The sequence below is a fragment of the Protomyctophum parallelum genome (genome assembly GCF_964188405.1).
Source record: "Protomyctophum parallelum genome assembly, chromosome: 15".
Taxonomy (NCBI): domain Eukaryota; kingdom Metazoa; phylum Chordata; class Actinopteri; order Myctophiformes; family Myctophidae; genus Protomyctophum; species Protomyctophum parallelum.
Window position 1 is genome coordinate 23966751 of NC_139710.1, and position 72089 is coordinate 24038839.

A 72089-nucleotide genomic window follows, 5' to 3' on the forward strand; every position below is an offset into this window, starting at 1 on the left:
GTCCAAAAATCTTTCTTTTTCAGGTAACAGATAAGAGGCAGGTATACACCCACTGGTGCAAAGCACAGCTAGTACTCAAGTTCTGTAGTTAATTACAATTCTGAGGTATAGGCCTACTTATGAAGTTTACTTTTGAGGTACTTTTACTTTACTTAAAAATGTAGATTTTTATCTCCTTTCCCCCTTGCCCTCCTCTTCACTTTCATTTTCTATGAAAATAAATAGACTATGCACAAAAATGAATTTCGCCCAGTTATTTCACTTTGTAAATCTGTGACGTGACAATAAAGCTGATTCTGATTGGTGACTGATTTGTTAATAAGTGGAGAGCTTTTCATACTGTACGTCCATGGTTGACAGTGGGTGTACTGGAGTGGCGCCCTCCTGCGAGGAACACGGCTTGAGTCGACTAAATAAAAAAGAAAAAGTCATTTAAGTCTTAGTCAACAAAATGAACACCTTTTGAGTTGATTCTGATTTTAATGTGTGTTTTCAGCGGTGAATCTATAGGAACCCTCCGCAAGGTTCCGCATGATGTAATGGAGCGGTGCCTGGACTAGCAGCAGCCGCGGCCCTAACCTGGACTAGCAGCAGCGGCCTATAGCAGCCTGGACTATCAGCAGCGGCCCTAACCTGGACTAGCAGCAGCGGCCCTAACCTGGACTAGCAGCAGTGGCCCTAACCTGGACTAGCAGCAGTGGCCCTAACCTGGACTAGCAGCAGTGGCCCTAACCTGGACTAGCAGCAGCAGCGGCCCTAACCTGGACTAGCAGCAGCGGCCCTAACCTGGACTAGCAGCAGTGGCCCTAACCTGGACTAGCAGCAGTGGCCCTAACCTGGACTAGCAGCAGTGGCCCTAACCTGGACTAGCAGCAGTGGCCCTAACCTGGACTAGCAGCAGCAGCGGCCCTAACCTGGACTAGCAGCAGCGGCCCTAACCTGGACTAGCAGCAGTGGCCCTAACCTGGACTAGCAGCAGCGGCCCTAACCTGGACTAGCAGCAGCAGCCTAGCAGCCTGGACTAGCAGCAGCGGCGGCCCTAACCTGCAACATGACAGAGGGCAGCGAGGTTCGCACCGACGGAAACTCTCTGCTGAAGGCTGTGCACCTGAGCCGCCTGCGCCTCACCAGGCTCCTCCTGGAGGGCGGGGCTTACATCAACGAGAGCAATGACCGCGGTGAGACGCCCCTCATGGTGGCCTGCAGGACGCGGCACGCCGACGCACAGAGCGTCCCCAAGCACAAGATGGTCCGGTATGTCCTGTCACAATCGATTCGCACGTTTCAATGACCCCCAGTTTGATATGCATAGACAATTTACAATTTAGGCCCTTAGCAGGCACTCTTGATCCAGCGCGATTTACAGTAACCAAGAACAAAACATGGTAATACATCAAATACATAGAAATAGTCATCAAGAATCATATATTGTGGAATATCTATATAATGAAAATATGAGTATACACTTTAGAGTGCTATGTCTACATAAAATGCTGTCATATGAGTTGAGCCTTTGCATACGCCTGTAAGGTCGTCAAGGCTAGGGAAAGTACTGTGGGCTAAAATGGAGTCCGAGGTGGGTTTTCAGACTAAGGCGGAAGATTGGGAGTGAGTCTGCAGTTCTGATTGAACGGGAACTGCATTCCATAGTTTTGGAGCCAGAAGGGAGAAGTTTGGGACTTGCGTCTACGTGGATCTACTTGCAACCGTTTGGTTGCAAGGAGTTGCATGGCGACCCATTGGTGTGGTTTGGGATTTAAATGCCCACCTCTGTCTCCTGGAAGGTATCTCTTGGAGAGCGGCGCTGACCCGAACATCCAGGACAAGACTGGAAGGACGGCCTTGATGCACGCATGCCTCCAACAGGCCGGGGCTGAAGTTCTGTCTCTGCTGCTGAACAGTGGCGCAGACCCCAGTCTGGAGGACCACACCGGTAACAATTGATTATTTTCTTAGCGATTGTATTGATTACTTTTTGAGTGGTGCAACCACTCCCTTACGGAGCTATGTGTGTTGGTGGGTGGCTAAATGGCTGGCTGGGTGGCTGGCTGGGTGGGTATGAGCACGAAAATAGCATGGTTGTTTTTCACCACCTGTGCGCAACCTAACATACACACAAACAAACAAACACACACGCACATATTAACTGTATATATATGATGATTTTGGGTGTGCCAGTACAGTACAGTAGAGTAGAGGGTACAGTAGAGAGACCCCGACACGGTAACTCTGTCATTTCTCAACCGTTTCGGACACGGGGCAGCTCGTCGGAACCGGCCCTGCCCCCTGGGGGTCTGGATGTTCCGGGGACCCCCACCCGGTATATATCTATAACTCTGTCATTTTCTCTACTGTTTGGGACGCGGGGCGGCTCGCCGGAACCGGGCCGGCACCCTGGGTGCGTTCCTGTAGGTCTGGAACCCCCCCGGGACCCCCACACAGAGTTGCACCACTCACTTCACACGGGTGTGATTTTTGAAAGTTGCAGTAGGTAGCTCTATATTTTGAGAGCAAGCATTGCTATGGAGTGTTCAGTAACAGAGGTCTCTCCAACTCATACAGGATACAACAAACTGGAAATTGGAAGTGATGGCACAAAAACATGGGCAGACACAATTGGAACTGGAACATTATATAAAGACGGTTACGCCGCGGACAAAGCCAACTCGGATCGTGACAAATCATGACAACAAACACAATATTTTGTGCCGATCAAATAATTTGAAAGAAGAAAATAAAGGCAGGATACAACACTATTTGTTTTGGTTTTCTTCTTACTAATTATTTGATCGGCCTAAAACATTGTAATTATTGTCATAATAATAATAATATCTCAAACTTATATAGCGCTTTTCTGAGTACCCAAAGACGAGTTGGCTTTGTCCGCGGCGTAACCGTCTTTATATAAATACTTTTTGAAAAGCCTATAGACTGACACCACAGCGCGTATTCAGATCGACTCCGCCCACTCTCGTTCTCTCGTTCACTGCAATGCAATTTGCAGCATTTCCAAAACAATATTGCGCAGAGTAGCGATTATCAAACGTATTTGCAATGCCATACGTTGAAAGATCTATTGCCCGTGGACAAGGCACGCTACCTCCGCAAGTTAGATATTATCGGCATAGATGTTTGTCCGTATGTGATTAAGGAGTGGACCAAGTTGCATTGGCAGCCATAGAAAATTCTTACCACGGGCTAAAACCGGAAGTGACATTTGTGGGCGTTCCTGTCTAGCGTGGTGTCAGTCTATGGAGAAAATTAATGGAGAATCATTTCCTGGGCCACTCGTCGTTCTATACAATGGAAGCTGATGAATGGGTACTCTCTGCTGATTGGCTGAAATTGGCTGAGATTGGCTGAAATTGGCAAACCACCAATTTGATTGGCACTGATTTAGTGTTTATTAAAGAGTTAGTGAGACAAGGAGACCACTGCCACTGAACAAACACTCTATATGGCCATAATTACTAACACAGCCCATAGAGCTTTAACTTGTGTTTAGTTTGAACCTAAATATATCACATTTAAATGATTGATTTTTGATTATTTTAACTATTAAACCCTTACACGCAGGCTCGTCTGCCCTGGTCTACGCTGTGGACTCCGGTGACAAGGAGGTGCTCAGAGTTCTCCTGGACGCCTGCAAGGCCAAGGGCAAAGAGGTCATCATCATCACCACGGACAGGCTGTCCTCTGGCGATCACATGACCAAACAGTACCTCAATGTGCCCCCACCCCCTGACCTGGAGGAGAGACTACATTACCCAGCTGCCTCTTGTTGCATGATGTCTCCATCTGACATCCAGCTGCACACGCCGCCACAAGAACCACAAACAAAATGTAACTTATGACATTTACATACTAATCCAGTGGTCTTCAAACCTGTTCATGTCAAGGACCCCCAAATTGATAAATATTAGGAACCAAATCACCCCCTAGTTAGATATTAACCCTAACCTCACAGGAAGCCACGGTGATTTTTAACCCGCAGCGTGGATTAGTTGTAACCCGCCACGCATGTTGGGAGCCACGGGTGATCTTTCAAACCCGCAGCACGGGTGAGTCTTAACCGGCCACGCAGGTCTGACTAACGGAATATCTGACTTATGGGCAGATATTCCGTTTCCCATTTGAACGTCTCAGGCTTTTGTGAACAGAACACCCGAGACAGTTTGCTTGATTCAGTATTTAGATTTTTGCTATTAATTTTGAGGGGCGCTAGCCCCTGCTATGTCCAGCTTGTGGTGTGTGTGCAAAAACGTTGTCCTACACAAACATGATATATGATGTGAGTGGCCCCTCACAACTGGTTGGAATAACGTGTCCAACCAGGGAAACTCCCCCCTGTCGGAGCAACTTGGACACTCAGGCATGAAGGAAGCAGGAGTTCAAGTCCGTTGCTCTCCCCATGTCCCCCATATATGGGGACTAGGTTGGCGGAGGGTTGTAGAGCCCAGGATCACTTTAGATAATTGACACAGGGGTGAAAAACGGGTTACCAAATCGTGGGATATAAATTATAGAAAAGAAAAAAAGAGTGCCCCTCACTTCACACGGGTGTGATTCTTTGAGGGGCGCTAGCCCCTCCTATATACACAGCCTTTTGTCCTGAACTCGTGTAAAATTTGCCATTGACAATGAAACGAGAATTTACGTCACATGTGGACGAGCAAATCGGCTTTTCTAAACACAGTGCAACTGTTTTAATTAAGCTCGGGGCTCATTTCATGTGATTTTTATCAGACACATGGCACCCTACAAGCCCATTGTAACTTCATACTTTACTAAACTGATGATAGTGCTGTCAAACGAGTATGAAGCCAACTATGAAATCCATGAAAAGGTTAATCTACAACACAATTTTATACAATATGTATAGAGGGGGGGTCACTCTCGCTGCTCTCTCTCAGCTGGGGTCCTTGGCCTGAAAAACGTTTAAGACCCCTGTTCTGAGGCTGAGCTTGTGGATCTGCTATGTTCACCATTTAAAAATGTTTTATTGGTACATTTAGAATAATAAAGAAGGAGCGGTATTAAGGGCCTTGCAAACGGGGAGCGATCAGCGTTTTTGCTCGGAGAAGTCGCGGTGCGACAACGCAAGCGTATTTACGTAAGCGCTCGTTACGCGCACACCAGACCAGACCTGGATTCTGTTTAGCTTTTTTTACGCTTGCGTTGTTGCGCCCCTCTTCAACAGACCTGGAGGAGACCTGCGTTCCTCGCTTCACGTTTGCAAGGCCCTTTAAGCATTCACAATGATCTGTTGCCCTGCCTTTTCAGCAAACGCTTCGCCCCAATTTGGAAGCCCCCTCATGGGCCTCAGAGACCCCAAGGGTTCGACCAGTGGAGCACCGTCCAAGCCCAGCTCTCCCACCCGGGGGGACCCCCGTCCGTCACCGGGTCCCAGTGGGGTGAACAAACTCCTCGGCCTCCAGAGGCTGCACTCAGAGCCGAGGCTGAGGATTCCTCCTTCCCTTCAGATTCAGCAGAAACAGAGCCAGGCCTCATCGCGGACAGAGGAGATGAAGGTCACGTCTCCTGAGGTACTCATCGAATAAAGTTGAGGTCGCCACGACTGATTTCGGTCATTTAATGGATCTCGTAGAATTCAGCATGTCTTCTATGGCAGCATGTCATGCACCGAAAAGCTGCGACATCTTTACTTAGGCTGTTAATGGCTATTCATACTCCAGTTGTAGGTGACAAGGTGAGGTGACCACCGCAGTGGTTGGGAAAACTACAACATGACGTCACGCTGCGGTGATAAGCGACTCACCACTAAAGGCTCATATATAGTCTGGAGGTGACCACCGAACTACGACATGATGTCACGAGCCGCGGTGAAGAGCAAACCAGCGCCACAGCTCCAGCCCTTCTCTCTGTTTTTACTCATCACTGCTCAACGTTATTTCAGCTCCGGTGGTCAGCTCACCACCGGAGCGGTGGTCACCTCACCACCGAAAATCCAGACTATGAATAGGCCTTTACCCAAACACATCTCTGTTTTACTAAGCACCATTTCGGTGGTCACCTTATCACTTAAAACTGGAGTATGAATATGCCTTTAGTTAGGCTTAAATTGGGTATGGCCATGTGTCATGTTGGCACTGTGGTGTATTTGCATGTGGGACATATTTAAGCGATGGGGTGGCACAGTGGTAAAGTCCCTGCTCACCTCCACGGAGGGAGGAGGGAGTGTTGGGTGAAGGCCCCACGTCCTCCTGTTGGGGGCTCCTCACTGGCAGGTGAGTCAGTAGGATACAACACACAAATGTGTGTGGGGAGGAATTAATTGGCATAACGACAAAAAAAGGGGCTACAAATATTATTCACACCCGCGTGAAGTGAGGGGCGCTGATATATTAAAGTCTAACTCGTTGATTAGGTGATGTAATAGAGATGTAAAACAAACGGTGCCATGAACACAAGCATTAAATGCCATTAACAATAAAGACACAATGACGAAATGAGGGACAATACGACGTAAAGTTTCCCTTCATTGTCAATGGCGTTTTTAAAACAAACATTGAACTAAAAACAAATTAAACCTGCATATAGGAGGGCCTCTCAAAAATGTAAATGCGGCATATTTTAATGTGCACCGTCCTGGAAAGAAAGTGAAGTAACTGAAATGTGTGGGCGGTGACAGGATGATCCGTCGGTCAGGGTGAGCATCCACGGTGGTCTCCACGGAGAGAGACCCCCTGTTGTCTCACGTCACCACAGCATAGACGTCAAAGACGCAGCGTTGGCGGGCCTTCTGAAAGCTTTGGACCGCTCGCCTGAAAGCCAGACCACTGGAGGAGGTAAGAGTTTGGGTATATTTTATGTCCAAGAGCTGTTTAGGTAAGTGTGTGTGTGTGTGTGTGTGTGTGTGTTTGCGTGTGCGTGCGTGCGTCCATGACAGCAGGAGAGATGGAGAGAGAGGCACAATACAATGTTAACACAACATTACACCTTTTCATAATTAAAAAAGCACTTCACCCATTTTCAACTTATCTTCATATAAATTGGTCCTCATTAATGCTCATTATAAATATCGTCACCTTATCAAACGAATGGCGACAGCTCTAGGAGGAGGCGTGAAGAGAGGTCTTCTGGGCAGAAAGATGTCATACGACAGCACCGCCGGTTTGGCGTCTCATCCAAACCTCCCCCGGGACGACGGTTGTCCCCGTCCTCAAGAGACTGCAGACAAAGGCTCGTCGGAATGCCTCCCACACCTCGCGGTGTCCAGTCTGAGGTAGGGCTGCAGCTAACAATTATTATATTAGTGGCTGTTCTATCGATTACTTTTTCGACTAATGGAATAATCAAGAAGTGTGTTTTGAAATAAACAAATCAATAAACACATTTATTTTTCTCTTTCTGTTGCACAACAGTGTTCAGAAATAGTTAAGATGGCAGAACTACAAGCTTTTTGGGAATACTTTCTGAAGCGTTTTGCCTATAATGACTTGTCTTGCCCAAAATAGGGATCTATATGATCAATTCATTGATCAATTGATTCTGTATTTATTAACTGTTCCCAATCTAATAGGAACGTGGTCCGAAGGAGGAACATAGGAATGGACCACTACAGCTCCGACTCCCAGCTGCCACAGTTTGGACATCAGCACAGAGAGGATGGCTTCAAGAGCACCGCAGGTGCTGGAGCGGGCCTGGAAAGACGCAAACTGGCCAACAGCAGGTCCTCCACCCTTTCAGGTAAGTGTTGGTCCAATACTAGCCTGGGGTCCACCTATGCTTTCTATGGCATAGGCATGCAGCTTCCGGCAGGATCCGCCGGGAGAATCTATAGACGCAGCTGCGTGACATGAGACTAATTAATTAGAGCGAAAGAGAGAGAGAGGAGTGTGTGTGTGCGCGTCAATTTAACAAGATGGTGCAGATGATCAGAAATCAGCAGAGTGATCGACGTTTGCGCTACTATATTCCGGATTGAAGTGGACTCGGTCCCAGACTTTTTTTCTCTCCCTGGAAATGAAAACGTCTGGGTTTCCGAGGCTAGTCCAATACAGAAAGAGTATTAGAAAATGCCTTTGTTGGTAAGGTGGTAAGGTGCCTGCCCACTGTCGCAGAGGTTATAAGTTCAAATCCACCTTGGTCCGTGTTCGGCGGAGGGAAGTCGGGTGGGGAAGATATTAGTCACCGTACGGATTCCTATGGGCTGGGTGCCTGTCAGCAGGGAGTGTTGGGCGGGAGGAGTACGACACACAAATATGTGGGGAGGACGCAGATCCACACGTCACATTGTGATATGTTGTGAACTTGTAGTAGAACTGCGCTCTTTCACTATTTTAGCAGGACTCCATTGTACAACAAAATATAAAATGGGGCTTGAGTAGTTAACTTGCTGATATACGGTATTTACTTCTTTCAGGCTCTAGGGAGTCCCTGGAGAGCGCTATTCCGAGACGGAGTGCCACCACTGGGCTGGAGCGCAGAGGATCAGGGGCCCTCCTCCTGGATCACATCTCTCACACTAGACCTCACTATCTGCCTCCGCTGAACCCCCATGCTCCCATACCCGACATCGGGGTCAGCCCAGCCTCGTCTGGCCTCTTCGGTGGAAGCAGCAAGGCATTAAACGGGGCTGCAGGTTCGAAAGCCAGCCAGCCCTGCGCCCCTTCTTTCCCGAGGAATCTGGAGGCCAAGAACTTGCTGAGGCGGCACTCCATGCAAACGGAGCAGATCAAACAGCTGGTCAACTTCAAGGAACTTTTTGGCCACTAGAAGAGTCGTTTCTCAAACCTTTTGTGGATCTTGAAAGTGTTCGCAGGGCCACCCGTCTGATCACTTTACAACGGCATCCGAAATGTGTGGGTCGCGTGCATTTTCAGAGCATTTTTATTTTAATGATCAAGGAATCGATTGTTTTCCGGCTTGGATTGATGGAACCAACGCAGTATAAGTTGCTAATTTATTGGTATCACAATGAAAACAAAAGTTTCAAGGTTTTTAAGAAAAGACCATTATATATTATTTTTATATTAAAAGGGACATTTCACCGTTGGAAGAAACTCCAGTCGCTAAATGTTAATAGTATCTGTAGTAGATAACAGGAGCATAATTAGACATTTGCACCCTATGGCCAGAAAATTAATGTAGTCTGTTTGACTAGTGTTTGAGTGGATTGCTACAATGACCGTAATGCTTTGGTGCACCCCACCTTGTGGAGCGGTAGGACATCACAGACACTATGAAATACAAAAATATCTAAAAACTCATATATTACCCTCACCCAAATAAAACACACACTTGCCCACAAAAACGACATAAGTGTTTCTTCTCTCCCAAACATATAAGATCTGGTTGTAAAAGGGGTGAAGTGGTCCTTTAATGTTGTATTAGGCCTATCATTAAATTCTTAATGTTTGCCAATTATTTTGGAGCCCAGTTGCAATACAGTGGACCTTGTCATTATGCTGCACTGGAAGATGGAATTGCATTTACCACATGTAAATATACTGCTGCTATTGCTACATGTCAACCCCTTATACCTGTCATATCATAATGGCACATTTTCAAGCTTCAATGCTGCAGTGCTCTTTGACACAGTAATCTTAAGAATTACTTTTAAGTTGTATGATTAAAAGAAACAATGTTTTGACTGCACAGAAAATGATACATTAAGACAAGTTGTAGGATTAGCTAAAAAAGAAACAATGTTTCGACTGCACAGAAAATTATACATTAATCTTTAGATAGTTTTTTTATTTAGCACACACATTAAGCCTGGTTTGACTACAAGGAGAACGGTCGGAAACAACTCATTCACTGTGAACATACGGTCGTGATTTTGTAGGAAAAAAGTTCAGTACTTTATACAACACTATTTCATTTGATAATGTGATGGCATAGTTTAGGGCAGCAGTGGCCGAAAGGTTTGCGGAGCGGTCTTGATATCGGAAGGTCGCTAGTTCGTATCCCCAGACCGGCACGTTAGAATTACCACCGCTGAAGTGCCCTTGGACAAGGCATTGAGGCATGAACATTTCATGGTAGGGGTTGGCTGTAAACAAGTTCTTGAGTTTAGTCCAGTTACCCTGGGTAAACATAGTACCTTTCCTTTCCTTTTCATAGTTTGTATTATTTGTGTTGCGACGTTGACATGACTTGAGTTAGAAACGTCTTAAATATCCTGTTAAAACGAGAGTTCATGGATTTCTCCGCCATGCTTGTTATAAGCGACTTTGGCTTATAACAAGGCTGCATAGAGCCCACTGCTGTATAATTCAGGCTCTGCTTCAATTGTTGTTGGAAGACAACTTGCTACTACTGCTAAAGTGCTGCTACTTGGTGGCAAGAGTGATGGGCTTAAAAAAAAGCAAAGCCTGACATTATTTCCCCCACTAATATATTTATTATGTAACAATGCTGAGTAGTGTGAGAATAGAACAAGTTTGGCTGACATGACCACAGTATAATGATATAGCATAAACATTTGGATGAGATCGAAACAATCATATTTTTATTATCAGTCTATGGATAAAAGTCTACTTTCTCTTTGCTTCAATTGTTTTTTCTCCATGTCTATGGTTCACTTTGAAAATAATAATAATTATCTGGCTAATGGTGATATTTTAATGTTATGACAGTTGTCTAAATACAGTTCTGGTACACATGCTGTCAATAAACCTTGCATCACAACTCTGCTTTGAAGCAACATTATTTTATAATAATTTGTCAGTTCAGAAAGATTTCATTCATTGATTGAAAATATTATTGTTATTAAGAGATTGCAGAATGGGTACAGTCCAAGGAAGGTCAATACAAAAACTGCTAAGGATCAAACCAGAAAAAGCACTAATAAGACAAGTTTACATCATTTTCAAGTCATCAAAACATTTAAAGACATACAAATACACACATCTATTAAAAATACAGTTTAAAAACAAAGGGAATACGTGAACAGTATAGAAAAATAGAGGGGGGGTACTGGGGACTTTAACTTTGTTACAGGGGCCAGTTTTGAATTGCTGCCGCCCGGAAGTTCTCTTTGAGAGTCATTTTGAAGGAGGCGATGAACCTCTGCCCCAAACTTTCCAGAACGGCCTGTTATAGCGCCACCAGGAGGCCGCTTTGTGCAAAACAAGTTTTTGCACAGTACACCTACAGATTTTGTCCAAACATCACGTAAATTGGTACAAAGTCTCTCTAGAGCCATTCAACGAAACGGGTCTTTCAGATTTCTCAGACTCCATCCTGATTGGTTAAGATTGTTTTCCAAAGTTCACAGGAGTGCTCAGTTTCAAACAAAATGCTGCAAATCAGGAACACATCGCGTGATTTCCGTGAAATTGTGCACACACATTCCCACTAGGCCGAGGACGAAATGCCACATGAACAATTTCAACTCAGCCTCAATGTGGCGCTATAACTGGCCGAAAAGTGTTTTTACCTCTAACTGCACGGATCTGTGGATAACTTTGTATGCCAACTCCTAGGCAAGCTGCAATGTCCTACATTCCTATCCTGGTGGAGACCTGTGCCCAGAAGGGCACTTTTTCTAGTTTTAATTCTGTTGCAAGGAGATGAATCCCATCTACTTCCAAATTGTTAATGGGAACACACACACTCACTCTCTCTCTCTCTCTCTCTCTATTCTGCTCAGGCTTATGTGAAGTTTTGTGAACACCTCAGACACGTTTTAAGTTGCTCGATTCAGATATTTGATATTCATTATTCACTTTAGTTGCCCCGCCCACTTCCTATACAAACCCATTGTAACTTAAACTTCCATTTTAACAATGTTAGATTAATTGAAAACACCTGGCCTATATCTAACCACCAAGCGGACCACATCAGAAATGTGATCGTCTCTATAGGGACCCTACCACGGGTCACAGACAAGGTCAGAGAGAGGAGGATGAGGCTGGCAGAGCACTGCGCGAGGCACCCGGAACTAGTGGCAAGTACACGACACCAATGCAGGGCAATGCCAGCTAGGGAAGGCAAGAAGCGCACCACCCACGAGCCTGCATAGCTAACAATACTGTAGAGCTCAAGACCCTGGTGCTAGATAAGAGTGTGTGATTCAGGAGCCCTGAATGTTGGCTCGACCACATGGCATCTGGTTGGTTCAGTTTCTGCATCTACTCCAAATGTATTCACCAAAACTAGAAGATCTACAATGTTAAGGTTGTAACCCAAGCCTTCTGCTACCATTACTGGTTTTGCCTAGGATTTTGGTACTTTTAGTGGACTCGACAGAATTATTTTGGTAATACAGAGCACCAGTTCACTTAAAAACAGTACCACATTTCATTACTCTTGAACACCTCTTGAAAGAAAGCTAGTGAGCGGAAATTTGTAACCAAGGCAATTAGAATTCACCATCACACTGATGGGGAAAGAAAACTAACCGAAAGCGATCTAAAGAGGCCTTGCCCCGCAGCTGAAAGACGGACGGTGTGTGTGTGTGTGTACATATATATATTAATACAGTAGGCCTATAGTATATAAATTATATATATATATATATATATATACACACACACACACACACATTTCATTTTCTTTTGTATTACGGTGCAATAGCCATTTCTCAATAGACATAGGCCTATATCGGCCCATGTTGAACTGAACATTTGTTATTACCGTGCATAAATTACAAAACAAATACTGAAATAGGTACCATCTTTTGTACTACAGTATATCAAATTCCAGGTGCCATACCGTATCGGTTCAAAGGTAAACGGTACTAGTAGTTACTTTTGCCTAAACCCGACTGGAATAACAAATTAATGCTTTCAAGGCTTTTAAGTCTCCACTTAAGACTCAACTTTGAGCTTTAGGAAGAAGGAGAAAGTTTGTCTGATGTCTGTGGTGAGGGAAAAAGATTCTACAAGGTGAAAAACTCATCTTGTCATATCGTCTCATCCAAAAAGAGGAGCTGTTTAGAGGCCAGAACTCTGTGGTGAGGGAGCAAGATTCAAAGTGAAAAGCCAATAAGGCCATATAAGCGACTTTGGGTACCTAGAAAAGCGCTATATAAATCTGATTATTATTATATTCAATCTTATCCAATACAAAGCTCCTGGCAGTTCTGGACTTTTTTTAAAGAGATGGTGAGCAAGCACTTCCTACATTCCAAATGAGAGGGTATATACACCTAGGTGTATTCACGTTTTTTTTAGGCCACCACGCTGGAAATTAAAGAGTACTTTCAAACAAACCAAACCGAGGACCTCACCAACTAAAATTACATTCTGTAAAACAACACAGAATATAATGGCCCCGCAGTCATGGCTGAGGGAAGTAGGGGTCCTAGAGGGGCTGAAGCACTCCCTCCCCCCAGGCACAGCCCCCCCTCGGAACAGGAGAAAAAAAAATATATATATGAATAATAGAAATGTCACGTTATTATTTATACAAGTAAAAGTGGACTGGTTGGAGGATAAAATAAATTGTATTCTTAAACTTTTTGTTTTTATATTCATCGTCTCTTCTCTCCTGCTGACGCTATTTCCGGTTGCCTTTACGCACGGGGTGCACAAATTTTAATTTCTCCGGTCAGCCTGACTGTGTGTGCTGTTGTTGTCAACATGGCTCAGAAGAGTGAGTGATTTCTTTGGTGGGTCCAAGAAGCCCAAATCAAGTCTAGTTCATGAACCCTTCATGAGTCGGTAGTAACTGACCCGGTTGCTACCTGGGTATAACCCCTCCTTTTCCTCTTCTTTCTCTGTCTGTTATTAACACTTTTGTCTCCCTTCCACCCCCCCCCCCCCCCCCTTATTATTCCAGGCCAGACATGCTTCGCGACTGAGACGCTACCCCTTGCCACGACAGGCCCACTCTTACCGAGCATACCCTCGGTGGAGATCGCGATCACGTTTCCGCCCCCCTCCGGAACACTTCTATGATGCCCAGGAAGACCCCTTGGGAGGAGCAATACGATGACTGGCATTCCCCCCACTATTCACCCCCACACGAGCGATACCATACCCCACCTACCAGTGCTACCACCCCGTATTCGAGCGGCCCCACCCGTAGGGGCGGCCGTACTCCCTATACACCGAGCGGTGCCAATAGGGGCGGTCGAAATTCCGACGGGGGTTCCCGATCCAGGCAAGTTAGGATTCAGCCCTTGATGGCCTCTTTTACCCCCAGAACAGCGGACACCGCACTCACACCCAATGTGGTTCAGGATCCCAGTCCCCCCCAATACCAGTTCAGAGCGCCCCGCGTCTTCCAGCACCCCTAGTGACTCTGGACGACCACCCTCGTTCACTCTATCCACTCCGAAAGCAGTAAAAACCACCCCCCCCCCCCCCATCGACCCAACCCAGAACCGCTAGATGTTACCTTAATAACGTTGATCTCCCTCCTTAAAGCAGGTCACCACTTACTAGGAAGTTACCTGTGTGACACAACACAATCTCCTCCCAGAGGGCTACTCCTCCAAAATTACAGAACTGGAAAAAAAAAGCTTCACCCCCTCCGGGGCAAGTCCTACTACCTGCCAAATGCTCACTGAGGCCGCCCAGAACTGGATGGCGCAATGCTATTCCATATTAGAAAAGCATTATGCAAAGAAAATAGACGCGCTCTTAGACCCATTACCAAACTCGCCATGCAGCGATCCGGAACAACACTGGTCCAGGGCCTGCCGTGAGGCGAACAAAACAATCAGAGCTGGCCTGGTGACGGACACCACAACCCGTATCAAGAATAGGATCCCCCCCCGCCACCGGCTTTTGGAGCCCTACGCCCCTTATGGAACCGTGGGAAGCACCCATCTCCCAACAGCCACCCTCTACCCAAGCCCAAACAACACCAAGGGCAAACCCTATAGATTCCCCGGTGACAATACCGACAACCCCGACCCCTGTGACCCCTGCCCCGCCTGAGGACATGGAATCCTTAATACTCTTCTCCCCCCCGTCCTCCCCCATCCTAGCTGAAGCCCCGCAGTCCAATGCGGTGACCCGTTCCTATCAGGTAAGCCCCCCCGCCTCCCCGTCACTCATTTCTCTTGGATTCCCCATTTGAACTCCCAACGGCCCAAACACCCAAACCCCCCGCTTCGCCCCCCAGCACTGTCAAACGACTGCTTGAGGGCACACTTATTTCAGTCGAAACCCACTACGAGCCGTCCACTACGAGCCGTCCACTAAGAGCGCCCCGTCGACTTCCGCCGCGATACTCCCCATGTCCACTACCAGACGCGTTATCCACCACCATGAGGGTGACAGGAGCGTGTGGTCCCTTGAACCGGTACGCCCCATCATCCTGGCGGGGGACTCAAACCTTAAATGGATTCCGGTTATATTGGACCATAGGGTCCAGGTAGACTCCTTCCCGGGAGCTTCCGTCTCTCACGCGATCAAAATCTTATCTAACTACCCACGACCTATCCCAAAGTCCAACACATAATCCTGTCATTCGGTTTTAACAACAGGAATAACTTCGTGTTCCACACCTTTGACAGAAATGTACACAAACTGCACTCTCTGGCAATTGAAAAATTCCCCAAAGCTAAGGTACTCTTCCCGCTCTTAGCCTATTCCACAGAGCTACCGACAGAACAACAGGATGATATTTACACCATCAACGTTAGTCTCGGTCAATTCCCTCACATTCCTGCACTCGCAAAGAGAGTTTGAGACCCAGGAAGACGATATCCATTGGACTCCCAAAACGGGTAGCAAGATTTGGCTTCTTTGGGAGTCCTACTTAGGCTAGTTCTCCTCTCCTGCCTCCCCCTATTCCCCATTTTTTTTCTCTCTCTACCATTATTATTATAATATTGTCTCATCCAATACAAAGCTCCTGGCAGTTCTGGACAATTTAAATATCCAGGTGGCCAACCCGTTTTTTTAAGAGATGGTGAGCAAGCACTTCCTACATTCCAAATGAGAGGGTATATTCACCTTTTTTTTTAGGCCACCCCGCTGGAAAAGATGAAAGATTACTTTCAAACAAACCAAACCGAGGACCTCACCAACTAAAATTACATTCCGTAAAACAACACGGAATGTAGTGGCCCGCAGTCATGGCTGAGGGAAGTAGGGTTCCTGGAGGGGCTGAAGCACCCCCTCCCCCCAGGCACAGCCCCCCCTCGAACAGGAGGAGAAAAAAAAGAAAAAAGGAAATAAAAAAATATATATATATATATATGAATAGAAATGTCACATTGTATGCGTTGTATAATAGGGCGTCGTATAATAGGGCTATAATTTATATTTTGTTTTGATATCGGCGCCTTGCCAATGTCATGTGTAGCCTAAATAGGCCTATGCCTTTTTATGATTTTGTCAGTTTGTTCATATAACTTGCGTGTGGAGAGGGAAAGTAAACGCCACTTTTCCGTGTGAAAACGCGTGAAAACACGCGTGCACGAGGCACATGCACGCACATTTTTACTAGAAACTCAGCCCCTGCTAGTGTAAAGTACTTTTCCCGTGGGCCTGCCCGCAGTTGGAACAACATGTTCCGTCCACACGCTACGTCGTACCGGGGAAACTCCCCCGTCAGGTGATAAGAAGCGGCCTGCTCACTAGCTCAGTTCGGGGCTCATCCAGAGGCTGAGTAGAAGTTCAAGCAATCACACAAGTGCTACACAGATCTCCAGTCACAATGTGCGGAACTGAAGGACAAAGCCCCAGCCAAAAAATAAAAACATAAACTAACCAAATCTGGCGAGGTCAGTGTGCACAGATAAGTGTTTTTGACGGCAAATTTTGATTCCGTTTTATATTCTTTTGAATAGAATTCACCTGAAATGTTTTAGTGTTAAGACTAGTTTTAGTCGACTAAATATAATGCGATATTAGTAGACTAAATCTACAGTTGATTTATTCGATGTGTACACGATATAGGGCTTATATTATGTGGGTAGAACTTTGCTTTCATTGCTAATTAACTAATTATCACCAGACGTGTAACAGGTGTGCTCAAGGAATCAAACTTTTAAAGACACAAGCTCTCTTGAACTTTCTGTTATTCTATTCTATTTTAAGATGTACAGTACAAATATAGGGTGAAGGGCTCATGTATAATATGCATGTTTGTCATACAAGAGCTCCAGAAGAAAACTCCACGGCAAAGCAGTACTACGTCTCGTCTAACCTCGTGCCACCAGACTTTCAACATAGACAACATTCAAATTCAATAAAAGGATAGAGACCGAACCCGAGCGACAGCCCCACCACCCTGCTATTAATTTCAATGGAAGTTGCTCAGTGGCTTTTTGAAGCACCTGGAAGAACGGTCTACTTCTGCATTTGACCACCAACAGGTCAAATGCGGAAGTGCAAACAAGCGCTCAATGTTAAACCCGAGCTGCACAGGGTTTCCTCATCATAAATCCACGGGTCTGCCTGCAAATCACGCTCTAACCACTAGGCCCGAGTGCTTTAACATTGGAGAGCCTCCCTGGGGGCTTGACTTTCCACCTCGGAAGGACCCTGGTTTTGTTTTGGTCAGCTTTCCGGTCCCAGACTACTGCCACCTCCTGGTATGGAGAGTTATTGCACTGGATTTCCTCTGATTATCAAGTGCCCAGTCTGTTGCAATCTGTGACAGTTAAGTAGTTGGAATTAGTCTAAACTGACTGCTGGGTGGAGAGGGACCTAGAGTCTTTCATTTTCATGATAGGGTGTCATTAATGGTTATTTATAGGAAGGGTCATTTCGTCTGGTAGGTCATAGTAAATCTTGCTCTTGTCAAACTCTTGTCTGTAGGGCAGCAAGTCCTGGACCACAAACTGGTCATTTTGGCTCGTCCATACAGTCAGAGAGTACCTTCAAGAAAACAGAAAAGTTATTTAGTTGTTTTAAAACTTATACCAATAATTAATATAAAACTATGAAGAGGTTATGTGCTTAAATGACAGGTTGATAATAGATGTAATTGTAATTTCAACACAATTTTTTAGCGGTTGTAGGTTTGTAATCACCGTGGTGCATATGGCTTTGTCGAGTGCTTATACGAACACAATTGGCCCATGCACTTCAGTGATGCTTGCGGAGCTCGACTACGTCTCGTTCTTGACCGCATCACTGTCATGCCAATAATCACAGTAAAGCACACCCTCAAGTGTAATATTGCTCATTTGTACACTGATGGGCTGGGGGGGCGAGGAGTAGGGCGAAGGCTCTATGACTATGTCCTCCTGGTGGGGGCTCCTCAATGGCAGGTGAGTCAGTAGGATACGACAGCAGTGACAGACAACACAGAAATGTGTGTGGGGAGGAATAAATTAGTATAACGACTACATTGGGGACAAAAAGTGGTAAAAAGCTAATACAAAATAAATCACTGTGACTGATATCACATGACGCCCCGGTACATAACCTCACACTGAATTCACAACCAGCATCATCAATGCTAAACATTCAAATTCAATAAACCACCGTTTCACAATGTCATGCCTGGCATCAGATCATCAAGGGTTTCAAATGGACCCATAGACCATTGTAACCTGTATAGGAATGGAACCAAATGGACCTTAGACGTTTATAACTCTGTTACAGATGTTGTAGCCTGTATACGAATGGAACTAAATGGTCCCCAAGTTGTAACCTGTATACGAAATGGAACCAAATGGACCCTAATGGGTGCATCTGGTTCAACTGTGTCCAAGATGTTGGGTCCGTGACCAAATACATATCATCTTGGGCAGGGCTATTCAACTGGCGGCCCGTGGGCCAATTTTTTTAACACAAAATGCATTTGTAGAATCCAATCCAATTAGCGGTTGTAGGTTTGTAATCACCGTGGCGCATATGGCTTTGTCGAGTGCTTATACGAACACAATTGGCCCATGCACTTCAGTGATGCAACAATTTGCGCTTCGCGAGCACGCTGTGCGGCCCTCCACACACACACACACAAGCATTCTACAGTTGTGCCCCCCCGACCTAATCTAGTTGAATACCCCTGATCTTGGGAGTCCTTCCTTGGCACGAAGAAGTTTGAGAACTACTGAATTAGAAGGCATTTTGTAGAATTGACCTTGGATCTTAACTCATTCTAGGCCAAGTATTGATTTGACTTTGTCACAAAGTGCCTCCAGGCCAAAGACGTTTTTAACTTATTTTTAAAAGGGGCTTAAATTGATTACATTATAATCATGATTTAAGACAAATCTTACAACTCTCGTTCTAAAAAATTTAAAATAGAACAAATCTATGGTGGACTGTGCTGAACTATTGCTACTGCCATTTAGTGGTGGATGATTTTTAATAAGTCAATGAAATGAGTTTGGTTCATTGTTGAACCCCTAGATGCCATACCTGTCTGACTGCTGCAGAAGCCATTTGAGTTGCGACAGAGACTTGGATAACAGGCTGGCTCTCACTGGGAAGGTGACTGGATGCTGCAGGCCCCTGCAGACCTCCTCCATCTCACGCACCATTTCCCAGCTGTACCCTGAGAGGGGGAAAATATATAATAATATGCATAATTATTTTTGTTTTCCGGTGTCCGTGTGTACATAATTCAAACTTTAACAAACAAAAAACATGTCCATGGCAAGACTTGCCTAGCCTGGATGAATGCCTCTCTGACCACTCTCAGGCAGTTAGACCTTAAGAAGGCCTTAAAAATCATTGGGGTAGATGAGAACCTTGCCCCACAGCAGTACGCCATCAGCAAGCTGAGTCATCGCAGAACAGTTGCAGCAACAACTGTTCTCTACAAGATGCACACTCCCAACTGTCCAGTGGACCTCAAAGTCAAAGCACTACTACCTCAAGCTCACACCTCAGGTCGAATCACCCGGGGAGTACTACCAAGCCACGCCCTGGAAACCCCCAAGTCAAACACCAAAAGCCTTGATAGGAGCTTTCTCCACTCTGCTATAAGGACATGGAACAGCCTTCCCCCTGTGGTTGTTGGAGACATTACATCTAGCATTGTTCACGCCTTCAAGAATAGGCTGAACAAACACCTCCTCAGTATGTGACTGTAATCCCACAAAGCTCAAGGACTGTCATTCATCCAACATTCAGTTTAGACATACTGTATGCCTGACTGAGTAGCTGCAGATCATTGATAGGCTCTTTGAATGTATTTTTCTCATAGCCTGTATCTGCTTAAGCTTTAAAAAAAAGAAGAAAAAAAAAGTCTGTGGAGGAGATTCGTGGTATTACCTGTACTACGCATGTCATATGGTATGTGTGAGTCAAGTCAACGGTATTTATGACCACAGTGGAAAAGAGAAAAACGTGGCCTGTCATGATCTGTTGAGAAGAAGCACCAAAGCAAAGGAGCGTAGAACTGGACAAGTAAGTTAATTTTCGTCAGTTGAGAGAAAGTGTTTCAAAGTGTCCAATAATAATAATAACACTGGTAACTCAACAAGCGTTATCCACAGGTAAACCATCAGACAATCTCCTCACCTCTGATCAATGTTAGGCACCTTTGCATCAAACTATTGTGACACTGCATTCCTTTAAATCTTGCCATGCATGCACTTCATTAATCACTTGTCATGTACAGTCTACATAATTGCGTTGACAGACAAAAACTAGTTTAGCTTGTAGAACTTGTCCTGACCTCAAGTAACACTGTCCTCTGAGAAGCCATCCATCTATATACTGTAATAACCTATTATGAAGTATAATATGCACCCATTCACCTTTGCAGCTTAAGGCCCTTTGTCTCCTGCAATTGTACTAATAAGTACCCAATTACTGAAATCCCAAACATGGAATATACTTGGACCAGGGGCGGCCTTAACTTTTTTTGTGTGTGTCAGTGTGTATTATCGAACTTTAAATCAAATCCTGTGTTGAGGATAACACAAGAATAGTGTACTGTACAGTATAAACAAAATAAGACCAAAACCAGACAATTAATTAAAAGGTTTGATTATTACAGTCAGCTTGAGGTGTAATGCAGCTAATCCTAGAACACTAAACCCAACTTTTGTCACACCATCACTAAACCCGGGTATATCTTATACCCCATGTAATATATTCCATAAAAAATATTTCTCATCAAATTATATTAACGTACAGCAATTCATGGCAATTTGAGATACTCTTCTTTAATATTGAATTCTCACACAAAAAATATATATATCATGGGGCTATCATTGCATGAATGCAACCTAGTTTTAGTCATCATAGCTACATTTTTATTTAGTTTGTCAGTTAAAAAAAAAGAAAAAAAAAGTAGTCGAACATTTAGTCGACAAAATGAACACTGCACTGCGTGTACCTGTGAGTCCATATCAAATAAAACCTCATAAATGGATCCTAGAATAGTAGAAAGTAACAGAGTGAAAAAAAAAAAACACCTGGATTATCGGCGGCAGGCGTCCATCCAGTGGTCCAGCCCAGAGACAGCACCATGGGGTGGGAGCAGGAGGAGCCGTGAGCGGCCATCTCACCCAGAAAAGCGGACGGTTCCAGAGGTACGGCCTGCTGACCGCCGGGTCCATGGAGAAGGTCTGCATTGAGCCACACAGGAACACTCAGCTCAGGCCACAGGTCCTCCAGCACAGCCATGGACGGAGACACCGCTGCTAGGCTGACAACGCAAACCAGCAGCATCGTTTCATTTGGACTTTCATTTAGATCCGCTAGTTTCACAGTGAGTTCCAAAGTTGTTGGTGGAGCTACAGCTACTAGTTTTCAGCACAAGAGTTTTCGTCTTGCGCCGCAGCAACATGAAAATGTATACATTATTGAAACTAAATACTTGTAATGTAACGCAAAAATAACTAGTAACATAACTAGTTTATTTTTAAATTTTTATATAATGACTAAAATGCTGGTATCGGCAAAAATTCCAGTCTATGCGTAACCAGTCTTTACGTAAATCCAATTTATCATGTCATTTACACTAATATCTTGAATGTTTCAGTTGATATTGCACGACTGTTTTATACTCCCAACTGTACTATATTTACATCATTGTTTTTACTAACTTGCAGCTAGGGTTCATTTGGTTCCATTTGTACACTCTCAGAGTTACAGACCTGTAAGGGTCCATTTGGAATTGGAACCCCCTCAAGTAACCCTGAGAGTCCTGGACCCCACTTTGAGAACCACTGTCCTAGAATTTTAATTGCGTACACCCTAGTGTAGCGGTTAGAACGTTAGATCAAGCGTATGGATGGCCGTGGGTTTGAATAATGCAAAATCAGATCTGAGTCAAGACTCCTGAGAAGTCGCGAAGTCTGAAGGAGTCTGAAGCCCGTCCTGGACAGGAGTCTCCAGACATAAAAACGGATGATGACGATGATGATGATGATATACTGGTAGGTACTTGGTATGGAACGACATGCAAGCTATGGTGGAATCGGGAAGGAAACAATGATATCGGAATATTTGTCATTGAAAGTAACCAGTTGACGAACACTGCTGACAACACGCACACAAAGGTAAATGACCAACCTCTTGAAGTCCAGTTTGATCCCCTTGTTGTGTGTCTTTGTTCCCTGAAGCCACTCCCTCAGTGTGATGTCACTGTCGTTGTCAGGGGGGTGGGCCATGATTGGCTCCTTGGGGTCGTGACCTCTCATTAGTATGTCTGCTTCGATCATGTGAGCGCCACCTGGAGGTTAAAGCAATGCTGAGATGAGACATCGTGTTTTACAAGACAAACGTTCTTTCATTAAGGCTCTGTTGTTCCATTTAGTGTACAGTAGTTCTCAAACATTTCAATTTTCAATGACCCCCATAAGTGGACAAATGGAGTTCCAATTGTACACTCCATACCATAGAGTTACACACCCATACCCATTAAGAACAACCCATTCAAGGACACTTTGAGACCCACTGGTGTAGCAGTGTTTCTAGTGAGTGAGCCAATATGCACAATAGCAGCATCCTGACTCCGTTTGACCACAATGCAACAGGTCCTTCATTAGTATCGGTAACATCGGTGAAGGAAGTATAGGGAAAGGCCCTGGAAGTAGGAAGAGTTATTATGTGTGCATACAACAGTATGATGAGTTCACCTTGAAGAGCCTGTGTGAGTTTGTGTTTGCTGTTCGCGGCGTGCGCCCACTTGACCTGCGCTGCATCCTTGGCTCTGATCAGACCCCGACTGAGAAAATAATCCAACGTCTCCTCACTCATCTGTCCTGTGGAAGAGCACAATAGATTCTGACATAAACATTATCTTACAGATTCACACGTTATTCGATTCATTGAAAATGTAATAAACAGAAGAGTCACTAAGAAGAAAATCGACAGTTGTAGCCCTACTTTGAAATAACAAATAAATAGTTTTAATTCCTTTGGTCAAGGAAAAATAACAGAAATTGGAAGTTGAGAAGCTGATGAGCATGTTCTTTCTCCTGATTGGACAAAATTGGCAACCCAGTGGGTTGGTAAATGGTAAATGCTGCATTTATATGGCGCATTTATCCAAGGCGCTTTACATAAATTGTGTGAATTTGTGCATTCACCGATTCACACACCGATGGAGTAAACCATGTGTAGCATTTCGCAGAAAGCGGGGATTGAACCCGGGCCTCCCACTCGCCAGACCAACACGCAACCTGTCATGCCAATAGGGCTGAGCCCGATTGGCAGGGCTGTTGTGGGCTGGGGGCTACACATGCAAGGCACCAACCTGCACATCAGGATAAATTAGGGGTTCAGACTCTTATGCTCAAGGACACTTCGACACTGAACCCACCTTAACATGTATTTTCAGTTTACATTACAAAGAAGAACTGGACGGGGAGACCCCCGTTACCGAACAAACACTCTATGGCAATAATTACTATCACAATATAGAGCTATGGAGCTTTTACTTTTTAACAGAAAATATTTTTTTTAACAAAATAAATATCACTCACAGCAAGCACTAGCCCCTCTCGGGACTCCCTCGGTTGAGCTATTTTCATCGCTCAGTTCTTCCACTCTCTATGCCTATGGTAGACAGCTGTACATACAGTAGGCTCCGTTCAGGCCTTCCTTGTTGACTTCCCATTGTACCGCCTCCCGCACCAAGACTGGCTAGCTGCACGTCCCTACGTTCCTGCCGAGCTGATCTGCTCTGTCGCAGCTAGCCAGTCTCTGTGCGGGAGGCGGTACAATGGGAAGTCAACAAGGAAGTCAAGGAAGGAAGGAAAGAAGAATTTCAGAGCAGCCAAAACTGGAATAAAGAAAAGACGCTTTAAAACATCTCACCACCACTTAAGCGGAGCGCAGGTCGGCCTGAACGGAGCCGTCTACCATAGAGAGTAGAACAAATGCAAAGGGACCCTACGGATGAGCGATGAAAAGAGCTCAACCTAGGGGTCCCGAGAGGGGCTAAGCAAGCACCTATAATATGATTTTAAGCACCTCAAGTCAATGTGTGCTCTAGCCCCTTTCCCCTAGTTTACCTTTTCTAATAGTGGAGTATTTCCAATTTTCTATAGAGGGAATGCGTGTGACATCATCAAACCCGGAAGTTATGCAGGAATGCCTACTTTCTGGCCTTGACAGCCCGGTTACACACCGCCATTCAACGCACAGGCAATTGCGCACGCGCGTGCGTGTGCTTGTGCGTGTGCGCGCCAATTCTCACCTTTGTCGAAGCATATTCATCTGTCATTATAATCCGACCATTTTATTACATTAAAGATCTGTCTCGGCTGTTGATCTGTGATGAAAGCAAACGGCACGGTCAGCGCACGTGAGAGAAAATAATAATAATTATTGACTGCATACGGTAGGCTATATAATTAATAATGAATCCAGGTGTCCAGCACTGCAGGACACCCGCACCCTCCGGGCGTTCACTCCATTTGCTTGTGCGTGTGTGTCAAAGTCAGAAGTTTAGTTTTTTGATATGTACGTTTTAATACAGGATCGGGACTCGGGGAGTCGGGATGACATGAGAGAGAGAGAGAGAGAGAGAGAGAGAGACCCTAAACTGTGTTTGGTCATGGCATTTTCTTGCGCAGCTCAAATCTCATATAGTTCTTTGAAAGACTGTTCTTATATAAACACTAAACACAAGATGGCCTATACTGCTGCCTTTCTTTAAGATGAAAAGGGGTAATTAAAATATTCACCTAAATAGGCCGATATATTAGGCCCATTATAAATATTCATTCATTCAAATAATCATGCTGCCGCCAGTTACGGCAGTAGCGATGTTATTATTCAGCAGCAGGGCCGTGCTTTTCTATATAGGCAAACTAGGCGGCCGCTTATTGGGGCACCAAATAGTCAGGGGGCTTTTTTATAATAAATATTTAGCTTTCTAATCCATTCGGGGCCCCTAAAAACAATCCAACATGAGGCCAAGGGGCTCAAGTGTGAAGTACTTAGACAGTCAGGGGGCTGAAGTGCATGTAAAGTAGTTAGACAGGTACATAATATACCAGGCCCATTAATGCTGTCGGCCTACTCTATATTCTAAGCCAGTGTTTCCCAACCTTTTTTTAAATAGCTCATATGCAATGTGAAATGCCTAATTCTTAATCCTTTTCCTTGTCTTTATTATGGGCCATCTTGTGAAAGCTGCATGCTTTTATTGTGAAGGGTCTCAGTTCTCACAGCCTGCATATTTCCACGTGCTAAAAATGCTGATCGACAAGCTCACAACGCGTTGCGTCCGCAACGCGTTGTGAGCTTGTCGATCAGCCATTTTCAGCATGCAAGCATAACACGTGTACGACGAAGAATAAATCAGGCATCACTGCGCTTCTGTGGAGGGAGGGAGATATATTTTGTTGGACAAACGAGGCGACGATCATGTTTGGACATCTATGGACAGCTATTTTGGACAGCTATTTTTCGTGGCACATTATGTTTAATCACAACAACGTCACGTTTACTTTAGCTCCTCAGTCTTTGGGTCGGGACATGTATGTGTTTCGGGGGAGGGTTAGTGTGCCGCCTGATTTTGACAGAAAGTAACACTAACTTAGTGTTACTTTCTGACAAATCAGGCGGCACACCTGGACATATCAAACGGCACATTAAAGTGCCGCGGAACACGGTGTTCTAAGCCATCATTCGGTGCCCGGTTGCCGCTAAAACAATCCAACAAGGGTTAGGGGGGCCCATGAGATGTCCTCAATTAATTATTAAGTAAATATGTGGGGGTGCTGATATTCTAATTATTTAATCTTTGCGTCATTGTAATACTGATGCTAGATAAACACAGGCTTGTTTCCATTCTATGCCAGCTTGGAAAATGAACAATGGTGGACATTGTAAACAAAGTGGAAATGCAAATTTGGAACTGAAGGAGTTATTATACAAAGTAGGGCAATACTGTTGACATCCCCCATACGAATCAGTTGAGCTGTTCCTGGGAGCAATAAGGGCCTTTCTCCGCCCCACCCCTCTCCCACTGTTTATATTGTGTGTAGTTTCCAAGATGGCCGCAGCACCAGGAGGGGGTGAGGCGTAAGTGAGCGGGCGGGGTCGACATATGCCCTTACTGGGCTGCATTCAAGACACTTGTGTCTGACACCTGACTTGTGTCTCTGAACACAGCTTTGATGGATGTGTTCCATCTTTGATGGATGTGTTAAGCAAACATTTACAATATCAATGTTTAAAGATTCTTAAATGTTATACAATGTTATTATACATTTTAAATAATTTACTGATGTATATAAATAGATTAGAAATTATTATTTATTTATCTACAAATAGCTTATAAATATAACTTTAGTTACAAATGATTTATTAACAATTATAAATGTAGGCCTATATAAATGGCTTATTTATGAATAGTTGACTACTTAATAATAATTTACTAATAACGTATAAATGAGGTTTAAACATAGTTATAAATGTTTAGTTTACGGATGTTAACAAACAGTCTGTTCATGATTATTACTCATCTACAAACTGCTTTAAATGTTTATAAATGCTTTATAACAGGTCGTTATTGTAAAGTGCTACCAATCAGCCACCCACAACAACAGATAGGCCTACACAGACTGCTCGGGCAGGCCAATTATCATCACCACTGTGCCCATTCAGTAGTGACCCGCGCCCCATAGGGATGCAAATTTCTGCTTTTGTCATCATGGGGTGTGGTTCTGGGACATCATACTCACCTTGCAGGTTTTTGGTGCAACAGTTAAAGAACAGACAGGAGCTTGCTTAATTTTGGGCATACCCGTGATTCATGAATCAAAGCTGCATGTTATTAAGGTCATAATTGAATAACAATTCACTATATAACTTTAATGAAGTAGTGAGGTTGGAATAGAATGATCAGACAGACAGATCTGTCTGGACACAGTTTATATGTGAAGTTGTGAACTAGACAGATATTATCCTGCTCATTACTGTACTATATATACTGTATATCATGTATATACACACACTGTACATGATATACTGTACTAAGCCCTGAAAGCCCTGGCAGAGTAGTTCTGGAGTAGTTCCAACGGATTGTGTGCCCCTAATGGGACTGATTGAGGGTAGCTACTGGGACGTAAGTCGGGACTTGATCACTCCCGGCTGGGTCGCCTGAGTGAGGGGTATGATGTTGCGAGACCCGAAACCCCGTTGACCTCAGGATACATCACTGAGGATACGTCCCAGGTGCATCCATGCAATGTTTTTTATTATAGTTCTTCTATTTATAGTGACTCATATGGTTAGACTATGTGACAACCAGGTATAGTCTGGTGACCACCGGAGAGACGGGTGACAGCCGGAATGTAGACGGCAACCGGGTGAGCAGTATGGGTTAGCGCCCCAGCCTGTGTCCTCCGTGAGGAGGAAGCCCAACAACCCTCGGTGAGGCCTTTAGGAGGGCCATGCAAGCAGCAAGCGGAACCGCAGTACCATGACCCTGCGGAACCATTGCCCACCACTCCTGAATGAACTGTCTGGTGCTGGGACTCTGGTGCAACGCACAGGTCCACGCTCTGGTGAGAGCAGGAGTGGACCTGGTGAGACGTAGGAGGGGCCCGGACAGGAGACAACCCACAGAGCCTAGTCCCTCCATGTGCCAGAAGTGTACCTCCAAGCCCTGGCAGAGTAGTTCTGGAGTAGTTCCAAAGGATTGTGTGCCCCTGGTTTTTCACTAATGGGACTAATTGAGGGTAGCTACTGGGACGCAAGTCGGGACTTGATCACTCCCGGCTGGGTCACCTGAGTGAGGGGATGTTGCGAGACCCGAAACCCTGTTGACCTCAGGATACATCACTGAGGATACGTCCCAGGTGCATCCATGCGATGTTTTTTGTTACTGTATGTAGCCTAGACACACAAATCCTTGTGTTTGAACACAAAAAGCATTTTGAGTTTTGTCATGACTATATTTTCGTATGGGAATTCCGGAACGCGGACATTCATATTCTCTCTAAGCTCGTATCTGCGGCGTCTGACGGCCTTTTTTTCTTTGAGTTATTCTGAATTCGTGAACTTTAAGTACCTATACATTCCGCTGCGAATATCTCCTGTGGCGCGGAAGCCGTTAAGTATTTTTAATCTTTGTTTGACCGATTTGGTCGCTTTATTTCTTCTTGTTTGTTTACCGTTTATTGTACCGCCTCCCGGTGTGCGGTTGGCTTGTGCGGCTACGTCCCTGCCTCTGATCTGCTCTGTCATAGCTATAGCGCCACTAGCTAGCCAGATAGGCGGTACAATGAGGTGTCAATAAACAAGGAAGGAAGAGAAGAATCAAAGCGACCAAATCGGTCAAACAAAGATTAAAAATACTTAACGGCTTCCGCGCCACAGGAGATATTCGCAGCGGCATGTATGGGTACTTATACTTAACATAGTCAGAAACGCTCACACGAAAAAATGTCGTCAAAGAGCGCAGACAGGCGCTAAACATGTTGTTTATGTTTTATGAATGGCCGCGTACCAGGTGGCATGGTAGTGATGCAACAGGACCCAATGCACTGGGTCGAACAAATGTCAGAAACTTCAGTAGCATTGGGTTCTGCTTGGAGGGCTACTAATTTGGTATGGTAGGCTATACACACAGAGTCGAGGAGGCTGCAAGCAACTCTAGCCTACAGTTGGAATTTAGCTGGCACATTTTGTTCCGCTGGTTTTATTTGTCATGTCTGTCTGTTTAAGAATGCGCATACCTTCTATACTTTTACTCCACAACAATTATTTGAAAACTTTAGTTACCTTTTTACATGATTCATTACCCTATGGCATATGACCATAAAGCCGGACAGGAATATAAATGTGGTTGTTTCATTTTGCATTATTGATACTTTTACTAAAACATGCAGTGCTATAGGCTACTTCAACACATCACATTGCATACTCTACAGATATGTTGTCTTCTGCATGGCACGACGTTGTTAGACCAGAACTAGCCATGCCCATGGATCCAAGACGGACGGACATCTCATTATGGCAGTCGTGTAGGCTAGATCACAACAGTTTACAACGATACAACGTGTTGCTGTTTCATATATTTACCATTGAAGTGTCGAACAAGCTGTAGAATAATAGTTCCAACCAGAATGAAGAGGACAGCACGGAAATAAAGCCACCGACTGTGACAAAACATTAATAATAATATCAGCTACACGACATCAACATGAATGTGAAAACATTCTTTTATCCATTCAGTAATTAATGTAATCAGTCCCAGCTGCGTTCCATGTAGTAAGTAATGAAGTGAAATCTTCGCATAATGATTATGAAAACAAACCTGCCGTGGTTTCTATTTGCTGCTCATTATCCGGTCCAGAGCCCGCCTACTGTACCCGGTAGTTTACACGCACACATTCGTCTACGTACCGTTTCCGTTTCTGCTCCAGACCAAGACCGGATCTATGGACCGGATCAGCAATGTGCTTAAGAGAATTGATCCCAGTCGCCGATAATGACGACGTCCACTGCTGTCGCACAATTAAAACGTAGAAGATTGTGTGTTTAGGAAAGCTGTGGACCCTGCTGTGGACACACGTGTGTTGAATATTAGCACTGTGCTGCAACATTTTATTTAAGCGATGCATGTGCCATGTCATCGTCGACAGTATACTGTGTGTTGTGTCCAGGTGTAATGTCAAATGAGCTTATTCAAACGGGATGTTTCAGAATGATGTGATGTAATAAACTAAACACGACACTAGATGGTGGTATTGTCTTTAACGAGAAGTGGAAATAAATGAGAAGTCTGTAAGTATGTCCAACTGTCCATAGTTTGTTTCTAATAATAAATACTAATAAGAGGTTGAGAAGCGATCTCGCGTGCACGCATCCGCCTGGGTGACGGCATAGATGGGGGTTTAAATCAACATAATATATGGATTGAATTCTAGCTGGCCGAAATGAAATTACATTGATTGATTGATTGAAATATTTATTAACAGTTTGTAGAATTACAGTACATTTCAAGCACAAACTCAATACAAAGACTGTTAACTGTGAGTGGACGACCCAATTAAGCATTACACTTGTTTACAACAGGGTCCACATTGTTCAATTCATCAAAACATTTAGAGACATACAAATAGACACTTCTATGTAGTTAAAGAACAGAACAGGAATTCATCATATAGGCAAAAAGGGAAAAGATACATATACAGTGAGGGGAAAGGGGGTGGGGGGGGATTCAGATTTTACAGAGGCCAGTTTCGAATTGCAGCCATCCGTAGGTGCCCTTTGAGAGCGGTTTTGAAGGAGTCAAGGGATTCACATGTCTTAATGACTGTTGGTAGGGCGTTCCACATTTTGGTGGCATAGGAGCGAAAATAATTTAGTCCCTTGTTTGTGCCGAATCTGGGTTGTACATGGTTTGTTGCACTCCCTCTGGTGTTGTGGGTGTGGACTTCGTTTACATTAAGGAAGTATATAGACAGGTAGGCCTACATGGGTATCTTGGTGGTGTGTCGAATCTGTCGAAAGATGCTGTACTCTGTCGTCGACCCTAAGCCATCCCAGCCTGTCAAAGTGGGCAGGGGTGAGGTGGGTTCGGGGGGTGAGGCCAAGTAGGAGCCTGACCAGTTTGTTTTGGGAGGTCTGGAGCCTTGTTTTAAAAAATAACCCTTATCTTTTACTTTCTATAACTAAAAAATACATCACATGGATGCACCTGGGACATATCCTCAGTGATGTATCCTGAGGTCAACGTGGTTTCGGGTCTACCAACATCATACCCCTCACTCAGGTGACCCAGCCGGGGTGATCAAGTCCCGACTTACGTCCCAGTATAGCTACCCTCGATCAGTCCCACTAGGGCAAAATCAGGGCCACACAATCTGTTGGAACTACTCCAGAACTCTGCCAGGGCTGGGAGACACTTCTGGCGCATGGAAGGACTAGGCTCTGTGGGTCTCCTGTCCGGGCTAATAACAACCTAAAACATGAACCTTTTCAACGTATATAGGCTACCTTCATATAATTGGTCCTCATTAATGTTAATGTTAAAAATTCCACAATATTTTTCTGTGTCTGTGTCAGTAAACCTGTCCACCAGTCACATCATCGATGGGGAATCCAACTTAATTCGAAACGGCAGGCTTTCTATTCCTGAAAAGTTGCAATGCGATAATGGAAGCCAACGTTCTCACGATAATAAAAATGTAAATATATGGCCGAATGTTGCTATACTGTAGATAGCAATTAACCCCAAAAGGTGTTCCCATCCTGAATGGGTTAACCCATTAAGACCTGAGGATGATTCTACAAATGCCTTTGTAGGTTCTCAAACTTTCAAGATCTTTCAAAAATGTTAGAAAATAGCAGATGTACAAGTCACTGCGAGCTTGTCTGTCTGCTATTTTTTAATAGCCAACACAAAAAACCGAACATGCTTTCCCGAATAAATGTAGGCTAAGTGATATATTTTTGTTTAAAAGTTTAAATAACTATTCTGACAATTGCTATAGTGTTTGTTCAGTAACAGTGTTAAATAGTTCTATATTAACTCTGGTCCATAGCCCTAAGGACTTCTCCTTGTGGCTATGGGACTCTTCATTTCCTGCCGCCTGACAGCCTGACAGCATGACATGCCGCAAAGCCTCTCGACATGCAGCACAGCCTTTCGACTTCTGCAAAAATAAAAAGATCGATTTCGCTACTCACCAATACAAAGATTGATGAAAACGTATTCTTGAAGAATAAACTAAATGTTACTGTTACTCATTTACATTTGGCCAAATGTAAAGGAATGACAGTTGATTTGACTACATTCAGCTTGATACATTTTATTTTAAATAAATAAATGTTCTTTAAATTCTTAATTGTATTCTCTCGTGAGTGACAGACGTCAGACAAAGAGGCATGTATCTGTGTTTTTAACTTGTTGCACTGCCTTTACCTTAAAGGATCACTTTTCAACTTATCTTCATAGAATTGGTCCTCACTAATGTTCATGATAAAATAAAAAAATAAAAAAATAAAAAGAAATGTACTCATCTGTGTCATAGAAGGGCTGTGGGCAGTTCAGAAACCCTTCCACCAGTGACATCATCGTTAGGCAGATCTTATTTAAAATGACGAATAGTCATGGGTCCCAGAGGTAAAAGAAAAAACCTGCTGGTGGTCCCCGGACCCGTTGTTGAGAACCACTGAACCAGTATCTTACTCTGCACACCACACCTAACTGTAGTACCTTCTATGAACACTGAACAAAGTAACAGACACCTCCATGTCAAAGCCTGTGACACCTGCACAGAGCCTGCACACTTCTTAGACAGCACCCACAAAAACACACACAGGTAAGCCTTCATGTCCTTTTTTATGGACAATAATACAGAATAAAACCAAAACAGGATTCATATTCATATTCAACCTGGGATGTGTGTTGTTTGAAAATGTGAGTGAGTATACAGTATGCCATGTTTTATTTTCTGCACCACCTGCTTTATTTTATTTTATTTTAATATATTTTTCATTCCATTGATATTATGTTGTTATGTTGTTGTTTGTCATATTTGTGATTGTGCTTTGGCAACACTTGTAAAATGTCATGCCGATAAAGCCTGTTGAATTTAATTGAATTGAGTATGTGGGGGGGAGAGTTGAGTAATGTGTAATGCTGCTGCTACACGTTAACATACATTTTCTACGGAGAGCATCCAGCCTCAGAAAAGCCAAAGGAATAATGAAATAACTAGAGAGACAAAAATGTGAGTGGCACTCTGGACTTTGGCATTCCAGACTCCTGTGTGGAGTTTCAGTTGTAGGGCTATAAAAGTTTGAATTTCCTGATAGAGACATTACCTGGTACCGGACTGTAGCTGTAGAGTTTACACTGCAGTATATGGAAAGAAACAAAATCCATCTGTTTTAGTTTGCGTGCCTGGCTGCGTGCATGCATGTCTGTCAACTTGAACTTGGCAATGCTACACACTTCACTGAAATGATCACTTGAACATATATATTAGTTCATTGTTTTTTTTATGGACAGATCATGGCCAGGTGACAGGACCATTGACCGAGATCTGAATAGTCCCTTCTCTCTCTCTCTCTATCTCTCTCTCTCTCTCTCTGATGACATTCTTCAGTTCACTCACTCACTTGCTTTCAAGAACCAGTCTAACAACAAATACGTAACAAATGTGAAATTAGACTGCCAATCCTGGCGGTACGTGCCCTAACCATTCAAGCTAGCAAGTCGCCTGTCACTGTACTTTTGCATTTACCCATCCCAACTATTGGTCAGTGGAACTCCAGGAGGAGTATACACAGGAGGTTTGGAAGGCCCGGCGCTATAGAAGAACATATATGGGTTCAGTTCAATTACAATCCACGGAGGGACACACAACCAGTGGTGGGAAAAGTACTCTTTCCTAAGTAAAAGTATCAATACTGAAATGCAGTGCAGTATTACACTTAAAGTACCATATTGTGCTGAATATAAGACGATTGTTTTTTTTTTTCAATGGAAATATCCTAAAAAAACGAGGTTGTATTATAATCGGGGACTAGACTATTTGACATTCAATATTCTTTTTCCACAAATGAGTCTTGAAAAATGGGGGTCGTTTTATAATCGGAGTCGTCTTATATTTGGCACAATACGGGTAGCTAAAAGTGTGTGTTATATGCAGAATGTCCCGTTTCACACACAGTAGGCCAGTGGGGATCTCCACCCCACGTTTTACAAATTGTCCACCATGAAAACGATAAAAACACATTTTTGCTACTACTCCCACAGATTTTGCCCAAACCTCGCGCAAATCAAGTCGGTGCACATTATCTATGTAGTTATGTGATCAAGATGTGTCCGTCTGACTTTCCATATTCCATTCTGATTGGCTAAGATTGGCTTACTTAAATGTGCAGAAGTTACCTGTTGATCATGAACTTATCAGTAGGCAGGGTTTTCTCAAAGTCTGGAGATATGCAGTGGTGCACGACCGGACAACCCCATTCAAAGTATAGGCTTCTCCTGGTCATATATCTATCTATAAATGAATGCACCACGTCTCTGTACGTCTGTCTGTACGTCTGTAATCCACGTAACTCAAGAACCGTTTCCCCCACCGACTTCAAATTCGACACACGCGTTCCACACCCCCACTGGGAGTGCAGTGCCCGGTGTTGAGTCGGTCGGACACACGGTTGTCCAGAACTGCCACAAAAGGCCTCTGCCTGGGCTCTGGACAGGGCCACATGCCCAGGCTCCATATATGGAGTTGGCCTGTTCTGTCATCACAACACTCCATATTTGGGCATGCCTGACACAGAACTCCATATAGGAATAATGGGACACAGAGATACAGATACGGAAATCTCCATATTATGGGCAGGCTCTGGACAGGCTCTGGACATGGCCCAATAGCTAATTGATCACACCTGGTCACCCCTAGATCTCCATATATGGAGCTGGCCTGTTCTGGCATCACAATGATGATCTGACATCTGAATAATACTCCATATTTGGGCATGCCTGACAAAGAACTCCATATATGGGCATAAAAGGGACACAAATGTTTGTGTCCCTTAACTGGGTGGGGCATGCATTTCCAACTTGCATTGTAGGCTAGTAAAATTGATATAATTTACATCAAATTTGATATAAATGCTATTTACCTGTATTTCAACATAGCCTATAATCCACTACAAGTAAAAGTTGCTCAGTAAAGTATTCATTATGATTATCAATACACTACAAAAGCACTGTGCTGCACAAAGCCTATAAACACAGGCTACAGTCAGTGTGTGCGTGCATGCAGGGGTTGGGGGTTAAACATTACTAACAGAGTCCTTGCAGAGGGAAGGTTATGAGGTGATGTTCTTCCTCTTTTGCACTAGGTATGTTGGTTAGGTTAATGTTTTTTAATGCACTGTGTGCCTTTGCTGTCTTGTATTTTTGTTGAGGAGCATTTCTTACTTTTGGTTTTGATTATTTTGTAGTGTAGCATTAACTTGGATTATGGAATGCAGATGCAAATCCTGTCTTACTACTAGTGTGTGCACAACTGCACATGCATGTGTGTCTTCAACTTGGCAGTGGTACAACTTGAATTATCAGTTGAACGAGGTGCATGTTTTAGTTTTGCACACACCTTGATGTATCTGTCTCTCCTTTTAGTCTCTCTCTCGCATCCTCATGTCTGTCTGTCTGTCTGCCTGCCTGCCTGCCTGCCTGTTGACTAAACACTGAACGTGAGCTTCCTGCATTTTATTAAATACAAATAGTGTAATATCCCTAATATATGCCATATTTAATACCCATTTGGCTGACTAAAACACCTTCATTTAAACCCTTGTATCCCATCACCTTGTGCCGTGCTGCAAGCTTGTACATCTGCAATTTCTTTGTTTATTTTTTTAATCTTGAAAGCTTCTTTTCTGGCACAAAAAAAATCAGATATAGGGGTCCTTGACACAAAATCGTTTGATATAGGCCTACTGATTTAGAAGGCATTTGTAGAATTGCCCTCAGGTCTTAAAGGTTAAATTGTTTGCGTAGTTATTGCACGTTGGCTTTGTATAGGTCTGCCTATACATGCCTATCTTCATTCAAAACTATTCTGGAATTCAAAACTGGAAACTCTGGAAACTGAGATGTGATAAGTATTGTGTCACCTTAGCTTACAATACAGTCAAATCGCTGTGTAGTGTCGCTGTCGCGATGCGATTTGTGCATTTAGAGCGTGCATATCTTCTATTTTCAAAATATTGTTATACTGTTGGGGCATTATGAGTAGTCTACTTTCTACTTGTTTTACATTGCAGTATTGATACTTTTATTTAAGTACAACATTTGAGTACTTTTTCCACCACTGCATGTATTATGTATGTCTGTCTCTATCTGTTGTGCTCTCTTTTTCTGTCTGGTGTTTAATGTTCGCCATCTACTGGACACTGGGTGGAATCACTCAATTCGTACTTACTAACACCTTTCGATCTAGCATACAACATTGATGCATGCTAGATATAAGCAAGATGTAAGTGTCATGGCCGCCCCCATGTTGCATGGTTTGATACAACATTTTGGACTACAAGCTGTTGTATGGCTGTGTTTCGACTGCCCCCCTCATACAACACAAATGTTGTGTCAAACCATGTGACTTCCATTGGAAATGCATTGGGGCAAGATGTATCACACCCTTTGTATACAACAAACATACATCAGTCTGTTGTAAGGTGTGAGTGAGGCCAAATAAGGGTTCAGTCATTAATCTGAGTTGTATATGAAGTAGTTTTCCACTCTGATGCTGTATACATTTGGATATTGACATAAATGTTTGTACTACAGACCCTATTTCAGAAAAGCCTCCTCAGTTATTGTGTGTACAGTAACAGTAAAACTGTTTAATATATATTGATTTGCTTTCCCTGACCTGTCTATATGCAATAGTTTAATTCATTCAAGACAAATAGTTTTTAGAACAATACAAAAGAATAATTATAGAAATGTATGTTAAACATGGGGTGCCATAGTTTTGTACTTTTTCAGTTTTTTGTGTGTCTATGGAGTTAACATTACTCTAATATATAACCCCAGGTGTGGTTATAATATGCAAATATGTCTTCCCTGTGTACTTTTGTCATGGCTTTCCTCATGTACAGTAGGCCACATAAAATAAGAGAATGAAGACAGACATGGAGTGCATCAATACAACTCTGGGAGAGCTGGAAGACAACGAGTTCAAGCAGTTCCAGAGGTTCCTGCGAGAACCTGCTAACCTCGACGGCCAAGACCCGATTGGAAGAGCCCTCCTGCAGAACAAAGACAGGATGGACACAGCCGACGTGATTCTGCAGACGTACCCCGATAATGTGGATCAGATCATGGTGAATGTTCTGGGGAAGGTTGTCAGGAAAGATCTACAGAAGCAGTATCAAAACAAAGGTAGAGTAGAGCTAATGCTATACTAAAGGATTGGAATGAGCATTTGGTCACTCATTCGTGCAAATGTGCACACTTAGATCTTAGACGTTGAGCTGTTAATCAAGGGCTAATCAATTATCATTAGTGGTGGGTGTGGCCAGGCGGTGGCATACTGTAACTTTTACTGTCAGTTTTGTAGCTCCTATAGGAGTATACAAATGTAACCAAACATACTCCTCGGAATTTAATTAACTATACGCACTAATGTAATGTTAGATGATGACAATTGTATAGCACATTGTAAATGTATATCCCAGTGTAATGGTGAAAGTTAGAAGATCCATTAGTTTTTACATTTCTTGCAGTACAATCCAAAGATGTGGCTGCATCTGTCCCAGGTGAGTGCTAAGTAAAGTTGACAACAATTTGTTTCCAACTTTTACTAGTCCATTTTAGCTTACATGTTTGCATATTAAATTAATTTGAACATTGAATTTAGTTCCTGCAGCAACATCCAAAGGACCTGACTCAAGTGAGTGTTCTTTCTTTCTTTCTTTTTCAGTTAATTGATTCTGTAAATAGATAGTACATTTAATTTGGAGTTAGGCCTATGTGTTACTTACAATTGAATCCCATTAACATTTTGTATTATAGCAGTCTGCATCATAGTCTCCTTTGTATTGTTTTTGTTACCTTTATATATCAGTTACATATCACTGCTTCACAGACTGTGACCCAATTAGTTCCAATTCAAAACATAGTGAAACAGATCTAAAAATGTGTAAAAATGTATAAGTTTCCAATTGCCTTCCAATTCAATCGCAAGGCTTGTGTTAAAGGACCACTTCACCACTTTTCAACCTATCTTCATATAATAGATCCTCACTAATAATGTCTACTTGGTCTGTGTCTCATAGGAGGGCTGTGGGGCAGTTCAGAAATCATCTTCCAGTGACATCATTGATGGGGAATACAAGCTAATAAAAACTGCAGGCTTTCTAGTCCTGAAAAGTTGCAATGCGAAAATGGAAGCCATCGTTATCACGATAATGAAAACTTGTTTAAAAAATAATCTGCCTAATGATGATGTCACTGGAAGACGGTTTTTCAACTGCCCACAGCCCTCCTATGAGACACAGACTGAGTAGAAAAGAATCGTGCCATTTTATCATGATTATTAGTGAGGACCTATTATATGAAGATAGGTTGAAAAGTGGTCCTTTAACTACTAGTCGATATAGGCCTATATATACAAGCACTTGCTAATATTCCAGAAATTGAGGAATGCAAAAAAATATTTATTTTGTTATGTTTATATGTTTTGTCCACAGAGGTTGACTTTGTCACTAAACACAAGCGTGCCTTGATTCAGAGAGTGAGCAATGTGGAACCCATCCTGGACCTGCTGGTTGAAGAGGGCGTCATGAAGGATGAGGACTACAGTAATGTCAGGGCTGAGAGAACCACTCAGGGAAAGATGAGGGAACTCTTTATACTCGTGAATAACCGCGGGGCTAAAGCCAAACGTGCTTTCTACAAAGGTCTTGAGGAAAATGAGTCATGGCTTATCGAGGATCTGAATGAACAGGGCTAGGAAATATATCAATACTAGTGAAATTAGACTAGATCGTCTGGGATTTGGGATATAATGTGTAATGATATACAGTGGTGAAAGAAGTACTCACTTTGTATCAATGTATCAATACAGCTGGTGTTGTGCGGAGCAGTTGCTGGGCCTGTGTGTGTCTGTGGGGCTAAAGTTAAAGGTGATTTCTATAACGGTCTTGAAGGAATATTAGACATATCTTATTGATGATTTTAATTTATTTAGCAATTAGATTTTTACCCAGGATTGTAATGCCTCTATGTAACTTATTTAATGAATAAAACATACATTTTAATTGTGTCCAATCTGTATGGTAGTGTACAGTATGTTAATACAATAAGTGGTAAATGCCAAATGGTGCATTTATAAAGCGCTTTTATCCAAAGCGCTGTACATAAAAAACCATGCAAGGCACAAACCTGCACATCTGGAGCAATAAGGGGTTCAGAGTCTTGCTCAAGGAGTCGGACACTTCAACACTATTGTCTCTTGCTTGCCGATTCTGCCTGACGGCAACAACATCATTGTTTAGTAGGGATTCAGGTCTGAACCGAGTCCTCACCAGTTGCTCGCTGGCATCCAGTTTGAGGAAGCGAGCGATGAACTGGGACAGAGACTGAACTGTCCTCCCCCTCTCCACGGCCCATTTATTGGTCTTCATGATGGGAGTGTCTCCCACAGCCTTCAACAGCACGTCAACTGAAGAGACAGGAAGACAGTGTATCATGTGCAATTGTTAGTTTTGTGTAGCCAGACTATTCCACAATCTCCGAATGCTATATAGAGTCTGGAAATACAGCTCTCGAAATCCGTGTAAGGAAGCTGCCCATTTCTGTTCACAAAAATATATTTTTAATTATCTTTAGAGCTTATTTATTTCCTTTTCTGCTAAGCAACAATAGGAGGCTCCACTTCCGCTTTAAAGTTACTCATGACAGCTCTTCTGTTGCTCCAAGCATTTGGAAATTGCAAGAGGCAACAGTCTGGTATGCAATTGCAGCTGATTGCTGTCCATTACTCTGGGGAAGCCCGTAATCAAATTGGGAACCTTTCAATTCACCTCCGACTGCTCTACCGGCCACTCTTCCCCTGATCCACTGCGAGTGCCACCCATGTAATATAACTGATATACAATTGGGGTGGTTGAATTTTGTCTCCCTGCTCGTATATTGAGACATTTAGATCGTGTCAAAGGTCATCGTCTCACATCGACACATGATCTGACACAAACTTTTACGTGATAGTCAAGATTCAATTGATCTCCCAAGCAAGCAGGCTGTATTAGCTCAATGGTAAAACATGTCGTCGCGGGTAACATGAAGACACAGGCTGGGGCGCCAACCCTGCCATCTTTCAGTGGCTCAGGGGTAGAGTGGCTGGGTTGCCAGTTCGAACCCGGGCTCCCCCAGAGTTGGTGTCGACGTCTCCTTGAGCAAGACACTGAACCCCGAATTGCTCCTGATGTGCTGGTTGGTGTGCTAGCATGGTTTCCTCCACCATTGGTGTATGAATGTGTGTGTGAATGGGTGAATTGATGCACAATCAGCTATGTAAAGCGTCTTGGATAAAGGCGCTATATAAATGCACCATTTGCCATTCACCATTCTGGCGTCTCCGGAGGTCACCTGACTATTCCTGGTTGTCATGTAGTCTAGTCATAATTGATTGTTGCAAATGGGGGCAAGGACAATGTGGGATTTCAACCCAAAATCTTGTCTGAACTGAATGGAGGGTTTATTAGTATAATGAGACTAACGTGTCTATTACGACCTTTGACCCTATATGGGGTCTTGGCTCCAAAGGAGGAATATATATTGTGGCTGTCAAGGATCACAAACCAATTCAGGCAAAGAGGTGTACATTTATTGAAAATCTTTGCAATATTCACATCAACAGGGCAAGCATGTATATATAGCTTCAGGGTGGCCAATGCTAAAAATAACAAACAAAACACCCCCCAACCCTACCTAGAAAAGAAACAATCCTAAACTACACCAAAAAGAAAATTACAATCTAGGCTCCCTGACTAAACATTAAACTAATGGGTCAAAACTGGGGCACCAAAATAAATAGCAGCACACCCTTACCATACAGCTTCCCTTCTTTTAACACAGGAAAAGGGTTTGGGATATTTTGACAGCGGTTTGTGTACAATGCTTCCTAGGTTGGTCTGTTCTCTAAACACTCAGTAACTAGAGAAACCTCAAACTCAGCAGGTAAGGCACACAGCCTACAGACACTACCCTAGCTACAGACTGGGTTCAGCAGCACAGGTGACGGATGGCAAGACTGACGAGGAGCTTCTCCCCAGCCTTTTATACTGGTGGCTGGTTGAAATATGAGGCCCAGGTGTCTCCAGTCACTAAGCCACTCCTCCAATCCACCCTCCAGTCATCTTGCAGCACTGAAAAACACTGACAGTGGATTAAACACAACCACAACAACACTAAGGCCACATAGGGCCGTAACACCCTCCCCCATAAAAATAAACCCCTAGGGTTTACTAAACAGAAGAGCTTCAAAACACATACAAATCAGAATAGTTGGAAACAATGAATATCACAGTCATTCAAAGTTAACTTGTCCATCTCACACAATCACCAGGTTCTGGACCTGCAGCCACACCAGACTGTGTCCGACTGAACAAGGAGATGACAAATGTTAAAAGTAACCCAACTGACAACTTGCTCAAAATGACAGGCTTACGTTAGACTTAAGGAGGTTGACCTTTGGACTGGCCATCAGGACAGTCAGCGATGCCATGGCCAGGAAGGTGGCAGCGGTAGCATAGTCTACCTGGCTTCGTCCTGGAAGTGGTCTTCTTAAGTTGCTGGGACTGGGGGTTGGCATCTGTCTCTGAGCACTGGAGAGAAGGGTCTTCCTCCTTCCTCGTAACCACACAGCAGCAAGCATTGTCTTTGGCACCTAGTCGAAGGCGAGCCAAGCGCATCTTTAAAGGTGCGCCTTCTGGTGTAGATCCCCCCCAAGAGGAACCCTCCAAGGACATGGGCGATACTGCCCCACTTTGAGCACCCCCCTCCACCTGAGGAGGTTCAACCTGAGCTTGTTCAGCCCCACCACCCACATCACCCCCCTCCACCTGAGGAGGTTCAGGCACAGGCGGCAACACAATGGGCCCATTAGCCACCAGCTGGGCCAACACAATGGCCTTAAATGAGGGCGAGCTGCCTGTACCCCAAAATGGTCAGCAACTATGTTTAAGTCTGCTGTCCTGCACAGGTTCAACTTTTCAAAAGTAGGATCACTTAGAAAAAGCTTTAAGTCGAATTGTGCCATTTTACCATCCACACCTGTTAACACCTGCTGCTGATCTCGGACGAGCCCCCAAATATATTACGACCTTTGACCCTATATGGGGTCTTGGCTCCAAAGGAGGAATATATATTGTGGCTGTCAAGGATCACAAACCAATTCAGGCAAAGAGGTGTACATTTATTGAAAATCTTTGCAATATTCACATCAACAGGGCAAGCATGTAGCTTCAGGGTGGCCAATGCTAAAAATAACAAACAAAACACCCCCCAACCCTACCTAGAAAAGAAACAATCCTAAACTACACCAAAAAGAAAATTACAATCTAGGCTCCCTGACTAAACATTAAACAATGGGTCAAAACTGGGGCACCAAAATAAATAGCAGCACACCCTTACCATACAGCTTCCCTTCTTTTAACACAGGAAAAGGGTTTGGGATATTTTGACAGCGGTTTGTGTACAATGCTTCCTAGGTTGGTCTGTTCTCTAAACACTCAGTAACTAGAGAAACCTCAAACTCAGCAGGTAAGGCACACAGCCTACAGACACTACCCTAGCTACAGACTGGGTTCAGCAGCACAGGTGACGGATGGCAAGACTGACGAGGAGCTTCTCCCCAGCCTTTTATACTGGTGGCTGGTTGATTGAAATATGAGGCCCAGGTGTCTCCAGACACAGAGGCCTGGGCTATACGACTCTGGGTGTTTTTTCAAACGCACATTTCTATGTGCGTTTGGGCCTTTCAGCCAGACGCAAACGGCGTTTTCGGCCACTCAAACGGAGGTTTTTGGCAACGGATAAATAAGTGGAGATTTCCGAAAAGATCTGGATGGAGGAGCTGTGTAGTCATGCGAAACGGAGTTTTTGAGGAAGGATGACGTCACCTCCCTAGTCGCGCATGTTCGTTGTTGCCTTTAACACTGAGCATGCGCATCAGTTCATGGATTGAAAAACGAACAACTTCCGGGGTGAACGTGAGGTTACCATAGAAATGACAACAAACACGATGGCAGCTAGCGCCACCCGCGCGGGCGGATCCTCACCATCTAATATAAACACAAACCCTATTCTTCCAGCTGCCTCGCTAGCCTAGTGGACTACTACGCAGACTAAGAAAATATATGCTTTGCTTTGCTTTGCTTCGCTTCGCTGGTTCGCGCCCCACTGCCGCCGCTGTTTTTACAACCGCAGACTTTTTAATCGTTTTTGGATTAAGGTTGGTGAAGGATGAGTTGCTCCCCTGCTTGCGGTTATGTATGCAAGCAGGGGAGCAACACATCGTTCACCAACCTTAATCCAGTCTTTTTAATGCAACCTTAATCCAAAAACTATTAAAAAGTCTGCAGTTGTAAAAACAGTGGCGGCAGTGGGGCGCGAACCAGCGAAGCAAAGCATAGATTACAAGTGTGCGTAGTAGTCCACTAGGCTAGCGAATCACCTGGGAAAGTGGGGTTTGTGATTATATTATAGAAGGTGAGTTCCAAAGTTGCTCACTAGACGGAGTCCTGTCTGCATGCCTTGTTTGTTTTGTTTTTAGTAGTTTTTCTATTGCGTTACATATTTCTTATCGCCACCTACTGGCCTGGCATGCTTGTTGGAAAAATGATCGTTTTGGGTTGTATGAGTGGACACAGATATCTTTGTCGTATGGGCCCCTGCCCATACGACGGAGTACGAAAATATCTGTTTTATAAAAACCTAGAGACGTATAGCCCAGGCCTAAGCCACTCCTCCAATCCACCCTCCAGTCATCATGCAGCACTGAAAAACACTGACAGTGGATTAAACACAACCACAACAACACTAAGGCCACATAGGGCCGTAACAGTGTCGGAGCAAAAAGTTATATATATATATATATATATATATATATATATATATATATATATATATATATATTTATATAATTTGTAGTTAGGCCTACTAGCCTACATCATGGCAAGGAACCCTAACAATATCTGGTTCTTCTCAAGGTGAAAACAGTATAATGCACACATAAGGTTTCATAACACTTGTTATAAATCATACTATAATTCTAACAATGTCTGTGTGTGTGAGAGTGTGTGTGAGTGTGTGTGTGTGTGTGTGTGTGTGTGTGTCAGAAACATCGCATTATCTCCTCATTGCCTGCACCATTCTAACAATGTGTGTGTGTGAGTGTGTGTGTCAGAAACACCACATTATCTCCTCATTGCCTGCACCAATCGCTCCCACTTTTCACACAGGCATTGACCATATGAATATGGAGGGCGTAACGAAGCCCTTTTTTCGATTTGACACATTAATAAAATAAAAATGCGACCAGGGCGCAGTACCCCCCGCAGCCACAAGGGGGGGGGGGGGCAAATATCTCACAACGGGTAAGGACTAGTGTATATAATTATCCATTGCTTATAACAAGGTGTATGAAGTATAAGAAGTGCTGGTCAAGGCAGGAGAGCTTTTATCAACCATGGCATGTCGGAACTACCTGTTCTATAATGGGAGTGTAGGAACACCTCAGTATTTGGACCCGTATGCAGAATAATCCAGGCAACGACTTGCACTCAAGCACTTTTATTATAACTCAGAAAACCCTCCCAGGGCATACATAACATAAAGTCCCACTCTTGGGAAACAGTGTTATAATTGAGCAACCTAACCAATAACACAGAGTCCCTAATATACCTCCATGCTCATTAACCAAAGTCTCTTCAGCTTAGAAGCGCAGGTGGACACAGTCTCACAATCAGCCAGGGGAAGGTAACAGAGGGGCAAAGGTAGGGACGGCGGTCCAGGCGTGGTACGTCCTATAGGACAGGACGTGACAGGGAGATTATGTAATGGCGGACCAAGTACACAATCCCATCACTTAGGTTAGATATTTCTGATCAAATTTTGTTTTAAGGGTGTGCAGAAGTGTAGCCTACCATATTTTGTTTTTAAACCCAGATAATGATCTTAGTATTATGAATTAATTTATGTTTTTAAAACCCTTTGGCCTCCTCTTCTCTTGCCTGTGAGCTCCATCTTCTGCGTCCTCCTAATGTACTCATCAGTGTTGATTTTGTCGATTAAAACTAAGACGAAAATGTTTCATCAACTACCCTTTTTCACTGACGAAAACAAAATAAAAACGAAATAAAAAATGAATCTATGACAACTAAAACTATGACTTAATATATTGACAATTTCGTCAACAAATAAAAACTAGACTAAAATGTTAGCGAGGGACTTGTGGATAAGAGATCCAGTTTTATCCTAGGTTGCATGCTGAAAATAGCAGATCTACAAGCTCACTAAATCTACTGTAGATTTAGTCGACTAAAACTATTAACTATTAGCTACTACTACTAACTATTACTAGCACTAAAACATTCCAGGACACTAAAATGTGACTAAAACAAAATATTCAAAAGACTATGACTAAAACTAAAATACATGTCCAAACCATATCAACCTCACTAAAACTAATAGAATAAAATGAAGCCTTTTAAAATAAAATGATAAGCAAACTAATCAATAGCAAACCTGTAAAATGTTTAATTTACTAGTTATGAATGGAAATAATTGTATTAAAGAAGACAATTAAGAATTACGACAATCTTGCTTCTTGAATATAAACTTGAATGCATGTAAAAGTATCACCATAAGAAAAAGAAAAGACAAGAAAATGTCAATGAAAGTCATAAGCATACATATTGTTACTATAATATAACCACCCTATTTATTTTACAGAATGTTTGAAACATTTGTGACATTGGCATTGGCAGCTATATGAGTGTGTGGATATACGTTTTTTTTTCATTCAGTATTAAATTATTCAAAACCAGGTAAAAACAACATTTATGGCATATGTTGGAATATGATCTGAATTGTATATATATTTGATTATTGATATACTCTTATTGTGGAGTAACAAAGCCCAGACAGGAAGTGCTTGTTATCTGTTCTGTATATAACCAGGTGTGAATAAATCTGTCAGTGACGTGTGTCGTACTGATCCAGCAACAGTACGCTGATGCCTCCTGGTGTGTTATTTATTTACTTCAGTGTTATTCCTTTGTCTATTTCTTCACTTCTTATATTTCTGGTACAACACGCTAAGACAGCTGTGAAACTCAACAGGTTATGGGCCCAGAGAGACCAGATTTATTTACGGGGTGAAAAGTTTGTTGTCTGCGTGCTTTGCCGAGCTAGTCTCGAGTTAGGCTAACAAGAGAAGAACCGAACCATGCGGGCTGCTTCGAGTGGTCATTGCCATTGGTCAAGATTGTGTTTCGACGGAGATGCGGAGAGATATTTACTGTGGGAGACGAGGATGTTGGGACATCTGCGACTACAGAGGTTGAAGGATATCTCGAAAGATCTCGAGCCACCCGTCGAGGGTGAAGAAGTTGATGTGCCCTACGAGGACATGAAGCTTTAGCATGGGGAGTTGGTCCAGTTTTTGGACAGCAAGAGCCTGTCGCTCATTACACGAGCAGCGACGGATGATGGGGCCACCGCGTGGCGCCCTATGAACTTGTAAGTCTGCTATTTTTGAAAAATCGTAAAAATGTGGCTCTTTCAGAGCGAACGTTTTTTTAATTTCTACGTCAGGCCTAAATGGGTTAAACCAACATATTTTGATCTCATGACATGACATCTTTGGACTTTGATGAACGCTTTAGGCAAATGGGTTACAGGAAGGAGTGGATCAGTGAGGGAGCCAGCCGGTTCGACAACATATCACTAACTAGAAAAAGTGCCCTTCTGGGCACAGGTCTCCACCAGGATAGGAATGTAGGACATGGCATGACTATGGAGATCATGTGTACCGATTTGCGTGAAATTTGGATAAAATCTGAAGGAGTAATAATAGAAAATGTGTTTTACATATGTCGGCCTCCTGGTGGCGCTATAAAGAGCAGATGTGAAAAATTCCAGGCAAAGGTTTTTCCTTGGCCTCTAGGGAGTTGGCATACAAAGTTATCCACAGATCCGTGCAGATAGAGGTAAAAACACTTTTCGGCCAGTTATAGCGCCACCTTGAGGCTGAGTTGAAATTGTTCATGTGGCATTTCGTCCTCGGCCTAGTGGGAATGTGGGTGCACAATTTCACGGAAATCACGCGATGTGTTCATGATTTGCAGCATTTTGTTTGAAGTGAGCATTCCTGTGAACTTTGGAAGCCAATCTTAACCAATCAGGATGGAGTCTGAGAAATGTGAAAGACCGGTTTCGTTGAATGGCTCTAGAGAGACTGTGTACCAATTTGCGTGATGTTTGGACAAAATCTGTAGGTGTACTGTGCAAAAACTTGTTTTGCACAAAGCGGCCTCCTGGTGGCGCTATAACAGGCCGTTCTGGAAAGTTTGGGGCAGAGGTTCATCGTTGGCATCCAGGGAGTGTGTGTGCAAAATTTGGCATCGACCGGGTTAACGGTGGCCGAGATTAGCTGCTCACGGACGGACACACACACACACACACACACACGGACGGACGGACGGAGTGCAAAACATACTCTCTCCCCATGCCTTCGGCCTGGTGGAGACAATTATTACAAGGTAGTTCCAACCAAGCAATCTGATTGGTAGAGATGACACAAGGAAATTAAAAAAATTGGAACTCTTGAACACTGTAAAATTTAATCTGATGAATGGGTTTTCTGATTTTCAGTTCACATATGCAATAAACTGACAAAAACAATAAAACTAATAATACAGTATTTTTTCGATAAAATTTAGTTTGTAAGCATACAATACCGTTTCAGTTAGATTTTAGACCAGTATTATTTTAAGACTGGATTTTTTTTTTATTGCATTTAACAAAAACATTTTTCATCCCAATCTTAATTTGTATTAACGGTAATCGTGATATATTGCTGCTGATCCATTTCCCGGCTATTTAGGAAAACTGTATTCCTAAACTGGCAGAAAAAGACCCGCTCTCTACATAAACCTCAAAGTGAAAGGTGCAAAACAATAGCAAATGTTTCGGACATAGGACCTTATCATCAGTGCTAAATGACCAATAAGTAATTATCACCCATCACTCAACTGAAATTGACTCCATAGACAGCCAATAGTCAGACATCCAATAGTCAGACTGTCTGACTATTGGATGTCTGATTATTGGCTGTCGGATAATTGGTTGTCGGACTATTCGCTGTCGGACTATTGGTTGTCTGACTCAGACAACCAATAGTCCAACACCCCAACAGCACCACTCAGTTCAGACGGGTCTGATTTTCGAGTGGTGCAGCCACTCCAAGGAAGAGCAATGTGTATCTGTCCCTATGTCTGTCTGTTTAGACTAGTACCAACAGGGGGCGGCAGTGGCTCAGGGGTAGAGTGACCGGAGACTACATAGTCCGACGACTAATAGTCCGACAACCAATAGTCCGACAGCGAATAGTCAGACAACCAATTGTCCGACAGCGAACAATATACCCTGGCTTCAGCTATCCCTTCTGCCTTGATCTAGAGCCTATTTGTTTCAGTGGTCCTTGGCCTCTATTGACCCCTTAGCTGAGAGAGAGATGAAGCAGGGACCCTCACTATACGTATTGTATACATTAATTGTGTTGCAGATTGGAGGAGTGGAGTTCCAGCTGTAGGTCTAGTGTGTGTGTGTGTGTGTGTGTGTGTGTGTGTGTGTGTGTGTGTGTGTGTGTGTGTGTGTGTGTGTGTGTGTGTGCGCGTGCGTGTGTGTGTGTGTGCACGAGCACAGGGACATTGTTTTGTGTTATGGGTAGCTCCGAAGAGTGTAACCAATTAGATGAGTCCTCCGGCTCCTCTGAATTTAATTAACTGACTATAAGCACTAAAGCGGTTAAAGACTGGATTGTAAATATTAAAGTAATTTCCTGACTTTCTATTGGATTGCATAAACATCGCTTAGTAATAAGGAAGTCTGAATAAATGAACATATTAGATAATAATGTGCGTTTTGTTCGTGCGTGCTCTCTCGGCTTTCACTTGTCTTTAACCAACGGGGAAATAACTTTGTTCCCCCATATTGCGCTACAGTAACCTGATCTGATCCCTGGTCAGCCAGTCACAGCAGCACTTGATATAGCAGCCCTATATTTTTTTCCCGACCCGGTCCCAACACAGTTCTGCAGTTGCTCTCTCAAGGAGCTCGTACACAACAATCATCGTGCTTTGTATGCTGCATGGCTGCAGTAGGTGTGAAAACAGCAGGGGCTAGGGCTCTTAAAGTATATATTAATAGAGACGGCACCGGATTTCTCCTCCCATCCACTTGCATTAAGTTGCTCAAAAGCGCATGAGGCGATTCCACTCCTCCTTCCGGTTAGGAACAGAGTGCATTCTGGGATGGATTGGGCCAAATCGTGGATGCGCTGTGCCCAAGGGGCCAGTGAGGCACTCCAACGTTGAAGCGTTGGGCCCTAGTGGTAAGAGGAAGGACTGCAGGCGGACCCGTGGATTCATGACGAGCAAACTGGGCTTTAACATTGAGCGCTCGGTTGCACTTCCGCATTGGACCACCAAAATGTGGTGGTCCAATGCGGAAATGCGCCCAAAAAGGCGGAAATAGACGGTCCTTAAGGGTGCTTCAAAACGCCACTTAGCAACTTCCACTGACATGAATAGCGGATAGTAGTTCCAGATCAGTCTCTATCCTTTTAATACTCTATGGCTGTGCCGGTGACTATCATTGCGCCATTTTTGCGCACAATAACCTCTGTCCATTGTCAATGGCGTTTTATTTAAAAAACAAACATTAAACCATGGGCTAGCGCCCCTGAAAAATAGGATTGTTTCTAGGGTTGTCCAGATCCGATCACGTGATAGGAAATCGGGGCCGATCACGTCATTTTCAAATGATCTGAATTGGATCGGGAGCAAAAAAACATGATCGGTCAATATATCAATAATATCATTATTATATCCATATCATGATATTAGACTGGATATTGTCTGTGATTTTGGATATGTACTATTGTGATATGGTATAAGTGTTCAAAATGGTCTCCACCAGGCCGAAGGCATGGGGAGAAACAATTTTGCACGCACACTCCCTGGATGCCAACTGGATGCCACCGGTTGCTTTTAGTATAGATTTGAAAATTGTGACCATTTGTTAGGTTTGACCCACTATCTCTATAGTCAGAAAACTTGGGTATAATTGTTACTTTATAAATGTACAGCTACCCTGTATATAGAAGTTTTACCTGTATTTCAGTGAAGTGTAGAAGCATCAAGCATGCAGTCTGCAGCTCTGTGCAGGTATATGATCAAGTGTGGTCCAGTAGAGTGGGACAGGACACAGTCGCTGTCAAAAAAAAGAAAAGAAAAAGACAATATTCTCAGTTGAGATTGTGATTGGTTCAGAACAATGGTGCGGCAAAAGCATTCACAGATATTCGTGATGTAGAGATGACCTGTATGGGGACTATAAAATTATATAATTCTTCAAAATGTGTCCAAAAAATGTTGTGTGTCAAACTGGACAAATGTTCACAATTTTTAAATCAATCCTAAAAACAACCGGGAGCCAATATAATGAGGCTAAAAACTGGAGTATTACATACGAGAACATATTGGGCGTGTTCGGAAATGCACTAACGTGCCTATAATGTTCTCTGATCTTAGTTTTAGTTACAACTCTAGCTGTTTTAAGGGATGGTGCCAGGGCATTAAACATGGTTGTACATCGCATAATGTTATCTGCACGACACCATCGTGCGACAAAAAATTATCCAGGATTGAACGAGTCTCTCTCGTGTGACTGAACTTCTCACCCTATCTCTAAGGGAGATGCCAGCCACCCGTAGAAGAAAACTAATTTTGGCCGCTTGTATTCGCGACCTTATTCTTTCGGTCATGACCCACACTTCATGACCATACAGTAGGTGAGAGTAGGAATGAAGATTGCTCGGTAGACAGAGAGCTTTGCCTTCTGGCTCAACTCTCTTTTTGTCACAACAGTGCGGTACAGCGACTGCAATACCGCCCTGCCGCTCCGATTCCCCAGCTGATCTCCTTCTCCGTCCTCCCCTCACTCGTGAACAAGACCCCGAGATACTTGAACTCCTTCACCTGGGGTAATGCCTCATTCCCTACCCGGACTGCACAATCCACCGGTTTCCTGCTGAGAACCATGGCCTCAGATTTGGAGACGCTGATCCTCATCCCAGCCACCATACACTCGGCTGCGAACCGGTCAAGTGAGAGCTGAAGGTCTCGGACCGATGGTGCCATCAGGACCACATCATCTGCCAAAAGCAGTGATGCAACCCTTAGCTCACCGAGCCGAATACCCTCTCCGCCACGACTTCGCCTCGAGATCCTGTCTATGAAAATCACAAACAGGATAGGTGACAATGCGCAGCCCTGGCGAAGGCCAACCCCCACCGGAAACGAGGCCGACTTACTCCCGAGCACACGGATACAGCTCTCGCTTTGGGTGTACAGAGATTGGATGGCCCTCAACAAGGTCCCCCTCACCCCATACGCCCGCAGCACCTCCCACAGGAACTCCCGGGGGACCCGGTCATATGCCTTCTCCAAATCCACAAAACACATGTAGACCGGATATGCATAGTCCCAGGCCTTCTCCAGGATTCCTGCAAGAGTATAGATCTGGTCAGTTGTTCCACGGCCAGGACGGAATCCACATTGCTCCTCCTGAATCTGAGGTTCGACTATCGGCCGGACCCTCCTTTCCAGCACCTTGGCGTAGACTTTCCCCGGGAGGCTGAGTAATGTGATACCTCTGTAATTAATTGGCACACACCCTCTGATCCCCCTTTTTAAACAGTGGGACCACCACCCCAGTCTGCCACTCCCTCGGCACTGCCCCAGACTTCCACGCAATGTTGAAAATAAATATATTCCGGACTCAACATTGTTGTACATCGAAGCATAAAAGTTGGTTGATTAATTAATTGCAGCTGCTACATCAATGCAAACTGCAAAGCCGTTATGTTTCATCGGCAATTCTTGATGGTAATGTGCTGGGGGAAGCTCATGGTTTTCTGTGTTAGACCAGGGAAAGACTTACCACCAGGGCTCCCTGGATGAAGCGAGTCGTCCGCTGACAGCCTTCATCACGCCCTGGGGGCTCTATGAATGAGAGACACCGTTTCTTTACCATACCTAGATGACAACCTAGTACATAGCAGCAGCTTTGAAGAACACCTGGAACATGTCCGTTTAGTCCTCCAGCGCTACAAGGAGCATGGTGTTAAGTTAACTCCGAAGAAGTGTGAGCTGTTTAAGTCCAGTGTGCGATTTCTTGGCAGGATGGTGACTGGAGAAGGTTACACCATGGACCCCGCAGAGATGGCGCCTGTGATGAATCTGAAGGGAAGAACAATTGCCACCGTCGGTGATCTGCGCCAGGTGCTAGGGTTCCTATCTTATTATAGGCCTTATATCCCCAATTTCTCCCGTGTGGCCCTTCCACTGTACAGCCTACTAACTGTCCCAAACCTTGAAGAGCACACATCTGACCCACCAGCAGGAAGACACAAGAAAACAGTAAAGAAAAAGAAAGGTCATTTATCATCACGCACACCCATACCGTGGACCAGCTCTCACCAGGAAGTGTTGAACCAGCTGATTGACACCCTCACTTATATACTATACTTGGATATCCTGACTTCACCCAGCCCTTTGTGTTACATTGTGACGCATCCCAAGTTGGTTTGGGTGCTGTACTGTATCAGCGTCAGCAAGGGAAGATGAGAGTGATAGCGTATGGCTCCCGCACCCTGAGTCCGTCAGAGAAGAGGTACCATCTGCATTCTGGGAAGCTGGAGTTTTTAGCTTTGAAGTGGGCCATCTGTGAACGCTTCCGTGATTACTTGTTCCATGCTTCATCATTTGTTGTTTACACGGACAACAATCCCTTGACATATGTGCTCACTACGGCAAAGCTCAATGCTACGGGACACAGATGGGTGGCAGAATTAGCGGACTAGAACTTCATCATACGCTATCGCCCTGGAAAAAACAACTCAGATGCTGACGGGTTGTCTCGGATGCCGTTGGACATAGAGGGCTACATGAGAAGCTGTACAGCTGAGTCTAGTCAAGAGGCAATAAGTGCATCCATGGAAAGCGTGATGGTGGAACAGAGAATGCCGTGCCAAGGCATTGGGGTGGTCCACATCAACGCCTTGAGCCTTGTGAAAGACTGTGAGACTGGCCAGCCTCTCACTCCAGCACAAATACGCAAAGCGCAGGAAGAGGATGAAACCATATCCAGATTCCTTTGGTATAAGTCACAGAATAGGAGGCCAAGTAGAACGGAGATGAGAACAGAACACCCAGCTGTAGTCACACTACTGAAACAATGGCTAAAGATCCAGGTAGATGAAGATGGTGTCCTACGCCGCAGAACCTCTCACCGAGAACAGCTGGTGATTCCCAAAGTCTACTGGCCACTTGTTTTCAAAGAGCTGCACCAGGACATGGGCCACCTAGGGGTGGAGAGAACGCTTGACCTCATCCGAGAAAGGTTCTACTGGCCACAAATGCACAAAGAGGTAGAACATTTTGTTACTAGTGTGTGTGATTGTCTTAAGAAGAAGAGACCGAGTAAGCAGACCTGTGCACCTTTGACACCTATCCATACCACCTATCCATTTAGACTTCCTTCATTTGGACAAATGCAAGCATGGTTATGAGTATATCTTAGTGGTCATGGACCATTTTACGAGGTTTGCACAAGCCTACGCCACAAGAAACAAGGCAGCGAAAACGGTGGCAGAGAAACTCTTCAATGACTTTGCACTCAAGTTTGGATTTGCCAATCGTTTACACCATGACCTCGGAAAAGAGTTTGAGAACAACCTGATGGCCAGGCTGAAGGACCTCTCAGGTGTCCAGGGCTCCCATACAACACCATACCACCCACAGGGAAACGGGCAGGTTGAGCGATTCAACCGTACCCTGTTGTCAATGTTGCGGACCCTAGAGGAAAAAGAGAAAGAAGATTGGAAAGAGTCATTGAATAAAGTTGTTCATGCATACAATTGTACAAAGAATGAGGCAACAGGCTATACACCCTACTACCTCCCTTTTGGAAGATCTCCTCGCCTGCCAATCGATCTTCTGTTCAATCTCAAAATTGATGAGGCTCATGACACTTAAGAGAACTATGTGAGTCGATGGCAGAAGAGAATGCAAGAAGCATACCAGATAGCTGCCAGTACAGCAGACAAGGGGGCAGCTCGAGGAAAAGCTCACTACGACAAAAAGGTACAAGGGAGAGACCTTGAGCCAGGGGATCGAGTCCTCATCCGCAACCTGACCCCAAGAGGCGGGCCTGGGAAACTTCGGTCGTATTGGGAAAGCCAGGTATATAGAGTTAAAGAAAGAAAAGGTGACAACAGCAGCCCAGTTTACCATGTCATCCCAGAAAATGGCATAGGGAGGGACAGAGTGGTCCACAGAAATCTCTTGCTGCCATGCGACCACCTACCTCTAGAGCGGACACCAAACCAGACTTCTCAGTCACGGCGAGACCCACAGAGCACCACAAAGAAGAAGAGGAGACCACAACACAGAGAACTACAGCATCCAGAGCCCGGCGGTGACTTCGATGATGACTCAGACGAGGACTACAGTGCGACCTACAAGTGGCGTCTCAGATCCAGCAGCAGAAACCAGCAAAGTCAACAGTTGCTGAATCCTCAGATGGAGCCGTTCCAGCCACACCAGAGTCCCCAGCATCTGCACTTTGAAGAGGATGAGCCACTACAAAGCGAAGAGGATGTGCCACTGCAAAGCAAAGAGGGTGTGACACTACAGTCTCAGAGACCTGAACCAGGCCTTGACAGTCCTGTGGGTGGTGAGTTAGAAGCGGATCAGTCACTGCCGGTAAGACAACACCCGCAAAGGCGGAGGCATAGGCCAGTGGTACTGAGTTATGACACATTGGGTCAGCCTTCTTTAATCACCAGACATTGTGACATTAGAGACACTCAGAGTAGTGAATGGAAACCTGTATGGCGACCATGGACGATTGAGGGTTTATGTTGAATTGAACATTCAGGGTAATGTCAGAGACATTTAATTTTGTGGGGGAGAGTGTGGCCCCTAGGAATTACACTAACTCTGAAACACTACCACCCTCCATTTAAAAGTGTACAGACATTCAATCCCACTGTTTTGTGCCTAACAACAGTAACAGTAAGAGGACAGCAGAGGGCGCTTTGAGGCTTTGTTACATGTGGTCTCTGGCACGTTAAACAGGAAGTACTAGTATGCAGATCAGATCAGTGCAGTACAGACTGAATGATACACTGAATGTAAACTGATGTGTGATCTAAATCTGTTTCACAGGTAAGAGCTGCTATAAGGACCAAAGAGTACATCCCCAAGTGTTATACATGTGCATGAATAGGGATCAGATGGGGCAGAGATGAGTTCAGTATAAGATGAGTGTTTTATGATGAGTGAGTTGTGATTATCCTGGTATTAGCATTAGCAGTGGCACTTAGCATGCTAACACTGCAACACAGTAGCCATGTTGATTACGTTTGGACTGTGATATTTCTAGTCAATCACCAACATAGCTTTGGGGTATGTTATGGTTATTTGAGATGTTGAAAATACTAATGTCTGTTTATGGCAGATTTGCATTATTCTCTAAGAGTGGGTTCTGGGAGCTAATGTTGTGCTTATATTTCTCAGTCAACCAATATAAGAAATGCTATTTACTAAGATTGCTGCTGAAGCTGTTTTATGTACTGTATGTTAAACTGAAGGTATATGTTTATTGATAATACTGTGTTCAACTGTGTTCAACGTGTTTGGGTGTATAACTTTAGATTGATGCATTTTAGATTGATGCATTTATACAGATAAAGAGTAATGCACTTTTAAGGTTTATATGGTATTGATATCTACTGTATGTATGTATTACAAACAGGAAGTACTAGTATGCAGATCAGATCAGTGCAGTACAGACTGAATGATACACTGAATGTAAACTGATGTGTGATCTAAATCTTTTTCACAGATTCCCCTATCCTGAAAACTAAAATAAATGTGTTGCACCGGAGTGAGGATTCTTCTTCATTGCATATCGTCACCTTATTAAACTAATTGCCTAAGTCATTTTTTGCCAATTCTTTTTTTGGCCTAAATCACCACCTGGTGATGCTGGCCACCTCTGGTAAAATCGCCCGAGCCCTAATGTAAAAGGCCTTCCTGTTACACCCTATTAAAACAATGGCCTATGTCAAGAGGGAGACTTAGGCCATATTATTTTGCCTAAGTCATAATAAAATGTGACTTAGGCCATTTTAACACACCTTTCAAAATGGGACTGAATGGGAGGTACTGTTACTATGGGACTGATAGAATGGGACTGAATGGGAGTGAAAGGGAGGTACTGTTACTATGGGACTTATACTATGGGAGTGAATGGGAGGTACTGTTACTATGGGACTGATACTATGGGAGTGAATGGGACTGAATGGGAGTGAAAGGGAGGTACTGTTACTATGGGTAACAGTACCCGGCCAGGAGACAACCCACAGAGCCTAGTCCCTCCATGTGCCAGAAGTGTACCTCCCAGCCCTGGCAGAGTAGTTCTGGAATAGTTCTAACGGATTGTGTGCCCCTGGTTTTTCCCTAGTGGGACTGATTGAGGGTAGCTACTGGGACGTAAGTCGGGACTTGATCACTCCCGGCTGGGTCGCCTAAGTGATGGGTATGATGTTGAGAGACCCAAAACCCCGTTGACCTCAGGATACATCACTGAGGATACGTCCCAGGTGCATTCATGCAATGTTTTTTAGTTATAGTTCTTCTATTTATATAGTGACAACCAGGTATAGTCTGGTGACACCGGAGAGACGGGTGACAGCCGGAATGTAGACTGCACCCGGGTGAGCAGTATGGGTAAGCGCCCCAGCCTGTGTCCTCTGTGAGGATGAAGTCCAACAACCCTCGGTGAGGCCTTTGGGAGGGCCATGCAAGCAGCAAGCGAAACCGCAGCACCATAACCCTGCGGAACCATTGCCCACCACTCCTGAATGAACTGTCTGGTGCTGGGACTCTGGTGCAACACACAGGTCCTCGCTCTACTGGTGAGAGCAGGAGTGGACCTGGTGAGACGTAGGAGGGGCCCGGCCAGGAGACAACCCACAGAGCCTAGTCCCTCCATTTGCCAGAAGTGTACCTCCCAGCCCTGGCAGAGTAGTTCTGGAATAGTTCCAACGGATTGTGTGCCCCTGGTTTTTCCCTAGTGGGACTGATTGAGGGTAGCTACTGGGTCGCCTGAGTGAGGGGTATGATGTTGAGAGACCCGAAACCCTGTTGACCTCAGGATACATCTCTGAGGATACGTCCCAGGTGCATCCATGCAACGTTTTTTAGTTATGGGACTGATACTATGGGAGTGCATGGGACTGAATGGGAGTGAATGGGATTGGGAGGTACTGTATGGGACTGATACTATGGGAGTGAATGGGACTGAATGGGAGTGAAAGGCAGGTGCTGTTACTATGGGACTAATACTATGGGAGTGAATGGGAGTTACTGATACTATGGGACTGAATGGGAGTGAAAGGGAGGTACTGTTAGTATGGGACTGATACTATGGGAGTGAATGGGAGGTATTGTTACTATGAGACTGATACTATGGGAGTGAATGGGACTGAATGGGAGTGAATGGGAGGTACTGTTACTATGGGACTGACACGATGGGAGTGAATGGGGTGTACTGTTACTATGTGACTGAATGGGAGTGAATAAAAGTGAATGGGAGTGAATGGGACTGAATTGGAGTGAATGGGAGGTACTGTTACTATGGGACTGTCACTCCCATTCACTCCCATTCAGAGTGAAAGGGAGTGAATGGGAGTGAATAGTAGGTACTGTTACTATGGGACTGTCACTCCCATTCACTCCCATTCAGAGTGAAAGGGAGTGAATAAAAGTGAATGGGAGTGAATGGGAGTGAGGGAGTGAATGGGAGGTACTGTTACTATGTGACTGTCACTCCCATTCAGTCCCATTCACTCCCATAGTATCAGTCCCATAGTAACAGTACCTCCCATTCAGTCCCATTTACTCCCATTCAGTCCCATAGTATCAGTCCCATAGTAACAGTACCTCCCATTCACTCCCATTCAGTCCCATTCAGTCCCATAGTAGGCCTAACAGTATCTCCCATTCAGTCCCATTCACTCCAAATTCACTCCCATTCACTCCAAATTCACTCCCATTCACTCCCCTTCAGTGTCAAATGTCTTTGTGCTCTGATATTATTTTAAACACTCTGTGGCTGACCCTAAACCATGGTCTATTAAAAATAATTGGAATTTTGCCTATGTCACTTACTGCAGAAGTAATTTGGCCTAAATAACGTTTATAATTGCCTAAGTTAAAATGGCATGTTCAGATACTGGCCTAAGTCATTTTATCCTTACATGTTACATGATTGACATACACCTTTATTTGTATGTCAATAGTCACATTTTTTCATATTTTTTGGAATTGAAATAATTAAGAAATATAATATATTCTACATTTGGCACAGTTTTTTGTGTTTCCTGAAAACCTTGAAAAAATGACTTAGGCAATTAGTTTAATAAGGTGACGATATGTGTAACAGTAACAAGACAACTCACCCCTTGCATGATTATTGTGTATTCTATTATTATCATATATTCTCTGGGTGAAATTTCCAGAGTGGCGTAGTCTGGTGTTCTGTTTCTGGGCCCTAGGGCCCAGGTCACACAAGGAATACCAGTCGAGTTGTATAAACGTTTAAAACAAAAGCATCCTTAATTGGCAGGGATAGATTCTCTATGGACATTATGGCGATAATAGCGTATTCTTGGTACTGTCAGTCCAAGTGTTTGTGTTGTGTTTCTCTCTCAGTCCCCCGCTGCAATGTTCCATACAGTAGCGATAAATATCAAACATGAAAATTATCAGAGAGGTCCTGATCAACTCGGGAGGGTTCAGATTGGATCTTTGAACGCTCACAGATCAGGGAATCATCCTCACTGCTGCTGATACACTCAATTTCATTCTGTTTTACGTGACGTTTTTCTTTGCAGAATTAGGATCTGCAAAACGCATGAAAAAAGCAAGCTTGTGCAAACTCTTTGAAGGCCAGTAAGACAAGAAAGAAAATGGTCCAGTTTGACTCACCACTTTTTTTCCCTTTTTCTTTTGAAAAAGAGTTTTGACACATTTTGAAGAATTATATAGTAGGCTATGTTTTGATGCCTTATCTCAAGACTACCTCTCCATACACACGTTATCTCTACATCATGAATATGTGAATGCTTTTGCCTAGTGATGCACCGAATATTCGGCCGCAGAAAATATTCGGCAGAAAATGGCTAAATATGCATTTTCGGCCTATTCGGTTTCGGCCCAAATAGGCAGAAAATATATCACCGAATAGTGTATGCAATTAATGCATTCAAAGAGCTGAATAAATGTTTTATGGATCCATAATAGTGATTATTATTTAAGTTAAGTTTTGCCATAACCATAATATAACATTTGTAGAATCAAACTCAGGTTAATGGGTTAAGTGAGGATACTAAAACAGCGATATTCAGTTACACTTCATACCAATGATACTGTGCGGGTGTAGGTATGTTAAGTGATAACCACTTTCAACATGGCATTATAGGCAAAAGCTTTCTAAATCTTTCAAATTTTCCAAACATCTACAAGCTTGTAGGTCAACAATCTTTGCTATTTGTTGTACAACAAAGTATTTATAGTGCTTAAGTGGCATTCTGGACTAGACCTGTCTGGCTGGAAACATTGTGGTTGCAAGGACTGCATTTCTGACCTTTCAGATACAGGACTGTGTCACAGTCATTACCCGGTGATTGAGAGATTATTTATTCTGTACTTACTCTGTATAAACATACTATTTTAACTAGTGATGCCCCGAATATTCAGCCGCAGAAAATGTTCGGTTTCGGCCCGAATAGGCAGAAAATATATCACCGAATAGTGTATGCAATTAATGCATTCAAAAGGGCTGAATAAATGTTTTATGGACCCATAATAGTGATTATTTTTTAAGTTAAGTTTTGCCATAATCATTTATTTTAAATAAATCAGGTAGCTTTAAGGTACGGCCATGACAGCAATGGTAGGAAAAAAGATGTATAATATTAATCATATTCGGATATTCGGTATTCGGTTTTCGGCCAACTGTTTCCTATATTCGGAATTCGGTTTCGGCCAAGAATTTCAATTTCGGTGCATCCCTACTTTTGCCACACCTCACCATCGTTTTGAACCAATCACAATCTCAACTGAGAATAGGCTATGTTGTGGAAGTTGAGGAGAATGTGGGTCTCTGAACTTTACTTACAACAAACAACAACAACACATAGGATAGGTACATCACTTCCCTTTATCACTTCCTTCCTGTCTTTTCTTTCTTTTTGTTCCTTTTTTTGACCGCTGTGCAATAGTGTGCAGTCCTCTACACTTCTACACTTCACTGAAACACAGGTAAGATTTGAGCTTCTATGGATTCAAGTGATTATTTATTGGGAAATATGGAGCAGCAGCAAGGTTATTCAAATTAAAGGGAATAATGAAATACAACAAAATATTTATAAAATGAATGCAAACCACAAGAGCACTGCAGTATGAGTCACCAGAGCCAAGGGTGGGTATTTTCGATGAATCTATCATGGTTAAAATGGAGTTCGAACTTATGATGGGTTTGTATAGGAAGTTGTGTCTGAAAAAATTATATCAAATATCGAAATACTGAATCGAGTTACTTAAATGTCCGGGGTGTTCACAAAAGCATGAGTAGACGATAAAATGACCCAAAATGTTGAGTGTGGATGGTTGATTTTTGAGTGGTGCAACCACAGCTATGTGTGTCCCTTTGTTGCCACATTAATTTTGTCAAAAGCAACCTGATTCAGAAAATGTGAGAGTGAGTGAGAGAAGGCCCTCAATTCCTAATTGGAAACAACAGGTTATTCTGAAATCAGGTTGGTTAGAATTCTTCTGCTGAGACAGATATGTTGTCCAACCAGCTAGGTTTAGCCTTAAGCAGTCTTTGTTCATCAAAGTCCTCTTCAGAGCTGTCTGTCTAATAGTTAAATGAAACAGGAAGACTCGTTTGAGAGGTGTAGGGTGGTAAGATGTCTTGTGTTTCTATTCTACTGTATTTCGCGAAAGAAATTGCTTCTAAGGGCCGACCTTCAGTTATTGTGTATATGTCCCCACTAAATACATTCTACATCTGTAACCGTGGCTAATCTATATGGATGTGCTTTGACCTGTGTCTCTATGTGTGAATCGGTTTAATTAATTCAAAGAGCTTTTAGAAAAGTGCATATAATATTGAATGTACATGTAGAATTATAGATGGTCTGTTTCATGTTTGTACCAGACATGGACCACATCAATTTAATTCTGGATGACCTGGAGGACGACGAGTTCAAGAGGTTCCAGAGGTTCCTGCGAGAACCTGCTAACCTCGACGGCCAAGACCCGATTGGAAGAGCCCTCCTGCAGAACAAAGACAGGATGGACACAGCCGACGTGATTCTGCAGACGTACCCCGATAATGTGGATCAGATCATGGTGAATGTTCTGGGGAAGGTTGGCAGGAAGGATCTGCAGAAGCGGTGTCAAAACAACGGTAGGTGAAGAGAGGGTACATGTAGTGCTAAACAGATTGCAATCTAACTATAAATGTGGAGTGCAGTGTCCGGCCTTGAGTCTGTGACATACACCGTTGTCCAGAAACACCACAAAAGGCTCAGCCCAAGCAATTCCAAGCCTCTGCCTCAGCCAATTGATTGCCATGGCAACCCCACACCTCCCAATTGATTACTTAACCAATCCACATATAATAGTTCACAAGAAAGGTAGGCTGCAGGCTACAATTTTCACCATGCATACGCAGAAAAATAAGCTATACTGTAGATATATTCTCAACACTAACACTTTCAATTTTGGCAAAACAAAAGTCCTTTATTGCTTTTACCTATGCCTGTGACAGTGTCAGTAATTGTGTGTAAAAGTGACTAGGCCATTATCTCACATGGGAACACTGTTTTATTTCTTACAGTACAACCCAAAGTTGAAGCTGTCTCAGTCCCAGGTGAGTGCTGTTTAAATTAGTTGGACTCATCAACTTAACAATTCATTTCCAACTTTACTAGTCCATATTAGCTCACATCATTTGCATGTTTTGAATGAATGTGAATACATTTTATTTCTGGCAGCGACATTCAACGGAGCAGCTGTATCTGTTCCAGGTGAGTGCTGTTTAAAGTAATTTGATTCTACAACTAGCTAGCTCACATGCTGCATTTTGCATTTTAAATTAATTTGAACATTTTCTTTCTTGCAGCAACATCCAAAGGTGCGATTGCATCTTGCCCAGGTGAGTGCTGTAGACTCTACAGTGAAGACAATTAATTCAGACTTACATGTACAGTAGCTTTACTATCAAATCCAATTCAAATGGTTTTCATAGAAGTCTGCATTACTCCTTTGTATTTTAATTCCTATAGAAACAGGCTTATTTAGTGTCCTAAAGTGTATTGAAACATTCAAATTAAATGTATAAGATAACTTTCTAATCATCAATGTATTATTACATTGGGAGTCTGTTTTTTGTATTCTAATTATTATGAAAATTGTAGGAACCAACAACTAGTAGGCTATTTAATTATCTGTTTAAATTTCACAAATCTGAGAAAGTCCTACAAAACATTAATATTCCATTAATATTGTTTGCTGATGCAAAGAAAACATTTTTAATTATTGTTTAATATGTTTTGTCCACAGAGATTGCCTTTGTCACTAAACACCAGCGTGCCTTGATTAAGAGAGTGAGCAATGTGGAACCCATCCTGGACCTACTGGCTGAAGAGGGCGTCATGAAGGATGAGGACTACAGTAATGTCAGGGCTGAGAGAACCAATCAGGGAAAGATGAGGGAACTCTTTATACTCTTGAATAACCGCGGGGCTAGAGCCAAACGTGTTTTCTACAAAGGTCTTGAGGAAAATGAACCATGTCTTATCGAGGATCTGAATATACAGGGCTAGGAGACATATCGATAGATCACCTGGGATTTTGGATATAATGATGTGATATGCCATAAGTGTTGTCTTTACCTGGTTTTAGTCATTGTATATATTTATATAATGATATTATGAATGTCAGTATTGACGTATTTGGATTTGGATTGATATACATTTTTGAATATTGTATGAGGGACTGTGTGATCTGCAGCAGGAAGGCAAGCAATCTTTCCTTGTAGTTTTAAACCAGTCCAGTGTCCAGTGACTGGTGATATGTTCTATTACTATTGTCACGTGGACTGCGGTCACGTGTGTGTTTATTTGTTATGGTTAGTTTTGTGTTATGAGTAGTATGATGTAGTATAAATATATATATATTTATTGGTTAATATTATGTATATATTTATATGACGTAACTGGTGGTATTGTTGTGGTATAGCCTATTATATACTGTATAGACCTATCTGTGATATCTCTTATTATATATATAATTATACATCTAAGTAGTCATGAACCATATATTGGAATAGAGAGCGCCTTCTATTATATATGTGTTCTTCTCCAGTCCAGGTTGGATTGTTTGTGTTTACCTTGTCAGTGACATCAACGAGGGGCCGGCTCTATAGTCAGGCGTCTGATCAACGCTTTTTTTTCTCCCTGGAAATAAAAACATCTGGTTTTCCGAGGCTAGATCAACGCCTGCCTCCCTTATTGGCTGCCGGTCACGTGTCACCCAGTGGCCAATGGGTGCACCGTTACCTACTTAGTCAGTCTGGGCCTGACAGCTCGTCGGGGAACATCACTATGGTCTTCCTCCGACCCGCTACTCTGTGTGACTACTAACTCTATTGTTTGACCCGCATTGTTCCTTACGCCCTTCGGAAAGGCGTTGTTTTCTTTATTGTTTTTATCATTTACTTTTGATTACGTTTTATTATATATATTATTATAATAAAACCTCGCATTTGATCATGGTTTCCTCTTCCTCCTTCCTATGTTGCCTACTCATCTTACCCCTAGCCATTTGAGTTGTAACAACTATATAAACTAGAACTGCACTCTGTCAAATGCATACTTGCTTGTTGCACACTAGTAGGCCATAAATGGCCTACTAGTGCGCAAGCAGAGCGTGCAAGTACTTTCGACCTCTACAAACTGTCAAATCTCAGTAATGACTACTTGTGCCTGATACGGCAGTGGTGCCAGATTACATACATGTATACATAGGGGTAGGGATGCACCGAAATTGAAATTCTTGGCCGAAACCGAATACCGGATATAGGAAACATTTGGCCGAAAACCGAATACCGAATATCCGAATATGATTAATATTATACATCTTTTTTCCTACCATTGCTGTCATGGCCGTACCTTAAAGCTACCTGATTTATTTAAAATAAATGATTATGGCAAAACTTAACTTAAAAAATAATCACTATTATGGGTCCATAAAACATTTATTCAGCCCTTTTGAATGCATTAATTGCATACACTATTCAGTGATATATTTTCTGCCTATTCGGGCCGAAACCGAACATTTTCTGCGGCTGAATATTCGGGGCATCACTAGTTAAAATAGTATGTTTATACAGAGTAAGTACAGAATAAATAATCTCTCAATCACCGGGTAATGACTGTGACACAGTCCTGTATCTGAAAGGTCAGAAATGCAGTCCTTGCAACCACAATGTTTCCAGCCAGACAGGTCTAGTCCAGAATGCCACTTAAGCAGTATAAATACTTTGTTGTACAACAAATAGCAAAGATTGTTGACCTACAAGCTTGTAGATGTTTGGAAAATTTGAAAGATTTAGAAAGCTTTTGCCTATAATGCCATGTTGAAAGTGGTTATCACTTAACATACCTACACCCGCACAGTATCATTGGTATGAAGTGTAACTGAATATCGCTGTTTTAGTATCCTCACTTAACCCATTAACCTGAGTTTGATTCTACAAATGTTATATTATGGTTATGGCAAAACTTAACTTAAATAATAATCACTATTATGGATCCATAAAACATTTATTCAGCTCTTTGAATGCATTAATTGCATACACTATTCGGTGATATATTTTCTGCCTATTTGGGCCGAAACCGAATAGGCCGAAAATGCTTATTTAGCCATTTTCTGCCGAATATTTTCTGCGGCCGAATATTCGGTGCATCACTACATAGGAGCATTACCTTTAATCCTCCCAACACTAAAACATCGTCATTACGTCACCACACTCTGGCATTGGGTCCTTTAATCCACATCTTTTTTACGTCATCATTGAGAGCTAGTTATATATATACTATGTATATGTAATTTGTAAGTTGATTAGCGGTATACTGTGGTTACTTTGCGCCGTACGCACCGTCCCAGCCGTCCCACCAATTTTGATGCGTATGCACCGTCCCAGCAAATTGTGCCTGATACGGCAGTGGTGCCAGATTACATAGATGTACATGTACAAATGTATAACTAGCTCTCAATGATGACGTAATAAAGATGTGGATTAAAGGACCCAATGCCAGAGTGTAATTGGTTTTCGATGGTGACGTAATGACGATATGTTTTAGTGTTGGGAGGATTAAAGGTAATGCTCCTACTGTATGTATACATGTATGTAATCTGGCACCACTGCCGTATCAGGCACAATTTGCTGGGACGGTGCATACGTATCAAAATTGGCGGGACGGCTGGGACGGTGCATACGAGTCCCGGGCGAAACTAGTACTTGCTCGCTCTGCTTGCGCAAGTAATAACAGTAGCCCTTACTGCGATCAAACAGTTGGTAATAATGTTCTCAGAGAGTGCTACAGTGTCCGAGTCTGGTCGAACACAGCGATATACTCTGTGTTCTCACACAGAGGTCATTGAGGTCAGGCCAATCTGACGACACCCCAAACCCAGTAGCATGTGTGTCCATGTTAAGGCTGGGCTTTCTTCGGAACCCCAGGAAACTTGGCTTGCTCTCTCTCGACAAGGGCACTTTACGCCGTTTCATGGACAGAGAGAAGATATAGCAAGTTCCCTGACAGGCTTGTCATCATTGTTTAGCATGTTTATCAAGCGAGCCAGCCTTGTGGCGTTATAAATTCCATTCCACGTTTGGGACACCAAACCCACCCTCCTGTCTGGACTGGAAAATATAATGTCTCTATAGCGGTGTGGGTGTTAAGTTCTCAAGAGCACCAGTTACCCGCATCTCAGTGACGACTTTGACCTCTCATCCTTCTTATAGTTATTACCTTGGTTCTGAAATGTGTGATTATATGTTCCTCTCTGTCTCTCTCTCTCTCTCTCTCTCTCTCTCTCTCTCAAGATTTTAAGCTGCTCTTTCTCTCAAAATAAACTATTGAAATGGGTTTCTATATGAGTATTTTAATATATAATATATAATATAATATATATATAATATAATATAAGATATTAAAACATATCCTCTGCTGTCTGCTTACATTTGTAAGAAGCTATATTAAATATTATATTTATCTTGTTTACAGGCAAAGGGTGTGGCTCAGAGTCAGACTATGTTTTGCACCCTGTCCGACCGTCCGTGTGTGCACATTTTTCACACTGACCTGTTATAGCGCCAACAGGAGGCAATTTTATTTTTTATATTACTAGTAGGCCTACAGATTTTCTGCAAATCGGTACACAGTATCTCCACAACTTTGGGTACTCAGATAAGCACTATATATATTCGAGGTATTAATATTATTATGTGATCAAGACGCATCTAAAGTTGTGTGGTTCGCTCTGAACAAAATGCCTCAAATCATGAGCGATTCCACTCACCTCTATAATGACTGAATTCCTAACATTGCTGGTGCCTGGCCCGCAATACCCTAACTGACCTGGCTGGTGCTTTGAGGAGCACCTTTTCTAGCTTATAAACAGGTTATTCTGAAATCAGTTTCCTTTGGCTTTCGTTTGTTGAGACATTGCATTTTTGACAATATTGTCAAACCGGCTATAGCTGCCTCACTGGTGCACTCCTTCCTGTAACCCCTTTAGCCTAATGTAACATTCTTTATCTGTATAGTGGTCTATCTAGATTTGCTTTTGCTGACCTGTGTTGCTATATTTGAATCAGATTAATTAACCCAAAGAGCTTTTAGAACAATAGAAGTTATATTGAAATGTGCATTAATGTGCATGCTCTGTTTGTACCAGACATGGACAGTATCAGTAAAACTCTGGAAGAGCTGGAAGACAAAGAGACTGGCAGGAAAGATCTACAGAAGCAGTTTCTAAACAAAGGTATAGGTGAAGAGAGGTTAGATATATTTACAGGTTGATGCCAAAACGCTGGACCCTCTCCATCTCCCGGGGGTCTAGCACATCGAAAAGGGCATAGACTCCGTTGTTCTCAGCCAATACAGATGAAAATCCCATTCAAATAGTTGTCGTATAGCAAGTTGCTGTTGCAGCTGTTGCTGTAGCAGCTTAAAATCTCCCCTAGCTCTCTAGGGGAACATATGATCACACATTTCAGAACCAAGGTAATAACTATAAGAAGGATGAGAGCCAGGTGGAAATAGATGATCCCTGATGTGGAATTAGCCAAAGGTTTGGGAAAATATGCAAATGACCACAAGGTGGCACTATAGGACAAAGGAAATCTGCAGCACATTCTGACATCAACCAATTTAACCTATCCAGGGGCATTTGGTGAAATAGCAGATCTACAAGCTCACGTTGGTTGCAACTTGCAACATGTTGTGAGCTTGCAGATCGGCTACTTTTGACAAGGCTTGCAATGTATAATGACAACAAGTGTTTTAAGTTTTAAGAGACAGAAGATGAACATCTTTTGCAGTTTCAAGAAAGATTAGGAGGGTAGAGTCAAATCTGCATAATACATACTGTCCATGGTTAAAATATCAATATAAATTATAGCAGCGGATGCAATGCAGAATGCAGTTAGACAAAATGGATGAAAGACAGACCACAAAAACGGCAAACACAGATGGACTGATAACTACATGTAGTCAAGTAGCCAACTCTACTATTTTACTGCACTTGTATGTATTTAAAAACTTTAGTTGCAAGTTATTTAGTTTTTGTGAGATAGTTTGATTATTATTTTTTACAAAACATGTATTAGCCCACAGGTGCAGCTGCACATACTGTACGTAGTTGTAAGAGACTATTTCTACATTATGGTATTGATGCTTATATAGGCTGCTGGTAGTAAAAATTGTAAAAAGAAAATCTGACTGTGCCACCGGGCCCCATACTTAAGTAAAAAATGTGAGCACTTCCTCCATCAGTGGTCATAGACAGCTCTGACTGTATACTGTTGATTGAGAAAGGGCACAACAAAAGAATAACAACATTATGTAGGCCTATCATTGTATTTATTTTTAATGTTGACGTTCTTTAAACAGCTGTTTTAAGTTTACATGTATTTACTGTTGTGTGTGTGTGTGTGTGTGTGTGTGTGTGTGTGTGTGTGTGTGTGTGTGTGTGTGTGTGTGTGTGTGTGTGTGTGTGTGTGTGTGTGTGTGTGTGTGTGTGTGTGTGTGTGTGTGTGTGTGACTGTGTGCGTGTGAGTTAGACAGGGCGATACAATCTGTGTGACTGTTGAAGCATGTCTGTGTGCACTGTGCATGTCATAAAATTGCATCCTTCCTAACCTTTTCTTTCACAATAAAACTACTGATGAAACGAGTGAGTGCATTTGCCTAATATAAACAATCTGTAGGCCTACAGATCGATCATTGTAGTTCATTATGTTTGTATGAAAGATGTTTTGTCAAGTATGATGAAGGCCTGTTATAACCCATTTTGGGTCGGGAAAAAAATATATATAGAAAAAAATATATTTGTGCCCCATATGCTTTCCAAGACGGCCGTCAATACGTTCGTTGAATTAGATAACCATCAATAGTCACAAGTCACCTGTCAGACAACCCATGACTGGAGTCCCCATATTCACCCTACAAACCAGGCAAATTAGCTTCCATCACCACAAGCACAGTATCATTCACAGTCAGTGCTCATCATGTTCAGCTCATTAGCCAGACATAATGACACTGTTAGCTTTCCGCACTCTCTGACCATGAAGACCTCTGACATCTTGTGGCCTTGAAGCAGAGTCATCACACATTTCTGGGAATCAGCCTCGCAATGCCAGGATTGAGGAGTATAAGCATGTCGTATCGTGTTGCTGAAGGAATCATTTTGTCTTTAATAAAGACTTAATTAACATTGTTGTATTATTAATAGGCTATGACAATGTATATTACCCACTCAAGCACAGTTTCATTTCCTGTGGCTATTCGAAACTATAGGCAATGTTTTTGTTTATTATGTGAGTACTTTCACTTTGATTTTGTAGTTGTATTCAAGTCAATGAATACAAGGCGTTTTTCTCATGTTCTGATAATGCTACTTTTAAGTAAAACACCTGGTCTCCTGGCCCACATTGGCCTCCTGCACATGTAAGGAGCAACAAAGCTAGCCGAGTGGGATCCGTGTCCCCAAAGGACTTTATTGGGGACACTCACGGTCTCCAGGACTTACAAATATAGACACTATATACACAGTACACTTTTATACACTTTTTTCACATTGGAAATGATTGACGTTCCCTTTTTGGCTGTGTGCCATTGATTGGAGCTTAAGCTGCCAGCCGGCCTTTGAACCAAAGTCATGATTAATTAGAAAGGCAAATGCTTTTTAACATGGCTGAATGCATCTCAATATGAGACAGAGGGAGAGTCACACACACACACGCACACACACACAGGGGGTGGTAACGCACGCACGCACGCACGCATGCACGCACGTACGCACGCATGCACACACACACACACACACACACACACACACACACACACACACACACACACACACACACAGTGTACTATACTTGTGAGGACATCAACACTTTAGGACTGCAGTGAAAATAGCTGGAATCTGCAAGATCTACAAGCTCACACAACATGCACCGCTGTCCGTGTAGATCAGCTATTTTCCGGTGCGCAACACCACTGTACAACTCGACATGAATCAGGCATAAATCTAACCTAACTCCCCAAATATTGTTTTAACCATAAACCACCATATCTCTTGTGGTCGACACAATGTCTATTTCTCAAATTCTACTATACTGTCGTGTAAAGTAACTAAAGTACATTTATTTAAGTAGGCTACTGCTACTGCACAGTACCATTTTTAGGTACTTTTAGGGATATTTCCAATTCCCAACACTTTTACTTACAATTTACAATTTCTACTCCACTACATCTCAGATCCAAATATTGTACTTTTACTCGACTATACAATTATTTTAAAACGTCATATTGAATATTAATACAAAACATTAAACACTTTAACACTATATACATTTTGTCTATTTTCAAATGATTTGTATACATTTGAACACTTGAAATGGGACATTCTGCACAATAAGTATAGGATACTTTAACTGTTGGTACTTTTAAGTACATTTTGAAGCCAATAATTTTGTGTTTTTAGACTTTTTACTCAAGTACATTTCCAGACTTTTACTTGTAACGGAGTACTTCTACAGTAGTACTTTTAGTTAAGTAGCCTAGAGAGAATGTGAGTGCATTTGGTCCTCACAAGTATACAATCTTGGTTTTTTGTCGTTACAAGACCGGGGGTGGGGGGGGGGGGGTGCCATGGGGGGGTGGCAGGACTAAAAGGGGGGTTGGTGGGTGAAAAACATTAGCCTGCTCTGTGCACTGCTGCGTTTTGACAGCTCCTCGCTCCGGGGGGCTGCTGAATTTATGACCCATTACTGTCCCGCCCGGCCTGGCCCGGCCTGGCCCATGCCTGCGATCTAGTTGGTGCATTATGTTGTGTGTCACCCACCATTAGCCCACCGCCGTCTGACGCCCATTCAGAGGGTGCTCTCTCTCTCTCTCTCTCTCTCTCTCCTACAGGCACACTGGGCGAGCTAATAGGCCACGCGGAATGGGATCACTGCATTGTCTTTTTTTTGTTTTTTTTGTTTTTGTTTGTCTGCCTCTCTCTCTCTCTCTCTCTCTCTCTCTCTCCTCCTGCATTGAGTTCAGTTGATGCCTGCAGTGTTTTGGCTGCGCTATAGAGGACAATGCCATGTAACCCCTGACGCCTCAATATAGCGGCCATTGTGCTTTACAGTAAAGCCGCAGCTGGCCCGCTTCCATGGGTGTGTTGTTTGTTTTGTTGTCTTGTAGGGTAGCATACTGTGGTTATTGAGGTTATATACGTCCATTTGGGAGCATGCAGGCCGCAGCCTGTATGATATTGTTTGATATAATATGGCTCATGGGCTTTAGAAATGAGGTTGGGGTGACCCGGATGGAAGAAGTATTGTCATTTATTTAATCTAATTAATTTGTATTTTATTTATTTTGCAAAACAACAACAACAAACACAGCCCCCTCACACATTAGAAGTTTGAAGTTACAATGATATGTCAAATGTCTAAATACTGAATCAAGCAACTTAAAAGCTGGACTTTTTTGTGTTATCCGCTTAGCCATGTCTTACTGTACCTCTGTGTTGTTTACATTTCTGACTAATACAGTATTCACCCTATTCTTATGTAACCGGGTGCTGGCAAGGAATTTAGGTAAATAGTAAATGACTATACGTACACCATCTTGATCTATCAAGGAAATGAATGCATATTATGTAAATCGGGTTCCCCACACATAAACAAGTTCGATACAAGTTCCCCCAAACACAGGGAGAGGTTTTATTAAACTTATGATATAAAACACTTTAAACACTATTATTTATTATATTTCCAACAATTACCAAAGCCAACTTTCAACTATGTCACAATATATTCAGCGCAGTGTTGGGGAGGAAACAATACAAAAACATAACAGAAGAAATGGCTCAAACAATAAAACTCAGGCTAAACAAATCAGCAGTGGTGAAATAACTTGGAGTGGTTGTGTTCACACAATCTCCCTCTCGGTACTATCTCACTAGCTCGTCGCTTCGGGACTCAAGACACATGCCCGTAGCCCAGTCAGGGAGAAGCTAAAAACACAAAACCAAAAAGAGACCCAGGTCAGAAGACCCACAGCCAGCATCACTCAGCCATGT

The 72089-nt window shown here is 43.2% G+C and overlaps 4 protein-coding genes across 6 annotated transcripts; 3 read left to right on the top strand and 1 right to left on the bottom strand.

Moving 5' to 3' along the window:
* Window positions 1–1051: 1051 nt before the first annotated feature.
* ankrd34bb (ankyrin repeat domain 34Bb) lies at window positions 1052–8739 on the top strand (the record flags this gene model as incomplete). The annotated part of the gene is made up of 8 exons (XM_083783385.1): window positions 1052–1254; window positions 1785–1933; window positions 3577–3843; window positions 5284–5546; window positions 6653–6809; window positions 7072–7246; window positions 7544–7710; window positions 8387–8739. The coding sequence occupies 8 exons, from the start codon at window positions 1052–1054 to the stop codon at window positions 8737–8739; spliced, it is 1734 nt and encodes a 577-aa protein (XP_083639511.1).
* Window positions 8740–16257: 7518 nt separating this feature from the next.
* fam151b (family with sequence similarity 151 member B) lies at window positions 16258–29756 on the bottom strand. Of its 3 annotated transcripts, none has more exons than XM_083785003.1 (6): window positions 29655–29756; window positions 22925–23050; window positions 22359–22518; window positions 21257–21489; window positions 19248–19383; window positions 16258–17753 (listed from the first exon to the last, which is right to left on the bottom strand). In XM_083785003.1, the coding sequence occupies exons 2-6, from the start codon at window positions 23043–23045 to the stop codon at window positions 17615–17617; spliced, it is 789 nt and encodes a 262-aa protein (XP_083641129.1). In that variant the 5' UTR covers window positions 23046–23050; window positions 29655–29756; the 3' UTR covers window positions 16258–17614. The 3 variants fall into 3 exon arrangements, with proteins under 3 accessions (XP_083641129.1, XP_083641128.1, XP_083641127.1); XM_083785002.1 differs by lacking the exon at window positions 29655–29756 and adding an exon at window positions 29331–29496 and having other exon boundaries at window positions 22925–23045; XM_083785001.1 differs by lacking the exon at window positions 29655–29756 and adding an exon at window positions 29331–29496.
* Window positions 29757–36905: 7149 nt separating this feature from the next.
* LOC310871748 (apoptosis-associated speck-like protein containing a CARD) lies at window positions 36906–38740 on the top strand (the record flags this gene model as incomplete). The annotated part of the gene is made up of 2 exons (XM_083783386.1): window positions 36906–37167; window positions 38478–38740. The coding sequence occupies 2 exons, from the start codon at window positions 36906–36908 to the stop codon at window positions 38738–38740; spliced, it is 525 nt and encodes a 174-aa protein (XP_083639512.1).
* Window positions 38741–60449: 21709 nt separating this feature from the next.
* On the top strand, window positions 60450–63212 carry LOC310871950 (apoptosis-associated speck-like protein containing a CARD). The gene is made up of 5 exons (XM_083783593.1): window positions 60450–60473; window positions 61375–61626; window positions 62059–62091; window positions 62344–62376; window positions 62784–63212. Exons 2-5 carry the CDS (start codon window positions 61377–61379, stop codon window positions 63044–63046), a joined length of 579 nt encoding a protein of 192 aa, XP_083639719.1. The 5' UTR covers window positions 60450–60473; window positions 61375–61376; the 3' UTR covers window positions 63047–63212.
* Window positions 63213–72089: the final 8877 nt, after the last annotated feature.

Excerpts from the sequence above, each read along its gene's own strand:
- LOC310871950 (XM_083783593.1), top strand. The coding sequence starts at position 61,377 with ATGGACCACATCAATTTAATTCTGGATGACCTGGAGGACGACGAGTTC. Across the intron at positions 62,092-62,343 it reads TGAAGCTGTCTCAGTCCCAG|CAACATCCAAAGGTGCGATT; the intron begins GTGAGTGCTGTT and ends TCTTTCTTGCAG. Across the intron at positions 62,377-62,783 it reads TGCGATTGCATCTTGCCCAG|AGATTGCCTTTGTCACTAAA; the intron begins GTGAGTGCTGTA and ends TTTTGTCCACAG.
- fam151b (XM_083785001.1), bottom strand. The coding sequence starts at position 29,421 with ATGTTTTGTCACAGTCGGTGGCTTTATTTCCGTGCTGTCCTCTTCATT. Across the intron at positions 22,519-22,924 it reads ACTCACACAGGCTCTTCAAG|GTGGCGCTCACATGATCGAA; the intron begins GTGAACTCATCA and ends TTTAACCTCCAG. Across the intron at positions 19,384-21,256 it reads GCCTGCCGCCGATAATCCAG|GGTACAGCTGGGAAATGGTG; the intron begins GTGTTTTTTTTT and ends TCCCCCTCTCAG.